At 45.9% G+C, this 70,712-nt stretch overlaps 2 protein-coding genes, 1 long non-coding RNA gene and 1 pseudogene across 5 annotated transcripts; 2 read left to right on the top strand and 2 right to left on the bottom strand.

The window, feature by feature from the left end:
• Positions 1 to 7,185: 7,185 nt before the first annotated feature.
• Positions 7,186 to 18,231, bottom strand: Kcne3 (potassium voltage-gated channel subfamily E regulatory subunit 3). Its single transcript, XM_045145863.1, has 2 exons — positions 18,126 to 18,231; positions 7,186 to 8,622 (listed from the first exon to the last, which is right to left on the bottom strand). Exon 2 carries the CDS (start codon positions 8,580 to 8,582, stop codon positions 8,259 to 8,261), a length of 324 nt encoding a protein of 107 aa, XP_045001798.1. The 5' UTR covers positions 8,583 to 8,622; positions 18,126 to 18,231; the 3' UTR covers positions 7,186 to 8,258.
• A 14,437-nt stretch (positions 18,232 to 32,668) lies between these two features.
• LOC101615724 lies at positions 32,669 to 34,272 on the top strand (annotated as a pseudogene).
• A 6,410-nt stretch (positions 34,273 to 40,682) lies between these two features.
• On the bottom strand, positions 40,683 to 42,439 carry Lipt2 (lipoyl(octanoyl) transferase 2). 2 transcript variants are annotated; one of them, XM_012948288.2, is made up of 2 exons: positions 41,971 to 42,439; positions 40,683 to 41,060 (listed from the first exon to the last, which is right to left on the bottom strand). In XM_012948288.2, exons 1-2 carry the CDS (start codon positions 42,437 to 42,439, stop codon positions 40,831 to 40,833), a joined length of 699 nt encoding a protein of 232 aa, XP_012803742.2. In that variant the 3' UTR covers positions 40,683 to 40,830. The 2 variants fall into 2 exon arrangements, with proteins under 2 accessions (XP_012803742.2, XP_045000791.1); XM_045144856.1 differs by having other exon boundaries at positions 40,887 to 41,092; positions 41,965 to 42,439.
• Positions 42,440 to 42,541: 102 nt separating this feature from the next.
• LOC123459227 lies at positions 42,542 to 67,080 on the top strand. Of its 2 annotated transcripts, none has more exons than XR_006636114.1 (4): positions 42,542 to 42,677; positions 49,282 to 49,536; positions 49,997 to 50,088; positions 66,959 to 67,080. It is a non-coding gene; the product is annotated as an uncharacterized LOC123459227 (long non-coding RNA). The 2 variants fall into 2 exon arrangements; XR_006636113.1 differs by lacking the exon at positions 66,959 to 67,080 and adding an exon at positions 56,506 to 56,929.
• Positions 67,081 to 70,712: the final 3,632 nt, after the last annotated feature.

Raw genomic sequence — 70,712 nt, 5'->3', positions numbered from 1 at the left:
TTGTTCTGCCATTTACTAACCATGTCAACTAGGTCAGCCCAACTTTAAAAAAAAATTATTTATTTATGTGTTTGAGAGCAACAGACAGAGAGAGAAAGAGGCTGACAGAAAGAGAGAATGGGCATGCCAGAGTCTCTAGCTCCTGAGAACAAACTCCAGGTGAATATGCCCCCTTGTGCATCTGGTTTATATGGGTCCTGGGGAAATCTAGCCTTGAACCGGGATCCTTAGGCTTCACCAGCAAGTGCTTAACCACCAAGCCATCTTTCCAGCCTCCTAGCCCATTTTTTTAAAAATTGCTACTATGGTCTTAGAATTTCAAAGACTGCAACATACTTGATTTGTTGAGTAACAAGCATCAGAATATTACATTCCTCTACTTAAAAAAAAAAAAAAGCCAAGGGGCCGGACGTGGTGGGCTGGAAAGTGGCTTAATAGTTAAGGCACTTGCCTACAAAACCTAAGGACTCAGGTTCAGTTCTCCAGATCCCATGTAAGCCAGATGCACATGATGGCACATGCATCTGGAGTTTGTTTGCCCTGGGGCACGTATTCTCTCTCTCACTTTCTCTGTCTGATAAATAAAAGTTATGTGTGTGTGTGTGTGTGTGTGTGTGTGTGTGTGTGTGTGTGTTTTAAATCAAGGAGCCAGTTATGGTGGCACATGCCTTTAGTCTCAGGACTCAGAGTTAGGGGAGGATTGCCTGAGTTCAAGGCCACCCTGAGACTCCATAGTGAATTCCAGGTCAGCCTGGGCTAGAGTGAGACCCTACCTCAAAAAACCAAACCAAACCAAAACAAAACAAACAAAAAAATATGTATGTATGTACACGTAGCGGCATGGAGGGCTTGGTGCTAGGGTGTTAGAACAGTCTAGGACACTGGCCTCCCTAGAATGTGTAAGAGAGAAGGAAATAATTATCAAACATTTTCCCCTGTATAGACAATTATGCTGGAAGTCTGCCAGACTAAGAGCAAAATTTTAGGCGCTGAAGGCGCCGCAGAGCTGAAGTGTTGTAGAGCTGCGCCCTCCAGTGGCTAGTTCTTTCTATTCAGTAATATGACATTGCTTTTTCTTCTTCAGTTTCGTTTCTTTTCTTTCCTCTTTTAGGTGGAAACCAATTTTGTTGTGGTTGTTTTGCTTCAAGGTAAGGTCTCGCTCCAGTACGCTGACCTGGAATTCACTATGTAGCCTCAGGGTGGCCTCGAACTCATGGCGATCCTTCCACCTCTGCCTCTCCTGTGCTGAGATTAAAGGCGTGCACCACCAGGCCAGGAGGAAAATCAGTTTTGAAACGGACTCAATGTTAAGGCACAGGGCTTGAGAACTGAGTCCTTTGGAAACTGAGATGGAGAGAGCTGTACATGCGCAGTTTCCCCAGGAATGCTCTAAGGGAGGGAAGAAGCAGGAGTGAGCACAGGAAGAGCTAGCTCATAATATGGCCACGCCCAAAGCTCAGCTTGATCCCTGGGAGCCCTAAGACTGAGTTGTCCCCTTCACGTTGCCCCACACTGACGTGACCGGATCAGAACTTCACAACCCTGCATTAGGTCATCATTGGTTGTGAGAACGCAGAGGGGGTGTAACCTTCGTGAGGCTTAAGTCACTATGCAGTGAGGGGCTCTGTGGTTCAAATACTCGTTTTCTTCCCTTTTTCTTTCCTGTTCACTCATTCCTGACTCCCTTACCCCCAGAAGCTCTCTCTGTCTCTGTCACGGGTTAACCATCGTCACAGATGGGGTCTCTGATTTCATTCAGGCAGATAGTATTCCTCGGTCTTGGTGGCACTTGAAAGAAGATTCTTTTTTCCTACACAAGCTTGGCTCTGAAAGCCTTTCTTTGTCTATTTTGTCTACGCTACAACTGATATGTTAATATTACCATTCCAGTGAGAGGAGAGACCAGACTCAGTGGTGCCAGGGGAAGAAAAAAAAAAAAAAAGGAGAAAAAGTCATATTCATGAGACAGGCTCAGTTATGTATCCTCCTGGGGCTTCTGGTCTCCCCCTCTGAGCGCATCATCCAGAGCAGCCCACAGCCTCCTTTCGGGCAGGGCGGAGATGTTTGGATCTTGCCCAGTCGCAGGGAGAGTAGACTGGGCTGAAGACCACTAGCTGTCCACCAAGCTGCCTTCTCTCTTTCTTCAGTATTAATCACTGGGTTGGGGCATAACTAGTCAGATAAGAACCCTGTGTGCCAACTTCCCTGCAGCTGCTTGTGGCCTAAGCCTTCATCCATGGTCTGAAGAGGAAAAGGTAGACAGAGTGCTTGCTATACTTGCTTAAGAGTAAAATCTCTGGGGCTGGAGGGATGGCTTAGCGGTTAAGGCATTTGCCTGCAAAGCCAAAGGACCCAGGTTCGATTCCCCAGAACCCATGTTAGCCAGATGCACAAGGGGGCACATACATCTGGAGTTGGTTTGCAGTGGCTTGAGGCCCTGGTGTGCCCATTCTCTCTCTCCCCCTCTCCCTGTGTCAAATAAATAAATAAAATATTTTTTAAAAGAGAGGAAATCTCTGGCCCTGGACTTTTATTTCTCTTGACTAAGCAGAAATACTTCCATCAGAGTGACCTGCCACTACATACATACTACATACATGTGGTCTAGGTCCCTGAATAACTGAGTGGAGTCTGCTTTGAACACCAGCCTTGGGACCATACTTTATTATTGGACTGCCTAATCAAATCTTACCAATGCTTCAAATTCTTCTTTACCTTTCAGTTAGTATCTTTCCCTAAGGATGCTTTCTAGGACTTAGCTATATTGTTTCCTGCCTATTTCTGTTTGGTGGTATTATGTTTTTGTTCTTCATGTTCAGTTCTCTCACCCCCCCCCAATCTCTCTCTCTCTCTCTCTTTCTCTCTCTGTGTGTGTGTGTGTTTTGAGACAGGGGCGCATGAAACCTAGGCTACCTTCAAGCACACTATGAAGCTAAGGATGACCTTGAACTCCTGATCTACCTCTATCTCCTCCCACGTGCTGGGATTATAGACATGTACCACCCTAGCCAATTTCCTTCTCTCTCTCTCTCTCTCTCTCTCTCTCTTTTTGGTTTTTCGAGGTAGGGTCTCACTCTAGCCCAGGCTGACCTGGAATTCACTATATAGCCTCAGGGTGGCCTCAAACTCACGGCAATCCTCCTACCTCTGCCTCCCGAGTGCTGGGATTAAAGGTGTACGCCACCACGCCTGGCTCCTTCTTGTCTCTTAAACTAGAAGGAACTTTCAAGATGGAACGCTCTGCTTTGGTTCCTGTTTTCCCACTAGCACAGCTCTGGCAGGCTAATGAGATGCCACCCAGAGCCCTTCGCCAGGCCACACGCAGCGAATGTTAGCTGCCATCAGCTCAGGGCTGTGCCCTTCCCCAGAGCCTTGGTCTCAAGCAAATGTGAACGCCCACGGCAGGTTAAGTTCCCCTTTGGCAGCCCTGACAGGGGTAGAGAAGGACAGCCAGCCACAAGAGGTAGACCTAATTCTGCGGTGAGCTCTAGAACCTTCCCCGGGAAACACCTGTTGCTCATCTATCACGAGCACTTCTTGCTGAGCTTGCTTTCGCTGTAGTGTCCTGCGGTAGCTCAGTGCCGTCAGCCTTCCCCACAGAATCATCCTCAGCCTGTGGAAACGTCCTGGGAGTCCTCCTCTAGTCTCCCCATCTCATCAGGGTGGCAGCCAGCATGACATCACTGATTTGGGGCTGCAAAATGTTCCCTTACCTCAAAATAATATACGTCCTTCCATGTGGTTTATGTCCTGGCCACATATGACAGTTCCCTGTGGATCAGAGCGGGGCTAGGCATCATGGCCGGAGACCCACTTTGCTTGGCTAATTCCGGTTCCCTGTGTGCTTTTGCTCTCTCCCCTCTAGGTCTTTCCTACAATGCACTCCCCCATTAGTTAGTAGTTCTGTCTCTAAAGAATTCAAAATCAGGGGCGTGGTGGTGTAAGCCTTTAATCCCAGCATTCGGGAGGTAAGAGGATCGCCATGAATTCGAGGCTACCCTAAGACTACGTAGTGAATTTCAGGTCAGCCTGGGCTAGAGTGAGACCCTACCCTGAAAAACAAAACAAAACAAAACAACAAAAAAAATCCAAAATCAAACTACTAGGGTCAATCCTTTGGCCTCATTTTCCCAAATCACTTTCTCATTCACTTTTGCGTTTTTATTTTTCTTTTAAAAATATTGTATTTATTTATTTGGGAGAGACAGAAAGACAGAGAGAATGGGTGCGCCAGGGCTTCCAACCACTGCAAACGAACTCCAGATGCATCCACCACCTTGTGCATCTGGCTTACGTGGGTCCTGAGGAATCGAACCAAGGTTCCTTTGGTTTTGCAGGCAAGCGCCTTAACCGCTAAGCCACCTCTCCAGCCCCCACTTCTGGGGGTTTTCAGATCCACACCCTGGGCTGTGAATGACATAAGACCTAATTGGGTCAAGCGTGTGTAATGAAGGTATAAGATCAAAAGTAAGTGAGCTCTTTTGAAGTAATTATTTGCGTTAAATGCCTGGGATTTAGTAAATGCTCATAAGTATTGTTTTATTTACTTATTCTTTCAAATGTGTCTAGGTGAGTGTGGATGTCAAACTAATTCGTAACAGGGTAATGTTTGCACAAGCTAAGCCTGAGCACATGGAAGGCTGCGCACCTTAGGGGGAGTATCTTGAGCGCAGGAGTTCACAGCTTCTCCAAATATTTCCTAATATCCGGGCGTGGTGGTGCACACCTTTAATCCCAGCACTTTGGAGGCAGAGGTAGGAGGACTGCGGTGAGTTTGAGGCTACCCTGAGACTACATGGTGATTTTTCAGGTCAGCCTGAGCTACAGTGAGACCTTACCTCAAAAAAACCACCAAGAAGGTTTCCTGACAAACAACTCGTGGTCTGATGTGATGTAAACCCGTGACCTGTCTTATGCTCAGACTCCCCATAGGGTTGACTGCGTGAAACTGAATAAAAGTTGCGAGTTCAGTCAATTCGTAAAAGGCTAGAGTGCATCCCCTGACCCTCCATTCAATCTTATTTTGCATGTTATGTTTTCATTTCATGTTCATCCACACACGGTGGGACTGCTGTGTGCAGGTAAGTAAGTATTCAGCATATAGTATGTACCCAATAAATAGGTGTTGAATGGTGATTGAAGTTTGGCATTGTGAGATTTGGCCAGCAGAGGGCAGAATGGGCGTAGGTAAAGATCTCACGGACTGAAGCAGATGGGGGAGCTCCCTCCCTGCCACACAATTAGGCTGGGACAGATCTGAGGGAGGGCTGACAATACCCTTGTCAAAGCATATGATAATATTTAAATGTTCTCCTTAAAATCTTAGAATTAGCTGGGTGTGCGCACGCCTTTAATCCCAGCACTGGGGGGGGGGGGAGAGCGGAGGTAGGAGGATTGTGGTGAGTTCGAGGCCAGCCTGAGACTACATAGTGAATTTTAGGTCAGCCTGATCTACAGGGAGATCCTACCGCGTAAAAAACAAAAAACTTATAATTTATTTAGTCCAACCCTCCTAAATAAAATACATTGAACTTCTCTTTTGTGAATTCAGAGTACTTCCAGATCCTGCGATCCATAAAGTTGCCTACTATCTACAGCCCTCTTGAGCTTCTGCCATCCATAAATCCCTGTCTGTGATTATGCTAATAATATGCTTTAGATTTCTCTAACTTGAAAGCAAATAATTTGAATCATTTTACTCTTAAGCACTATGAGTATGGTTGTGTGTAGAGCCTCCCCCACAGATGGGTCACTGAGGTTATAAAGCAGCCTCCCAAAAAAAGAGTGCTTCCAGGACTGGAGAGATGGCTTAGTGGTTAAGCGCTTGTCTGTGAAGCCTAAGGATCCCAGTTCGAGGCTCAGTTCCCCAGGACTCACGTAAGCCAGATGCACAAGGGGGTGCATGAGTCTGGAGTTCGTTTGCAGTGGCTGGAGTCCCTGGTGCACCCATTCTCTCTCTCTCTCTCTCCCTCTTTCTCTGTCTGTGGCTCTCAAGTTAAAAAAAAAAAAAGTGTTTCCAAACTTTCTTTTTCTTATTTCCTCCATTAAATTCTGTAGATCTGTTCTGTTTTTCACAGGTCAGCTCAGTTCCTGTTTTTTGGAGTTCTCTAGTCTCATTTCTCAAAACCTTAAAGCAACCACCACCTGACCATCCATCCTTTCTTATACTTTGCTGCAGTCCGTATCTTATTTGGGACTTTGGGTTAGGCAGTCTCCAAAGACCTACCAACTGTAGACTTTAGAATCTATTACCAGCCATGGCATGGTGGCGCACGCCTTTAATCCCAGCACTGGGGGGCGGTGGGGAGCAGAGGTAGGAAGATCGTGGTGAGTTTGAGGCCAGCCTGAGACTACATAGTGAATTCCAGGTCAGTCTGGGCTACAGCGAGACCCTACCTTGAAAAACAAAAAACAACACAAAAAAAGAAATCCCTCAATTTGAAATCAAACAGAATAGTGGGTACTTCCAGTCTGGGAAGTAGGGCTGGTGGCTTGTGAAGAATTCATTCTTCCATTTTCCATTTTACAAATTAGATCGAACATGTGAAACTACTAATATTCAGCTATTTTGACCTACTGGCAGTAATTTTACATGCTTCAACCTAATGTATGGGAAGCTCAAGACTGATAGGCAGGTTTCAAGTGTAACCATTTTATCGTGTTAAAAAGAAAAGAGAGGAAAACATCCTGCCCAAGGTCATATACCATATGAGTGGCAGGACTGGGCTGTTTTGTCTGTCTATTGAACCATGAATCTGTCTTGCAAGCTCTGTATCTTAATTTTTTTCTTTTTAAAGAGGGAGAAGGAGAGAGAATGGGCATGCCAGGGCCTCCAGCCACTGCAAATGAACTCCAGATGCAGCGCCCCCTTGTGCATTTGGCTAATGTGGGTCCTGGGGAATCAAACCTGGGTCCTTTGGCTTTGCAGGCAAATGCCTTAACAGCTAAGCCATCCCTCCAGCCCTCTATATCTTTTTTTTTGGTTTTTTGAGGTAGGGTCTCACTCTGGTCCAGGCTAACCTGGAATTAACTCTGTAGTCTCAGGGTGGCCTTGAACTCACAGCGATCCTCCTACCTCTGCCTCCCGAGTGCTGGGATTAAAGGCGTGCGCCACCACGCCCGGCTTCTCTATATCTTTTAATTATGATGATCTTGTAGGTGTAATAAGAATCTTCTAGACACAGGTTTCAAGACACAGGTTTCAACTTGCTATTAGGAAATTTCTCACAGAATTCAATCAAAGCAGAAGCAGCAACATCACAGGTAACGGCGTCCCCATGACTGCAGATTGGGACGGGTGCTGTGACAGGGTTCAAAAGGCACGTGGACATGGAACTGATGATGTGTGACATTTAAGGTCCTGCACTTGCTCAGGCTCCTTCTTAGAGGCTCCAGCCACATATCAACACACCGATACATGTTTTGGTAACAATGACAAAAGTAAGATGTTTTTGAGTAATTATGTTTCCTCCTTTTCTCCAAAATGTGGTTGCTGTGTAGTCCAGGCTGATTTTGAGCTGTTGTATCCAAGCGACCCTCCCCTTTCAGCATCGCACACATGCACCATCGTACCCAGCCTCAGGTTCTTTTAGGCCCAAAAAGTCTGAGGCAGAGTTCTAGGTTCCAATCACGACGCTTGCTCTGCCTTCTTTACAGGGAAGGCAAAAGTCCCAGGCGTTAAGTGTGTTGAAAAATAGCATGTGAGTTTATACAAATATGTAACATCACTCAGATTGCATCACTGTTTTTCATGGTTCATGAAGGTCAGGCATTTAAAAACTACAGATGTGTCTCCAAAAGACCCTCCTTCTGCTGCCACTACTTGCTAGGGGTCAGTATCCTGTCATGTTTCTGTATGTTTGTTTGTGGGCTCCCACCGTTTCTGATGTCTGTCTTTGCCTGGAAGAAGTTTTGTCCAGCCTCTCCTCTCCTGCCCCAGTGATGACCTCCATTAGCAGTTTCTTGTTGATCTTTTTGTTCATTTGTTTTGTTTTTGTTTTTCAAGGTAGGGTCTCACTCTAGCCCAGGCTGACTTGGAATTCACTCTGCAGTCTCAGGCTGCCTTGAATTTAAAGCGATCCTCCTACCTCTGCCTCCCCAGTGCTGGGATTAAAGGCGTGCACCATCACACCCGGCTTTGTTGATTTTGTTGATCTTACAGATAGAGACCCTGCGGGCTGAAGTGGTTCACAGTTGAGTTCTGAAGGCCCAACAAGACAATACTCGGGTTCTCTTCCACCACCCTTGGGCTCCCAACGTCAGATCATAGACACACGGTTCTTGATGTACACGTGGTAGGGGTCACTACGCTTGTCCACTTTGCGGGACCGAGTGTATCCCAGGATAAGGCTGCCCACGGTGACCGCAAACAGGACCATGACGAAGAGAATATACATGTACGAGTTATCATTACGTCCAGGGAGGCTAGCCCGCAGCTCCCCATTGTGGTTGTCTGGCCCCGGTCCTGAACCTGGTTCTGGTCCCGGCTGGCAGAGCACGTGGGTGTGAAGAGTGGTGTTCAGAACCTTCAGCACGGAGTACAGGCTTTCATACCAGGTCTCGGTACCATTAGTAGTCTCCATAGCAACAGAAACTGCCGCAGAGGAAGAACTGGGGGAGGTTCTGATGGTGAAAGAGAGAAGGGATGGCTTTTGTTAGCTGCAGTTTGAATGACCTCCCCCTTTTCAGACCCCAGCTAGAACCCCAACATCACATTATATTCTCACTACTAGTTTCCTTATCTGTCTTCTTCACTAAATTCCAAACTCAATGGGCAGGCACTTAAATCACTTTTTACTCATTGCAATATATAAGTACTTATTACAGCACTCCATAAACGCCCAATAAAAAATTGTAGAATAAAGTCTTCCCTGACCACTGAAAGCCACATTAACCTCCCCTTTCTTTGGATTGTATAAATTCACTGAACTTTATTTATTTGGTTTTTTTATTTTTATTTATTTATTTTTTTTGGTTTTTCGAGGTAGGGTCTCACTCTAGCCCAGGCTGACCTGGAATTCACTATGGAGTCTCAGGGTGGCCTCGAACTCACAGCGATCCTCCTACCTCTGCCTCCCGAGTGCCGGGATTAAAAAGGTATGCGCCATCACCCCCAGCTTAGTTCACTGAACTTTAGGCTAAAAGGGCCTTACAGATATTTGCTCTAACTTCTTTTATTTCATGCACAGGGAAACTGAGGCCCCAAACAAATAAGTAATGTGTTCATTATCAGAGAACACTGAAGATGGGACCAAGATATCTACTCTTAGGAATTCTCTATAAGCCAGATGTCCACACTCCACTGCTCCCAGAGCCCTCTTTTGTCTAGGCCGAGGAACAAAGCCACGATCAACAATGCAAGGTTAACAAACATGGTGTCAGGCCAGGGCAGAGGGATGCCATGAAGCTATCTCCCTCAGAAAAGATAGTTCTGACCATGGTAAACCACCGGCCCAGAACTAGCCCACATTTCATACAAAGCAAAAACAAAAAACAAAAAAAAACAAGGTTATCATCCCTCATCCCTGTCCTGCTGTGAGTGTATACTTTCATTACACTGAAGAGATTATTTGGGGGCTGGAGAGATGGCTTAGAGGTTAAGGCACTCGTCTGCAAAGCCAAAGGAACCAGGTTTGATTCCCCAGGACCCATGTAAGCCAGATGCACAAGGTGACACATGCATCTGGAGTTTGTTTGTCATGGCAGGTAACCTTGGTAAACCCATTCTCTCTCTCTCTAATAAATAAAATATAAAATATTTTAAAAAGAGATTATTTTTCACTTTTGAGAAGCAAACACACCTATGTTTTTATTTTGTTTTTCGAGGTAGGGTCTCACTCTAGCTCAGGCTGACCTGGAATTCACTCTGTAGTCTCAAAGTGGCCTTGAACTCATGGTGATCCTCCTACCTCTGCCTCCTGAATGCTAGGATTAAAGACGTGAACCACCACGCCTGGCTCACAGCTACAGTTGGTTTTTGTTTGTTTTTTTAAAGGTTCATTTAGGGAGGATTGGGTGCACCAGGGCCTCTAGCCACTGCAAAAGAACTCCAGATACGTGCATTACTTTGTGCATCTGGCTTTATGCGGGAATTGAATCTGGGTCTTTAGGCTTTGCAGGCAAGTGCCAGATGCATGTGCCGCCTTGTGCATCTCACTTACATGGCTCCTGGAGGATCAAACATAGGTCCTTTGGCTTTGCAGGCAAGTGTCTTAACTACTAAGACCGTCTTCTTCTTTTTTTTTAATAGAAGCACTACACAAAAAAGATGAAATCTCCCGGTTCCTGGTCATCCAGAGCAGTCCCCATGGTGAGGTTTTCTGGTGTCCTAGGAAAGGGGTTTTAACTAGCAGGTAGTGAGAGAACAGCATCTGAAAAACTCACCAAACAGGGCCAGGGAGATGGCTTAAGATTAAGGTGCTTGCCTGTGAAGCCGAAGGATCCAGGTTCAATTCCCCAGGACCCATGTAAGCCAGATGCACAAGGTGGTGCTTGCGTCTAGAGTTCATTTACAGTAGCTGCAGGCCCTGGCTAGAGGCCCTGGCACGCCCATTCTCTCTATATATCTGCCTGTCTCTCTCTGTCAAATAAATAAATTAAAAAAAAAAAAAAACTCACCAAATAGCAGGCAAACTCAGCTAACTCAACCGTCTTGAGAAATCCGCCTGATTTCCTGAGTCTTTCAGGCTGCCTCTGGGAGTCTTTGTATTGACTGAATGAAGGTGCTGGAAAAGCCAAGAGCTAGAAAACAGGGAGGAGGCTGGAGAGGAGGAAGAGAAAGGTTCCAGGCACAGACCTCAGAACCAGGGTGGGATTGTCCAGTTCCTAAGGGTTGTGCAACAGTCTTTCTGTGGCTTCTGAGCCCTTCCCAATTCATCCCTCCTCCTTCCTGCACCAGCTGGGTCTGGCCAGTTTAGGATTAGACTTAGAGGAAGCAGGCAGTGGCCAAAAGACAGCTGACTGCTGTCTCCTGACTCCAAGCTCACAATGTCTCAACTGGCTGACTCCATTTGACATAAGGACTCCTCCACGGAGGGCCAGCCGGTCACTGACACCTCAACAGGAAGGATGCCAGTGGTAGAATGGCAGTTTGTAGTCACACAGAAACACATGATGTATTACTCATAAAACCCTCTTGGACAGACAGGATAGAAAAGCGCTCCAGACTTAACACTCTCTGTAGCGTGGCTTTGTTGTGCAAATTCGAGAACATTGTGCAATGCTTAGTGCTAGACGCCATGGGCGGCAGTGGTGGTTTGGTTGTAGCTCAGGGGCTGGAAAGTACAAGTGCCCTCCTTTTACAAGAAGGAAACCCAGGCAGATGTCTTGGTCCAGCTGTGTGTGACTTTGGGCATGTGACTTCCCTTTTCTGGGCTTGACCTCTATCTGTATTTGTAAAATGAAGAGGTCATGGTCAGCTTTAATATCCTGTGACAGTATGAATCACAAAACCATGTGGTGAGATCTTGAGAGATTGAATGGGTGTTTGGAAGGGGCATTTTCGGAGCTTTCTTGACCCCTTTAAAAAAATTTTTTTGTTGTTGTTTTTTTTGAGGCAGGGTCTCACTCTAGCCCAGGCTGACCTGGAATTCACTATGGAATCTCAGGGTGGCCTCGAACTCATGGCAATCTTCCTACCTCTGCCTCCCTAGTGCTGGGATTAAAAGGCGTGTGCCACCACGCCCAGCTAAAATTAGTTAATTATTTTTTACATTTTTTTGTTTATTTTTATTTATTTGAGAGTGACAGACAGAGAGAGAATGGGCGCACCAGGGCCTCCAGCCACTGCAAATGAACTCCAGACGCATGTGCCCCTTTATGCATCTGACTAACATGGGTTCTGGGGAATCGAGCCCCAAACCAGGCTCCTTAGGCTTCACAGGCAAGTGCTTAACTGCTAAACCATCTCTCCAGCCCTATTTTATTTTTTAAATATATTTAATTTACTTATTTACTTGAGAGTGAGAAAGAAAGAGAGGCAGAGAGAGAGAGAGAAAGAGAATGGGCACGCCAGGGCCTCCAGCCACTGCAAACAAACTCCAGACGCATGCGCCACCTTGTGCATCTGGCTTATGTGGGTCCTGGAGAATCAAGCCTGAATCCTTTGGCTTTGCAGGCAAACTCCTTAACCGCTAAGCCATCCCTCCAGCCCTAGAATTATTTTTATATTTAATTTTTTAATATTTTTTTAGCAGAGAATGGGTGGGCCAGGGCCTTCAGCCTGTTGTGAACAAACTCCAGACATGTGCGCTCATTTGTGGTACATGTGCGACATTGCTTGCTTGTTTGCATCACTGTGTCTGGCTACATGGGACCTGGAGATTTCAACATTAGTTCTTAGGGTTGGCAGGTAAGCACCTTAACCACTAAGCCATCTCTCTTGTCATAGACTCCCTTTAAAATATTGTATTTATTTATCTGTGTGACAGAGAGAAAGAGAGGGAGAATGGGTGCACCAGGACCTCTAGCTACTGCAAAGCAATTCTAAACACAGGTGCCACCTTATGCCTCTGGCTTACATGGATACTGGGGAATTAAACCTGAGTCCTTAGGCTTCGCAGGCAACCATCTTAACTGCTAAGCCATCTCTCCAGCCCTCTAGACCCCTTTAAATCCCAAGATATGGAAGGCTACAGAGATTTCCTCACAGGTTAAGATATCCCTGAACCTTGGATCTGGCTTATACTTGATATTCCAGCCTAGATAAATTTAAGGCCAAACTTTTCCCCTTAGCAGCTCACTTGGCAGTGTCATCTGTCCTGGGGGGGGGGGGGGACACAAACTGTGTGGAAAGAAGAGGTAGGAAGTTATGTGAAGGGCAGGGTGGGCTCTGGGTGGGGTTCACTAAGGATACTAAAGAATCACAAGACTTTTCTTCAGTCAGTCCTTCCTGCCAGGGCCTCTCATGATGTTCACAGATCTGATTGGAGGAGCGAAGAAGCCATAATCACATATCCTTAGGTTCTGGGCTTGAGTGGGAACGAGGCACTGGAGCCCGGTACAAGATACCCTGTTTGTATGAGGAGAGTCAGAGAGCCAGTGAAGGGACAGATTTGATCTACAGACCTGCCTCTGGATACCAAGTGGAAATCGACAGTCAGCAACATTGGGCCTTTAACAAAATATTATCTTATTCTTTCATTTATTTGAGAGAAAGGGGCAGATAGAGAAAGAATGGGTGCACCAGGGCCTTCAGCCACTGCAAACAAATTCCGGACACATGTGCCACCTTGTGCATCTGGCTTATGTGGGTCCTGGGGAATTGAACCTGGGTCCTTTGGCTTCTCAGGCAAGTGCCTTCACCGCTAAGCCATCTCTCAGGCCCCAGCTTTGGACCTTTTGCTCCTCTTTCTTGAGTCCCTTACCTTCCCCTTCAAGAGAGACCCTGGTTACACGCCCCCTAGAGGAAGGGCGCAGAGTTCCTGGCATAGAGAGGCCTTCACTTGAAATAGGAGCTGGACCAGTTAGAAAGAAGCTGGACAGTTACTGCGCAAGCAGGAAGACAGAGGCCAGCTGCAGCCTGGATTCTACTCCTTCTCCTCCATCCATAGTCTGGAAATGATGCCCCAAGAAGGAAAGTAATTAAAATGACACAACCAGTAAGTGGCAGAGCCCAGGGAGAACCCGGTCTTTGCGGTATGACCGGATTGTTCTTTCCATCATAGGTAGTAGGGCTCTCACCCATCTGAGTTACACATCACACCAAACACAGCCACCTCACATCCTGGGGCACCTTCTCCTCTCGATCCGTCATGCACTGAAGACCCTCACCAGCCTTAGTCAAGAATCCAGTCAAGGGAAAGTTGCTAAGTTCTGGAAGCGTAAGCCTTCCGCTCTCGTCCTGTTTCCGTGGCCCCGTCTGCTCCCGGTCTATGTGGGACCCCTGGGACTCCCTCCCTCCCTCCGTTCCTGCTATTTCCCTCCTAGTAACGACTTCTCACTAAATACCCTGGACTCAAACTTGTCCCGCCGCTAATTTGGGAGCTGGAGCATCAAGCTGTGATCTTGTGATGGTAAGATTTTCCTTCTGGTTTATCTGGGGAAACGATGAAACATCGCCATGGATTCTCTCAGTCCTTCATTGCTGTGTTCTCACAGCCTGGTGGAGGTAGATATGGAATCAGAAACCAGGTACCTCGACTTTCCTTCCACACATCATTCCACTGTAAGTTCTCTGCTGCTTGCAAAGCAAAAACATCTATACTGTTCTGGGCTGGAGGGATGGCTTAGCTGTGAAGGGGTTTGCCTGCAAAGCCAAAGGACCCAGGTTCGATTTCCCAGGACCCACGTTAGCCAGATGCATAAGGGGGGGGACATGCGTCTGGAGTTCTTTTGCCATGGCTGGAGGCCCTGGCACATCCATTCTCTCTCTCTCTCTTCCTACTTCTCTGTCAAATAAATAAATAAATACAATTTTTAAAAAAGTACTTTAAAAAATCTATACTGAGCCGGGCACTCGGGAGGCAGAGGTAAGAGGATCGCCGTGAATTCGAGGCCACCCTGAGACTACATAGTGAATTCCAGGCCAGCCTGGGCCAGAGTGAGACCCTACCTTGAAAAACCAAAAAAAAAAAAAAAAAAAAAAAAAAAAAGCCCTACTAGGACAGTGTAATGTGCTGAAACTGTGCATGGGCATGAATGTGAGCACGGGTGTGTGTGCATGTGTGCATTGGGAGGTATGAGGGTAGTGACTGCGGCCTTGCACATTTCTTTACTGACCAAGCCTGTGTATATAGCAGGCCCTAAAGAGTAAATGAGGGCTGGAGAGATGGCTTAGTGGTTAAAGCGCTTGCCTGCAAAATCTAAGGACCATGTTCGACTCTCCAGGTTCCAGGTAAGCCAGATGCACAAAGGTGAGGCAAGCACAAGGTCACACATGCCCACTAGGTGGTGTAAGCATCTGATGTTCAATTTCAGTGATTGAGGCCCTGGCAAGCCAATTCTCTCTCTCTCTCTCTCTCCATACACACACACACACACACACACACACACACACACACATATATACACACACACATATATACACATATATATATACATATATATATATACATATATACATATAATAAAATAATAATAATAATACAATTGAAATAAAGCTGGGCATGGTGGTGCATGCCTTTAATCCCAACACTTGGGAAGCAGAGGTAGGAAGATCACCATGAGTTTAAGGCCACACTGAGAATACATAGTGAATTCCAGGTCAGCCTGGGCCAGAGTGAGATCCTACTTCGAAAAACAAGCAAACAAACAAATAAATAAAAATAAAAAGAGTAAATGAATCAATACCTCTTCTATAAGAGCACCCTGCTCCCCAACATTTTCATGAAAACTTAAAGCAAAAGCAAAGCAACTTCCAGGCAAGCCCTGGATTGGGAAAGGAGAGACTCAAAGACAAGAAGTGACATGGCTTAGGGGAAGAGAAATTCTGCACCTCATTTAGAAGCCCAGACACTCCCTGCATCCAATCTCCATTTAATCTGAAGGGCAAACATTCTTGGCTCCCAAAACACCACAGTGGCCTTGCAACCCTCTTCCCTGTGTACCTACTTAGGGTGTGGCCATCCACACCTATAAGTTGCCCACACAGTTCAAGGCCCAGTCTTGGCCTGTGATGCCTTTCCCAAGGCCAATTTTGGCTGTACATTTGCCTGTGTGACCTTGACACTGCATTTATTTCCTCTGCACCATGTCCATAAGATAGAGGAAATTATCCCTGCCCTGCTTACCTTGCCAGAGGAGACAACAGAGGCAACGTGTTTTAGAAACGGCAAACATAGGGAAAAAAAAGAAAAAAGAAAAGAGAAGAAAAGAAATGGCAAACATATCTGAGCGTGGTAGTGCACGCCTTCAATCCCAGCACTTGGGAGGCAGAGGTAGAAGTACCATCGATGTGAGTTCAAGACCACTCTAAGACTACATAGTGAATGAATCCCAGGTCAACCTGGGTTAGAGTAAGACCCTACCTTGAAACCACCCCCTACCCAGCAAAAAATAAAAAATAAAAAGAAGAAGAAAGAAAGAAAGAGAGAAAGAAAGAGAGAAAGAAAGAAAAGAAAGAGAGAAAGGGCAAACATAAAATTACTGGGCAGCCTTGCCACATTGTTTCTCTTGTCTTCCTTTCTCATGTCGCCTTGTAGAATCATCCCTGGGTGCACACTCCAGGCCTGGGATCTCCTACCCTCCAGAGAATCTAGTTGGTTCTTACTACTCTTATTTTTAATATTTTATTTATTTATTTGCGCGCGCGCGAGAGAGAATGGGTGCACCAGGGCCTCTAGCCAGTGCAAATGAACTCCAGAAGCACGCACCACCATGTGCATCTGGCTTATGTGGGTTCTAGAGAGTACAACCTGGGTTCTCAGGCTTCGCAGGCAAGCGCCTTAACCGCTCAGCCATCTCTCCAGCCCTTAAGACACCTTTAGCTCCTTCAGAAGCCTTCCGCGTTTCCCACCACCTTGACGGTCCTCCTCTCACTACCATTTGGAGGCATCATGCAGTAGACCCGGGACTCGGGAGACCTTGGTTTCCGACCCTGTTTGGCCAGAGTGTGACTTGGTTCAGTCCCTTCTCCACGCTGGCCTCGTTCTCCCCATCAGTAAGGTGGAGGTACTTGTCTTGCCTCCCTCTTAGAAGTTTCATAAAACACCCACACATGTGGATAGAGGTGAAACGAAGACCGTTGTTGGTTTTTATGTTAAGGAGTTAAAAGACTCTGAAAACAGTTTGCCCACCGCAAGGGCGGATCCTCCCCTGTTTGAAACGGACAATACTGCTGGTACCAGCAGAGAGTGGGAATTATATTTACAGGATTTGTAAGGAAAGTAGATCGAATCCTGGGCTACAGTGAGGAAACATGGATTCTAATTCAGTTTGTCATCCTAGTGAAGTCATCTCCAAGGCCTCAGTTTCCACATACAAATGAAGGGGAAGTAAGGCTGGAGAGATGGCTTAGCAGTCAAGGTGCTTGCCTGAGAAGCCTAAGGACCTAGGTTCGATTCCCCAATACCCGTGTAAGCACAAAGTGGCACATGCATCTGGAGTTTGTTTGCAGTGGCTAGAGGCCCTGGTGCCCATTATCTCTGTTGATCTCTCAAATAAAATTAAATTTAAAATTTTTAAAGAATTGACACAAATTGAGCCAGTCGTGAGCACTGAGGAGGCAGAGGTAGGAGGATCGCTGTGAGTTCTAGGCCACCTTGACTACATAGTGAATTCTAGGTCAGCCTGGACTAGAGTGTGACCCTACCTTGGAAAACATAAAACAAAAACAAAACAAAACAAAAAAAATTGGCACAAATTACTGAGAAGTAGACATACTCTCCCTGGGGGCTGTCGCATAAGGGCTGAGCGCATCCCTTTTCTCTGTAAGCGATGTCCAGGGCCAGTCTCTCCTGTGTCCTCGCATCCCACTGGGTATGTGGGGCAACTGGAGCAAGTGACCTATTTTACAGGTGGCAAGCTTGGAAAAAAAAAAAAGAGTCCAAAGCACAGAGCCAGGGATGACTGGCCCAGGTTCGCACTGCCTGAAAAGTAGAACCCAAGTCCCTGGCCTCCTAGCCTAGACCCATGTTACTAGCAGCAGGAGACACTTTTGGGAGTCCCCAGGCTGTCCTTGGAAGTGAGAGAGTGTGAATCTCACAGGGCAGACAGAATGGACAGGAGAACTCCGCAGGGCCAGCGCTGACCGAGCCAGCGGACTGACCGCACGCACGGGGTCCTGGAATGCGGGTGCTCTTGCGCGGGCCAGCAGGCGCTTGCTTGCCTATCTGTAGGCGTAGGGGAGGGTTTTTTTTGTTCGTTCGTTTGGTTGGTTGGTTTGGTTTGGTTTGGTTCTGCTGCCTTGCAGGAGGCTTGAGCGGCTGTGCAAACCTCCAAGGGTTTCCAAGCGCAACAACGTGCAAGCAGCCCAGCTCCCCGCTTCCCACGTGCTGCCGTGGGGTGGGTGGTGAAGGACCCCCTCTCTTCTTCCTGGGGAGGATCGGCTCTGTGTCTCAGTTTCACGTCGGGTACCCGCCCTCCCACCCTTGCATGCCCTGGCCCTAGGAAAGGAAACGACAGGACCCCACATTTTTTTTTAGCCCCGACCGCAGCGCAACTTTTCCAACTTTGGGTGCGCGCCTTACCTGCCTCTCGGTAAGGCTCGGAGGGCCCCCGGGGGCTCTTTGGAGTGTCCCGGCCTCTGCACTCCGAAGGGGACAAGCAGTACCGACCCGTGCCGGAGCCGCTCTGCGTTCCCTCCGGCCCTCCTCCGCGCGGTCCCTTCCCCAGGGCGTCCCCCGTCCCGGCCCCGCCCTGCCCCAGCACACCCACTTCTCCCCTCCGCCCAGATCCTTGGCCTCACCCCAGGCTGTGAGCTCCGATCTTACCGCCCCCTGCTTCCTGGACCTGAGACCCAATTCTCCTTCTTGCCAGCCTTTGTCCACGCGCTGGCAGAGGCCGGCGTAGCATCTGTGCGGCTGTGTGGTGGTGGGAAAGTTGTCTGCTCCTCACTGGGCCTTGGTTTCCCTGCCGTACGGTCCCCACAGGCATTCTGATTATGGTAGGCTCCAGATAAGTTCTCAGAATGCTAATGCTGGGGCTGGTGAGATGGCTTAGCGGTTAAGGCCCTTGCCTGCAAAGCCAAAGGACCTAGGTTCGATTCCCCAGGACCCACGTAAGCCACATGTAGAAGGTGGCGCATGCATCTGGAGTTCATTTGCAGCCTCCAGGTGCACCCATTCCCTCTCTCTCTCTCTGCTTCTCTCTCTCTCAAATAAATACGTAAGAAAACAAACAAACAAACAAAAAAAAACGGAGTGTCACCAAGAAAACACCCAATTCTAACGCTATATTCCAGACAGGATGCCAACGTCCAAATGAGTGTGGTGCCTTGCCCACTCACCAAGCAAGTCAGTAAGTCAGTGGTGGGGTTCAAAATTAGAACCCACAACACCCTAGGTACCTTATCCCATAGCAGCCCTCACTTACCTAACCACCAACTTCTTAAGTGATCTCTTTTCCAGCCACCAGGCCCTCACTCCGATCATTACTGGTGACACTGTAGCTTCCAGAGAAGAGATACATCCAAGGATGCTGAGTACAGGAAGCCAGTCATAAGGAAATGACAGGTGTAGGGAGAACTCTCGGGAAGTCTGTGGGAGCGTCCTTATCAGTCTGGGGCCACAAAATAATCAATAAACTCCAGCAAGCTCTCTCACACCCTTGCAAACAAAATCTGCCCCAGTACCTCTGAGGCAAACATCTGCCATCACAGAGTCACAGGATATCTAAGAAATGTTATTAAAGAAAGAAGGGCTGAGTTTGGTGGCCCACGCCTTTAATCCCAGTACTCAGGACATAAGAGGTAGGAGGATCACTGTGAGTTCAAGGCCACCCTGAGAGTCCATAGTGAATTCCAGGTCAGCTTGAGATAGAGTGAAACCTTACCTCGAAAAACCAAAAAAAGAAAAAAAAAAAAGAAAGGAAAAAGAGAGAAAGAAAAGGAACTACCAGCCCCATAGTGGGCATTGTGTGCAAAATTGATAATTTCCTTCAAAACACGATTCCTTTGTTGTTTTGGTTGTCATACATTTTGACCCAGCCGTTCTGCCTTCATTTTGTTTGTTTGTTTGTTGTGTGGGGCTGCAGATGGCACAGTATGCATGTAGTGGTCAGAGGACAGCTTCAAAGGGTCTGTGCTCCACCTTCTTTGAGACAGGGTCTCTTGTTGCTGCAAAGGAACTGCCAGACTGCAAACAAGTCACACTAGGCCCTACCTCAGGAAAAAAAAAAAAAAAAAAAAAATCACACTAGGGCAGGAGAGATGGCTTAGCGGTTAAGGTGTTTGCCTGCAAAGCCAAAGGACCCAGGTTCGATTCCCTAGGACCCACATAAGCCAGATGCACAAGGTGGCGCATGTGTATGAAATTCGTTTGCGGTAGCTGAAGGCCCTGGCATGCCTATTCTCTATCTATCTATCTGTCTATCTGTCTCATTCTCTCTCCCTCTACCTGAAATAAAAATAAAATTTTAAAAATATTATTTAAGCCGGGTATGGTGGCACATGCCTTTAATCCCAGCACTTGGGAAGCAGAGGTAGGAGGATCGCCATGAGTTTCGAGGAGAGGACTACATAGTGAATTCCAGGTCAGGCTGGGCTAGAATGAGACCCTACCTCAAAAAACAAAAAACAAAAAAACAAAAAAAAAAAAAAGAAGAAGAAGAAGAAGAATCCCCAAACACTGGTACATATGGTGCTTGAGACTAGCCTTGAGGAAACAGTCCTGGCTCCATCAGGTTTCCCTCCCAGATCCTGTGAACCTTGCATTCGCTCCATAGGACTCCTTATCTCAGCTATTGAGAGCAACTGTCTGCCCACCTGGGCTACTAGATGGTTAGCTCTCTGAAAGCAGAGGTCAGCCCCTGTTCTAACGACATTATAGAGTCATAGATTCAGATTCATACCAACTCAGAGATCTAGAGTCATTTAACAATAGAACTTAATTTGGAATGAGTCATGGTTTTCTAGTCAAATCCCTTACCTAATGAATTCTCTGTATTTCATACTTGATATGAAGCCACCCAGCTTCACTAGTGACAAGAAGCTCCTTGCCTCCAAGGCATCCAGGTAGCTCAGATTGTTAAATTATTCTAACATCTTGTTTTTTTTTTCTTTCAAGGTAGGGTTTCAGTGTAGCTCAGGCTGACCTGGAATTCACCATGTAGTCTCAGGGTGGCCTTGAACTCACAATGATCCTCCTACCTCTATGTCCTGAGTGCTGAGATTAAAGGCAGGTGCCACCATTTCTGGCCTGGCTTCTAACATCTTTTTTTTTGTGGAGTGGGGGGGGGGTTCCCTGAAGTAGGGTTTCACTCTAGCTCAGGCTGACCTGGAATTCACTATGTAGTCTCAGGGTGGCCTCGAACTCACAGCGATCCTCCTACGTCTGCTTCCCGTGTGCTGGGACTAAAGGCGTGCACCACCACGTCCAGCCTGGAACTTACTTCATTCCTTGGGCTCTGTCAGGAGTAGTCGGCATGGTTGGCTGCAGTCTCTGACAAAGACCACAGCTCCACCCTGGCTGCCTCCCCACCACGGCCCCCACTGTTCATCTCTCCAGGTTCTCAGACCACCTCTTCCCCATAGCTTTTCAGCCTGGCTTCCCTCCCACCACCTTTAGCCATGTGGACTGCACTGTCTTTTGCTGGTTTCCTAGTCATATTCCCTTTAAATCGCCCAGTGTCAGGGTTTCACCTGTTTCCTAGGGAGATCCTGTCTGACACATGGGCCTAACCCACAGTCAGAGAATGCGCAGAACCCTGCGGGAAAATGTGAAGAGTTGCTGGTATTCAAATCGTTTCAATTGTACCATCTGGACTGGTGAGCGATGGGTATCTCTGATGACTAAATCTCCTCTGACTAGTGCTTTGCTTCTCCTGGTGAGCCAGGCTTCTAGACTCTTGACCTGTACCATCTAGCCTTACCCTACCTCCCAAGCCTTCTTCCTCCCCAGTTACTAGCCAAACAGTGACTTCCATTCCAGGAGTACTATGTTGAAAATACCATCAGGTCTCTGTTTGTTTGTTTTTTTTTGAGATTATAATCATGTAATAGAAAGTGTTTTTTTTCCTCAATTTTTATTAACATTTTCCATGATTATAAAAAATATCTCATGGTAATACCCTCCCTCCCCCACTTTCCCCTTTGAAATTTCATTCTCCATCATATCCCCTCCCCATCTCAATCAGTCTCTCATTCATATATATATATATATATTTGGTTTTTTGAAGTAGGATCTCAATTCTGGACCAGGCTGACCTGGAATTCACCATGGAGTCTCAGGGTGGCCTTGAACTCACAGCAATCCCAGCAATCCACCTACCTCTGCCTCCTGAGTGCTGGGATTAAAGGCGCGCACCACCACACCCAGCCTCTCTTTTATTTTGATGTCATGATCTTTTCCTCCTCTTATGATGGTCTTGTGTAGGTAGTGTCAGGCACTATGAGGTCATGGATATCCAGGCCATTTTATGTCTGGAGGGAGAATGTTGTAAGGAGCCCTACCTTTCCTTTGGCTCTTATACTCTTTCCGCCACCTCTTCCGCATTAGACCCTGAGCCTTGGAAGGTGTGATCAAGATGTTAGTCAGTACTCCAGTCACTTCTTTCCAGCACTGTGATACCTTCTGAGTCATCCCAAGGTCACTGTCATCTGAAAAGAGAAGATTCTCTACCCAAAGTGAGAGTAGCATTATACAAGGGTATAAATATTAAGAGAAGTGCTTACTGGGCAGTTTGATAAGCATAGTATATGCATTTATCCAGACATCACAGATGTTACACCCCTAGGGCTCATGACTACCCATTTTAAGTTTTCAGTATCAGGGATGTATTCCCTTCCATGGAGCGGGCCTCCAGTCCAATTGGAGGGCAGTTGGTTTCCAATATGACAGACATGCCACTATTGCACCCATTGGCTCATTTGGCCTGGCTAACCAATTATAAGGCTTGCAGTGTCCACTGTTGAGTATCTTCACTGGTGGTATCTCTTTCTCCCATTGAACTACATGTAGAATGGCTTCTTCCAGCTTTCTGTCAGCTGGTCTCTGTTCTTAATAGAGCTTACAGTCTGAGGGGACAGGCACAGATCAGGGAATACAAATAGAAGACTGAATTGAATTCTAGGAAGAAAACAAATAAATGGATGGATAATGATGTCTTCTCCTGAAACCAAAGATTGTGGAGCTCCAGGAAAAGGAACGAATTCTAAGCTCAACATTACCTTTAGAGAGGCCAACTAGGTTGTTAGATATGGGAGTCTGGTGCTCAGTGGAGAGACTCTTTGGCCCAAAGGTTGGAAAAGAACAATGTTGTCCTTCCAGGCTTCCTGAGGTTCTAGCTTTTCTTGGAATCTTTCCCTGAGAATAGAATTCCTAGTGATTTTTTTTTCCGTTCTTTAACCACCATTCATTCATGTCCCTTTTATAATCATCATTTATTCATGTGCTCGATAAATTCAGACTATGGTCTCCTCTGTGCTGGGTGGGTGGGAATTGCTTGGTAACCTCAAGGAGTTTATATTCCGGGCAGAGAGTCAACAAGTAAAGCAGACAGTTTTGACCTAGAATGGTAAAGACTGTATTAAAGAGAAGAGCAAGGGAAGGGCTGGGGAAGCCCAAGGAGTAATTTCAGAGGTGGGCAGAGGAGTAGGGAACCAAAGGGGGCCTTGGAACATTTGGGCATCATTGCCACCCTTAGGCAATGAGAGAAAGGGGTGGTTACAGGAATGAAGAATTAGAGAGAGATCTGAGGAGGTTGGTGGGCAGATGGCAGCCTCAGCCAAGGACGTAGCAAGGACACCTAGGGATTAAAGAAATAAATGTACTCGAAATACATCGGAACCATCTGGTTAGGTGCTATTGCAACACGAGGCAGGGAAGAGGGTTAGGAGAGAAGGGAGGGCTTGAGTTTGGAAATAGAACGGTTAAGGAAAACCTTGCCAAGAAGGTGGCCTTTAAGGGGAGAGTGCAAAAGGGTATATTTCTAGGTAAGTCTTCCCCACCCCATCCTGCAGCCGGCGCGTCCTGGCCTGTCTCTAACTCTCCCCTCCCAAGGTCAGGGCTCTCTCTTTGGTGTAAAGAGATTCTCTCCTGGGCTCCTGGGGGATTGAAACTGTTTTCTTCCTCCTGTTCTCATCCAGAAACCACAGAAATTGCCATGTGCTATATATACATACGTCATACCAGGGCTCAGCTCTGGGCATGTGATGCACGTCATTTCACCTAGCCTCATAGCAAGCCTGCAAAGCACAGCAGGGGAAACTGAGGCAGCCCTATCTGTGTTACCACAGCCCCTTATCCAGCTGCCTTCTCTAACAGGGTTCCTGCCTGTCCTTACCCTCCACAAGAGACGGTGGAGGACAGACCTTAAATCTTGAAGGACTAAGAAAGGAAATGAAGGTTAGGCACGTACTTCATGTCTCCAATGGGTTCAAGGACCAAAGGGTCAAAGTCATAAGAGGAAGTTTTTGTTAAGATGCCAGAAGCAAGACCCTACACTCCTCCCTACCCTTGCTCCTCCTCCTCTTCTTCTTCTTCTCCTTCTTCTTCTGTTTTTGTTTTTGTTTTCCAGGGTAGGGTCTCACTCTAGCTCAGGCTGACCTGGAATTCACTATGGAGCCTCAGGGTGGCCTCGAACTCGCAGCGATCCTCCTACCTCTGCCTCCCGAGTGCTGGGATTAAAGGCGTCGCCACCACACCTGGCTTACCCTTGCTCTTCTACCACTGCCTCCTATTGGCTCAACGCAGATGCAAGCTTCAGATCAAGGGGGCAAAGAGCTCCTAGAAGGAGTGGGGGTCACACCTCAGAGGTCTTAGGTATTTGTAAACCCGCATGAGTCCAAAGGATAATGTGTTGTACGAGCAGCAGTCAGTTAGTTTTCGGGGAGGGAATACCTCTGGATGTGATGTCTCAACCTGTGGCTCTTACAATCCTTCTGCCCCCTCTTCTCCAAAATTCCCTGAACTGTGATGGGTGAGTTTTAAGTCTACTTCAGTGATGGGCTCTTAGGAGCCTACAACCCCATGGGGAGGGTCCCCAGCAGAATGGGGGCCGGAACAAGGGAAAAGAGGGTTCCAACACATGATGTATCCATAAAAATATGTTGTTAATAATAACAATAAAGTATTTACAGAGGAAAAAAATAAAAATAAATTTAAAAAAGGGTAATGTAGTAACAAAACAAACACACTGCTGCTGACTTGGGTTTTCCTTTGAGATGAATGTGTTTTAAGCAAATGTGGGTCCTCGGAAGCAGGTGCTGATACAAGGATCTGACTGTAAGTGGTTTGTGTGTGAGATGATCCAGAAACAAAACGAAACAAAACAAGAGAGCCAGGGGTGGTGGCGCACACCTTTAATCCCAGCACTGGGGAGGCAGAGGTAGGAGGATCCCTGTGAGTTTGAGGCTACCCTGAGACTACATAGTGGATTCCAGGTCAGCCTGAGCTAGACCAAGACCCTACCTCGAAAAACAAAACAAAACAAAACAAAAACAAACAAAAAAAAAGAGGACTGGAGAGATAATTTAGTGGTTAAGGCACTTGCCTGCAAAGCCAAAGGATCCAGGTTTGATTCCCCAGGATCCATGTAAACCAGATACATAAGGTGGTTCATGCATCTGGAGTTTGTCTGCAGAGGCTGGAGGCCCTAGTACATCCATTCATTCTCTCTCTCTCTCTCTCTCAAATAAGTAAATAAAAATAAAATACTTTTTTTAAATTAAAAAAAGAAAAAACACCGCCATTTTGAAAGTGGGGAAGTGTGCCTTTAACAAGCTTGGCCCCTGCAGGGACCCTCTAGAATCTTTTGTAGACCGCCACACCCACAGTGAGCCCCCACTAGAGGAAAGGGTCATTGGTTGAGGGTTGTTCCTGAGGGACATTCATTCATTTTCTAGCACATCCACCCTGGGTCCATAGACTCTGCCTCTCCAGAAATTGACAAACAGTGCAGATGTTGGTGGTTGGCCCTGTGGCATGCCAGATCTGGTTCTGTTTTCCTGGCAGCATCACCAAAGGAGCAAGATGTTGGAACAGTGCCCTGGGCAACCTGTGTGTGTACTAGGAATGGCCTCTGAACAAATAAGAGGCTTTCCCCAGGGGGTGGGGCAAGCCAGGATGCAAAATACCCTCCTTCCTAAACTGGGCTTCCTCCCAAGGAGGTGGTGGGATCTGTCCAGGCAGGAAGGACAGTCGGGAATCTGCAACAGGGCCCTGACACAATTCTACAAGCTCAGCCTCTGCCAACTCCTGGCTGAAGGACTCAGGAACCAGAGGAATGCCATGACAGGCTTCGGAGTCACCAGTAGGCCTAAGTTTCTGTCTCCTAGCAAGGTTTAAATAAGAATTTAACAGTTACTGAAAAAAGATCACAAATTGCTTATGCCATACATTTCTATAATCATAAGACAAGTTGCTTAAGTTCCTCAAACACACACAGCCAATCACAATGAAGGTTACCTAATCTGCTTAAAATTCCCCTAGGCCCCTGCCCACCAGCTCTGCCCCCCAGCATCCTAAGCCTATCAGAAAAATACAAGTGCAGTTACTACTTAAAGCTACCAATCATGGAACCATTCCCCTACTTCTTTGTTCAAATCCCTATAAAAAAAAAACCTGCCCCCCTGCTGCTCAGGGCTCTTGTACGGATCCACTGCTCTGGTAAAGTCAAGAGTCCAAGCTTAAGCCCGAAATAAAGCTCCTTGCCTTTGCATACGTGTTTGGTTCTCCTTGGTAGTCACTGGGGGCACCGAGAACTGGGCATAACACTGGCCTTCTGGTCTGTATCCTCCCTGCTTCTGCCCACCTGTGGTTGGAGGCTCCTGCCCTCCAGGATGCCAGCTTCATGCCCTTCCGAGCCCAGTCTGAGAACCTACAACTGATTTCGACCCTTATCAACGGTATGACCTCATTCAACTAAGTCTCCTAGCCTCTCTAGCTTTCTTTTTTTTTTTTTTTTTTAATTTTTATTTTTATTTGAGAGCGACAGACACAGAGAGAAGGACAGATAGAGGGAGAGAGAGAGAGTGGGCGCGCCAGGGCTTCCAGCCTCTGCAAACGAACTCCAGACGCGTGCGCCCCCTTGTGCATCTGGCTAACGTGGGACCTGGGGAACCGAGCCTCGAACCGGGGTCCTTAGGCTTCACAGGCAAGCGCTTAACCGCTTAGCCATCTCTCCAGCCCTCTAGCTTTCTTTTGATTTGTTTTCACCCAGAAAATAGTCCTCTCTTGCCAGGCTGCCAGAAAAATAAAGAAGACATTATTTTTCTTTTTTGGGGGGGGGAGGGGTTCGATGTAGGCTCTCACTCTAGCTCAGGCTGACCTGGAATTCACCATGTAATATGAGCGTGGCCTCGAACTCATGACGATCCTCCTACCTCTGCCACCCGAGTGCTGGGATTTAAGGTGTGCGCCATCACGCCTGGCTGACATATTATCTCTTTCTGTTCCCTGTACCTCTTTTGTGCCACCTGATTGTCAGTCTCGTTAGCCTGCTCCTCCTCCTCCTCCTCAGTGTTCTGCCCTCCCCTCCTTCCTGGGGCTTGAAGAATTGTCAAACCCATGCTCCACATTCACACATTCAGCTGTCTGCTTGCTTCCTCCACTCTCATCTCTCTTCAGTGTCTAACTTGACTTGTCAGAAACAGAACTAGGGGCTGGAGAGATGGCTTAGCGGTTAAGGAGTTTGCCTGGGTTCAATTCCCCAGAACCCACAGAAGCCAGATGCACAGGTGGCGCATGCGTCTGGAGTTTGTTTACAGTGGCTGAAGGCCCTGGCATGCCCAATCTCTGTCTGCCTATTCTCTCTCTCTTCCTCTCTCTGTCTTTCTCTGTGTCAAACAAATAAAATAAAGAGGGGACTGGGGAGATGACTCAGTGGTTAAAGACGCTTGCTTGCAAAGCGTGCTGCTCCAGGTTCAATTTCCAAGCTGTCCACATAAACTGGTCGCATGAAAGCAACAGAACAGCAAGGTTGATTCTCCCAGGAGACAAACCCTTGGCAGGTCTGTGAGAGAGTTCTTAGGTTAGGTTCACTGAGGTGAAAGACCCACTCTAAATGCAGGAGGGACATTCCATGGCTGGAGTCCTGGACTTAGCACAAAAGACCAGGTGAGGGCTGGAGAGGTGGCTTAGCAGTTCAGGAGCCTGCCTGCAAAGCCTGAGGACCAAGGTTAGATTCCCCAGTATCTGTGTAAGCCAGATGCACAAGGTGGCACATGTGTCTGGAGGTCATTTGTGGTGGCTGGAGGGCCTAACACACGCATTCTCTCTGTCTCTCTATCTGCCTCTCTCCCTCTCTCTCTCTCAAATAAATAAAATATTTGAAAAAGGGATGGGGCTGGAGAAATGGTGCAGCAGTTAAGGGCACCAGGTTCGATTCCCCAGTACCCATGTAAAGACAGATACACAAAGAGGCCTGTGCACATGGAGTTCATTTGCAGTGGCAGGAGGCCGTGGCATGCCAATTCCCTTTCTCTGCCATTGCAAATAAATAAATAAAGGATCCAGTGGACTGAGCTCCTGTATTCATCCTTCTCCGTGCTTCCTTGCTGCTCCATGCTCCTGCCCAGATGGACTGTCACCTCAACTTGTCAGCCAAAGTAAGCCCTTTTTCAGCTGCTTCTAAGAGTCAAGCATTTGACCACAGCAAAAGAGATGTAACAGGCTAGAGAGATGGCTTAGCAGTTAAGGCACTTGCCTGCGAAGCCTAAGAACCCATGTTCGACTCTTCAGGTCCCACATAAGCCAGACACATATGGTGATGCACAAGGTGGCACATGCGTGCAAGGTGGCGCGCACATCTGGAGTTCAGTTGCACTGGCTGGAGGTCCTAGTGCGCTAATTCTCTCTTTCATTAAAAAGAAAAAGAGGGCTGGAGAGATGGCTTAGCGGTTAAGCGCTTGCCTGTGAAGCCTAAGGACCCCGGTTCGAGGCTCGGTTCCCCAGGTCCCACGTTAGCCAGATGCACAAGGGGGCGCTCGCGTCTGGAGTTCGTTTGCAGTGGCTGGAAGCAAGCCCTGGCTCGCCCATTCTCTCTCTCTCCCTCTATCTGTCTTTCTCTCTGTCTGTCACTCTCAAATAAATAAATAAATAATGAACAAAAAATATTTTTAATAAAAAAATAAAATAAAATAAAAATAAATGAATAAAAATAAATAAATAAAAAGAAAAAGATGCCGGGCATGGTGGCCACGCCTTTAATCCCAGCACTCAGGAGGCAGAGGTAGGAGGATCGCTGTGAGTTCGAGGCCACCCTGAGACTACATAGTGAATTCCAAGTCATCCTGGGCTAGAGTGAGACCCTACCTCTAAAAAAAAAACCAAAACAAAAAATCCCCCAAAAAACAAAGAAAGATGTTGCTGGGCATGGTGAGACTACATAGTGAATTCCAGGTCAGCCTGAGCTAGAATGAGACCTTACTTTGAAAAAAAAAAAAAAATCAAACAAAAACAAAAAGGAAGAAAGGAAAAGAAAAGAGAAGAAAAGAAAGATGTAACTAATACACCCATATGCACTGGTGGCAGGAGAGCCAGTTCTCACTGTGCTCCTGGGAAATACAAGCTGAACCGAACCTGGTGAAAGGAACGAAGCACATACCATGGAGCCCGGCAAACAGTGGGAGAGAGAAGATGACCCCACCTGGGTTCCCTCAGTGGCTCCATGCTCTCATCCTGTTCCTCTTTCTTTTTTTTAAATTTTGTTTATTTTTATTTATTTATTTGAGAGCGACAGGCAGAGGGAGAGATAGAATGGGTGCGCCAGGGCCTCCAGCCGCTGCAAAAAATCTCCAGACGCGTGCGCCCCCTTGTGCATCTGGCTAACATGGGTCCTGGGGAATCGAGCCTCAAACCAGGATCCTTAGGCTTCACAGGCAAGTGCTTAACCACTAAGCCATCTCTCCAGCCCTCATGTTCCTTTTTGTTTGTTTGTTGAGGTAAGGTCTCACTCTAACACAGGCTGACCTGGAATTTACTCTGTAGTCTCAGGGGGTCTTGAACTCACGGCGATCCTCCTACCTCTGCCTCCCAAGTGCTGGGCTTAAAGGCATGTGCTACCATGTTGGGCCTTTGTCCTATCCTTGAATTAACCTATTTTCCTACCATTGAATTCTGTGAAACCCCAGAACATTTTCCATTTGACGCTCCCCCTTCTTTGCTTATGTTAGCATGGGTTTCTACCCTGATTAATATAAACATGCTATAGTAGTCAGGATAGACAAGTTTGTGCTGTGAGAATTGACAACCTCCCACACTGAAGTGAGTAATTTTTAAAAATATTTTCTTTTTTTAATAATTTATTTTTATTTATTTATTTATTTGAAGAGAAAGAAGGAGAGAGAGAGAATGTGCATGCCAGAGCCTATAGCCACTGCAAACAAACTCCAGATGCGTGTGTCCCCTTATGCATCTGGATCCTGGGGAATAAAACCTGGGTTCTTTGGCTTTGCAGGCAAATGTCTTAACCATTAAGCCATCCCTCCAGCCCCCTAATATTTTCTTTTTAAACTGGACGTGGTGGTGCACGCCTTTAATCCCAGCACTCAGGAGGCAGAGGTAGGAGAATTGCCATGAATTATCATTTAAAAAAGAAGAAAAAGCCAGGCGTGAGTTCAAGGCCACTCTGAGACTACATAGTGAATTCCAGGTCAGCCTGAGCTACAGTTACCATGACCTGCCCTCCCCTCCACACCCCGCAAATAAGTCAATGAAATGAAAATAGCCGGGCATGGTGGCACACGCCTTCAATCCCAGCACTTGGGAGGCAGAGGTAGGAGGATCGCTGTGAGTTCGAGGCCACCCTGAGACTACATAGTGAATTCCAGGTCAGCCTAGACTAGAGTGAGACCCTATCTTGAAAAAATATATTTATTTATTTGACAGAGACAGCAGAAGAGAGAGTGAGAGGGAGAGAGTGAGCCTCCAGCCCACTGCAAATATGCAAACACATGTGTCCCCTTGTGCATCTGGCTAACGTGGGTCCTGGGGAATCGAACCTGGGTCCTTTGGCTTTACAGGCAAACACCTTAACCGCTGAGCCATCCCTCCAGCCCTGAAGTGAGCAAATTTGTAGGAGTATGCAGCAGCAGCAGGAGGCTCAGCTTGTTGCAGTCCCTCAGGAAGCAGCTGCCACCCTTAACAATGGTGCTTGTTCCAGAACTCTGAAAGGTCTGTGGCACAGTTATCCAGCGCTCCAGCTCACAAGTGACGTGCCACCTCCACAGCTCATTAACCAGAACACATTACTGGCTCTCCCCAAGTACTAGGGGGCCATGAAATACCCTGACCAGTATCCAGAAGGCAGCAAGCCAAAACTATGTGGTGCCCATTAATAATGATCATGCACTTCCTCCTATCTGTTCTGTTCCAGACCCTGAGCTGGGTATGACTAAGTCATGGTCTCCTTCTTTGTTTATTTTTAATTAAACTTTATTTTATTTTTGATTCAAAACAACGATATAGCTTTGTGGGGGTACAGTGTAATTTGATCAGTGCACAAAATCATGGTAATAAATATTAATGGCCTGAAACATTCATCATTTATTTGTGCTGAGAACAATCAAAGTCCTCTCTTCTAGCTGTTTTGAAATGTCAAACTGCAGTAACAGAGCACCAGAACTTTCTTCTAACTGTAACATTGTGGACTACCTCACCCGTCCCCTCTGCTGTCCTCCCCAACCTCTGGTGACCATTCCTTTTGTCTAAACTTCCGTGGGAGCAACATTTTTAGATTCTCTGTGGAAGTGAGGTCGTGCATATTTGTCTTTCCATATCTGACTTGTTTCACTTAAAATAATGTCCTTTAGGAACTGGGAAGGTGGGTCAGTGGGTAAAATGTTTCCCACACACGCATGAGGACCTGTGATTGGATCTCGACCACCCACATAAATGCAGGGTTGGCATGGCAGCCCCTCTGCAATCCTAGTGCTCAGGAGGGGGGGTCAGGGGATCCCTGGGGCAAACTGGCTGGGAAGACTGGCCGAGCTAATGAGCTCTGGGTTCAAGTGTCTCAATAAATAAGGTGGAGAATGATTGCAGGAGACATCTGACATCTGGTACATGTACACACGTGCAAGAATGTGCCCCCACACATATGACCAGGCATATACACACATACCATGCATTAAAAAAAAAAAAGTCAGGGCTGGAGAGATGGCTTAGTGGTTAAGACACTTGCCTGGGAAGCATAAAGACCCAGGTTTGATTCTCCAGGTCCCACGTAAGCCAGATGCACATAGTGGCGCATGCGTCTGGAGTTCGTTTGCAGTGGCTAGAGGCCCTGGTGCACCCGTTCTCTCTCTCTGTCTCTAATAAATAAATAAATAAAAATAACTTAAAAAAAAAAAGGCTGGGCATGGTGGCGCACGCCTTTAATCCCAGCACTCAGGAAGCAGAGGTAGGAGGATCGCCGTGAGTTCAAGGCTACCTTGAGACTCCATAGTGAATTCCAGGTCAGTCTGGGCCAGAGTGAGACCCTACCTCGAAAAACAAAACAAAACAAAATAATGTCCTCCGGGTGCATCATTCATATTGTTGCAACTGATAGGATTTCTTCTGTTTATAAAGCTGAATAATATTCCAAAATGTGTGCATCACACGTCATCCACTCAGCAGTTGATGGACACAGGCTGTTTCCATTTCTGTTTCATGGCTCTTGTGAAGACTGCTCAATGAATGTGGGAGTATACATGTCTCATTGACATACTAAGTTCATTTCTTTTGGACATATGCCCGGTAGTGGGGTTGTTGGATCATATGGCAGTTCTGTTTTGAATTTGAAGAAATTTTAAATTATTTATTAGAGAGAGAGAAAGAGAATATGGGTGTGCCAGGGCCTCTAGCCCTGTAAACAAATCCCAGATGCATGTGCCACCATCTGCATCCGGCTTACATGGGTTCTTGGGAATCGAACCTGGGTCCTTAGGCTTCACAGATAAGTGCCTTAACCACTAAGCCATCTCTGCAGCCCTCGCTGTCGTTTCGACTTGTGTTTCTCTGATGATTAGTAATGTTAAACACTTTCTCACTGGAAGTCATGACCCCATCTTTAAATATACCCTTCATGCTACAGTAGAGAATTGGTGCTCTGATAGCGGGGTTCCTATTCTACTGCATCTCAGATCAAGGGGATGTCTAAACCAGAGCTCACTCAAAGGTTTCTGGGCGTCAAGAAGCCAATATCATCAAGTGAGCTGATGGAGAGACGAGGGGTCGTTGCTCCTACAGCACAGGGCGGATCCTGTAGCCGAGCCGCCCCGCCCCCGTCCCCCACCTACCGGAGTCTGGGCTCAGGAGCCGCAACGTCTCAGGCTGTGCAGACAAATGGAACTCAACCGTTGAGCAAAACATGGAGCTCGGTTTGTGTGAATTACAACGAACACCACAGGAGGCAATAACAGATGGCTTGGACATTGTGGTTTCACCTAGAAGTCTACCCAGTGAATTAGTGGGTCCAATTTGTTTGGATATGGTGAAGAACACCATGACTACAAAAGAGTGTTTGCATCGTTTTTTTTGTGCAGATTGCATTATCACAGCCCTTAGACGCGGCAACAAAGAGTGCCCTAACTGTCGAAAAGAACTAGTCTCCAAAAGATCGCTTAGGTCAGCCAGGGGTGGTGGCACACACCTTTAATCCCAGCACTAGGGAGGCAGAGGTAGGAGGATCACTGTGAGTTCGAGACCACCCTGAGACTATGTAGTGAATTTCAGGTCAGCCTGGGCTAGAGTGAGACCCTACCTCGAAAAACAAAGAAACAAGAAAAAGATCACTTAGGCAAGACCCAAAGTTGATGCTCTCATCAGCAACATTTACCCAAGTCGTGATGAGTACAAAGCCCATCGGCCCATCAGGTGGAAGCATTAGCCACGATCAGCAAGCAGAACATCCAGCAAGCCCTCAGCCACAGCATGGAGAAGGACTGAAGGCCATGAGCACATTACAGCGAGGCTAGAAGCAACGGATTGAAAATGGCAGTGGTTAAGCACTTGCCTGTGAAGCCTAAGGACCCTGGTTTGAGGCTCGATTCCCCAGGACCCATGTTAGCCAGGTGCACAAGGGGGCGCACGCGTCAAGTTTGTTTGCAGTGGCTGGAGGCCCTGGTGCGCCCGTTTTCTCTCTGTCTACCTCTTTCTCTCTTTGTCTGTTGCTCTCAAATAAATAAATAAATAAATAACTTTTAAAAATCCCTCTTAGAAAATGGCAGTGGAGCAGACAATGGTGACAGCTCACACTGTCGCAATGCATCTACACACAGCAATCAGGAAGCAGGCCCCAGTAACAAATGGACCAAGACCTCTGGTGATTATGAGCTTGAACTTGACAATAGTAATGCCACAGTGGCAACTGGTCCAGTCATGGATGGTGCTAGTGAAATTGAGTTAGGATTCAAGCCCCCCACACACACTTAGGGGAAAAAGATGACAGTGTAAGACAAGGCACATGAAGACTTCAGGCGATGCCACTGTTGCCCACTTAGCCAAGTATCTGGCTGTGAGGTTAGCTTTAGAAGAATTTTGAAGCGAAGGAGAATCAAACCGGATGACCCTTGATACAGCCAGTGAGAAGCAGTATGCCATTTATACAGCAAGAGCCAGCGGTCAGTCCACTGTACTAAATGGCTCTTTCTCTCTGGGGTTGGTCAGTGAGAAATACTGGAGAGTGAACAAACCCATGGCACTTTATTTACACCCACCAAGAAGCCCAAATAAGAATTTTAAAATTCTGAGATGAAAGTCGGTCATGGTGCCGTGCCTTTAATCCCAGTACTCGGGAGGCAGAGGTAGGAGGATCGCGGAGAGTTCGAGGCCACCCTGAGACTCCATAGTGAATTCCAGGTCAGCCTGGACCACAATGAGCCCCTACCTTGAAAAAAAAAAAAAAAAAAAACTAAAGAAAATTCTGAGATGAATGTTTTATAGTCTATATCTTTAATATTAAAGATGTACCATCATGGGCTGGAGAGATGGCTTAGCAGTTAAGCACTTGCCTGTGAAGCCTAAGGACCCCGGTTTGAGGCTCGATTCCCCAGAACCCACGTTAGCCAGAAGCGCAAGGGGGCGCACGCATCTGGAGTTCGTTTGTAGTGGCTGGAAACCCTGGCGTGCCCATTCTCTCTCTCTCTGCCTCTCTCTCTCTCTCTCTCTCTCTCTCTCTCTGTCACTTTCAAATAAATAAATTTTTAAAAAAGGAAATAAAGTTAAAAAAAGATGTACCATCATTACTTTTATGGGCAGATCTTGGATATGTTCAGTTTTCTTTCTGAGTCAGATTTGTTTATGCAATTAGAATCATTTCCCCTTAATTTAAGATTTTACATTTTGGAAGGGATCATAGTAATTCAGTACTTTTTCTTTCCTGTTATTAATATAACTAAGTTATGTTATTATACACAATATGGTTCCTTTTGGAGTACTCTGACTCTGGACTTTTGCATAGCTCTGTGTCTTTTTGTGTTTGTTTGGATTTTGGTCTTTTGAGACAAGGTCTCAATATTTAGCCCTGGCTGGATTGAAACTTGCTAGGTAGACCAGGCTGATCTTAAACTTGCAGTGATCCTCCTGCCTCTGCCTCCCAATACTGGGAATATAGGCATGCACTACTATCCCTGGCTTTAGTTATATATTAAGACTCAGTTGACCTTAATCCTCTCTCAAAAGTTTCTTAGAGCCGGGTGTAGTGGCGCATGCCTTTAATCCCAGCACTCAGGAGGCAGAGGTAGGAGGATTGCCATGAGTTCAAGGCCACCCTGAGATGACAGAGTTAATTCCAGGTCAGCCTGGAGCAGAGTGAGACCCTACCTCGAAAAAACAAAAAAAAAAAAAAAAAGTTTCTTAGGCCTACAGAATATTAGATAGTGTGCATTCTGACTTTCCCCTTGGAGTCTTTTGTATATTTATAGTTTGTATATAAACTGCAGTATCTTCATGAAGATCAAGCTCAAATTTACTGTGCTGAAAAACAGTTCTCAAAGGATTATTCTTTTCATGGTATTTTCTTATATAATATATCATTAAAAAAAAACAGGTTCTTGGGCTGGAGAGATGGCTTAGCTGTTAAGGCATTTGCCTGAAAAACCAAAGGGTCCCAATTTGACTCTCCAGGACCCATGTAAGCCAGATGCACAAGGGAGCACCCATGTCTGGAGTTCATTTGCAGTGGCTGGATGCCCTGGCATTCCCATTCTCTCTCAAATAAAAAATATATATATACTTAAAAGAAAACAGGTTCTTTCTGAACTTGGTATTCACTGTCTTATAATGTTACGCTTTTCCTTTTGTTTTTGTAAGTTTAGAATTTCTGACCATGTGGAAGAGAATCAAACAAAACCTTCAGTCGCATGAAAGCATGGTTCATTAGGAGACTTCACTGAGGAAAGAAGTTAAATTGGCAATAATACACATTCCTCAGTTCTGTATTTGCTTTTTTCCTTTGTATTTTACTAGCACTTCAGCTCCTTTTTTATGTGTTTGATGTTTTTGCCTATTAAAATGCCTGAGAGGTGGAGATATTTTGCACTTTAGTCTTGATAAAACATACAAGTGTGGGCTGGAGAGATGGCTTAGCAGTTAGGCGCTTTTCTGTGAAGCCTAAGGACCCCGGTTCGAGGCTCGATTCCCCAGGACCCACGTTAGCCAGATGCACAAGGGGGCACACGCGTCTGGAGTTCGTTTGCAGTGGCTGGAGGCCCTGGCGCGCCCATTCTCTCTCTTCTCTCCCTATCTGCCTCTTTCTCTCTCTGTCACTATCAAATAAATAAATAAAAATAAACAAAAAAATTTTTTTTAAAAAGCACAAGTGTGTTCAAAGCTTCCCCTTTTCTTCTTGTAGCCACTTCAGAATCGAGAACCACGTGGCACCTGGAACTAAAGATGGAAAAGTTTGCTGGCTGAATATCGTGATTAGCAGCTTGAGTTGCCGTGCCCGTGGGTAAGTTTGGTGCTCCGCTCATCATGCCCTGTAGCAGTGGGGTAATGGAGCTTGAGCCCTGTTTTGATGTGTACTGAGAGGTAATTCTATAAAAGAATGTCAGCCAATAGGGTAGTCATCCTGCTGTCCTTAGTTTTATATTGAGACCGGAACCACTGACAGGTCAGAAATAATAATAACTTATGTCTTATTTTCCATTCCTGTCCCAAATCCAAGTAAGTCTCCACGTTTGTATTATCACAGTATTTGCAAAGATGTGTTTGCAACATTGAGAAGTTTAGCCCCAAAAGGTTATAATAGGAGGAAGTAGACCTCCAGTACCATTGTAACTGCCTGTCTAGTCATTGTAAATATATGTGTCTGTCAGTTATGTTTTGTTGTTGTTGTTGTTGTTGTTTTGGTTTTGGTTTTTTGAGGTAGGGTCTCACTTTGGTCCAGGCTGACCTGGAATTCACTATGTAATCTCAGGGTGGCCTTGAGCTCACAGCGATCCTCCTACCTCTGCCTCCCAAGTGCTGGGATTAAAAGTGTGTGCCACCACGGCCGGCGTGTGTCAGTTTTGACAGATTGGGCCAGCTTGATGTTTAAAATCTTAAGCCAAGTATGAAAATTTAAAGGCTTAATCAATTTTTTTTACCATTTTATTGAAAATATTTGAAATCTGTTTTTACAGTTTTCTTTGGTAATTTGTGCCATGAAAATTGAAACCCACCAGAAATTGTAAGAATTTTTATATTCAGTTCCTTTTCTGGGATGTTAAGTTGTACAGATTATTAATGCATGTGTGCTGAATATAACCTTTGTTTTGTGATGAAACTGCTTAGCTTTTATTGGGGATATATTAGATTAGTGATTGTATTAAATAATTAAATTTCCCCCAAAATTTATTTATTTATTTGAGAGAATGAAAGAGGGAAAGAGGCAGACAGAGAAAGAGAGAGAGTGTGCGTGCGCCAGGGCCTCCAGCCACTGCAAATGAACTCCAGACGCACGCACCACCTTGTGCATCTGGCTTACATGGGTCCTGAGGAATCAAGCCGAGTTCCTTTGAGTTTGCAGGCAAACACTTTAACCACTAAGCCATTTCTCCAGCCCCAAAAGCCCATTTTTAAATGTTGACAATTAATATGGATAAATGCACACACACAAACCCTGTAAGCCAAAGGGAACACACCTCCAGAACAGCAGTAGTCCATGAGTGCCAATTCATGCCCTTAAGTACAGCACAGGGAGTGACCCTTGGCCACACTCTATGCAGGTCTCCATACAGGCATCCAGCAAACCTGCTTCACACTACCCATGGCTGTTTCCAAAACACAAAACTGTGTTGCGAACTCAATGACCCTCTGTTTCCTGCATTTCTTATAATCCACGATATCAAGTAGGGTTCCAGGACATGGGTATAACAGCAAGCTTCTCATACAAATTGCTAGCCCAGTCCAAGCAAAGCTCTTTCTCACTCTCTTAAGCCAAACTTCACAGTCCATAGTTCTTACTCTATTCACGTATCTCAGCTTTGACCAGAATAGTCCATGAAGCTGTACTTACAGCACTGCAAGACATCTCTTAGGTCAAGGTTTCAAATCCTTCTAACATTCCTCTTGAAAATCATCTCCAAAAGGCCAAAGCCACAGTCAGGAGTCTAGCAGCAACCCCACTCCTGGTATCACTTTACTGCTTCAGTTAGGTTCACATTGCTGGTAGAAATCACCCAACCGAGAGCAGCTTATGGGAAAAAGAGGTTTATTTTGGCTTACAGGCTTAAGGGGAAGCTCCACAATGGCAGGGAAAATGATGACATGAGCACAGGGCAGACATCACCACCTGGCCAACATAAGGTGGACCATAGCAACAGAAGAATGTGCCCAACACTGGCATGCTGAAACTGGCTTTATCACCCATAAACCTACCACCACCAACACACTGCCTTCAGGAGGTGTTAACTTCTGATTGCCATCAGCTGGGAAAACAAGTGTCCAGGACATCTAAGTTTATGGGGGGCACCTGAAACCCCCATGGGAGGGGGGAAGACTTCCAGAGTCAAGACTAGAGCCAGGGTCCCCTGACTTCTCAGTGAAGACTCTTTCCATTTTTCACAGGTTATGGCAGCCAGTCTCCAAGATGGCTCCGAAAGGTCTTTACCTCTTATAGCTCCTGTGATGCCCTTCCACACTAAATAAGTCCCTTTTGTGAATAGATTTCAGAAATAATTGTGTGACTTCAAGGCTGGGTCATAAAAGACTTGGTAGCTCCTAACTTGCCCCTCTCTAACAGCACTTGCTCAGAAACCTGGTGCCCTGTCATGAGAACCAACCAGACAACTAAGTGAAACATTCTTGAAGGTGTCTTCCTGTCCCAGTCAAGTCTTCCAATGAGAGCTGACACCTTTAATGCAAGTTCATGTAAGACTATAACTTGGATAAGTTTCTCCCAGATTAAAAAAAAAATTTTTTTTTATTGATTTGAGAGCGACAGAGAAAGAGGCAGATAGATAGAGAATGGACGTGCCAGGGCCTCCAGCCGCTGCAAACAAACTCCAGACGCATGTGACCCCTTGTGCATCTGGCTTATGTGGGACCTGGGGAATCGAGCCTTGAACTGGGGTCTTTAGACTTCATAGACAAGCACTTAACCGCAAAGCCATGTCACCAGCCCAATTTTTTTATTTTTTTCAAGGTAGCGTTTCACTCTAGCTCAGGCTGACCTGGAATTCACTATATAGTCTCAGGGTGGTCTCGAACTCATAGTGATCCTCCTACCTCTGCCTCCTGAATACTGGGATTAAAGGTGTGCCCTACCACACCCAGCTTTCCCAGATTCTTGACCCACAAAAAACAGAGGGAATAAGTATTTATTGTTGTTTTGAATCACAGAGCTAAAAGACATTCCTACAAACTTAAGGATTTTATGTACAAACCTTGTCTGTGTAGCAAGTGTGTGGAAGGACGTATTCTTAGACCTTAGACTACACTAAGCAAAAATAGGAGTGGTAGGACTGCAGAGATGGTTTAGCAGTAGGGGCGCTTGCCTACAAAGTCAAAGCACCCAGGTTAAATTCCCCAGGACTCATGTAAGCCAGATGCACAAGATGGCACCTGCATCTGGAGTTTGCAGTGGCTGGTGGCGCTGGTGTGCCCATTCTATCTGATCTGTCTCTCAAATTAATAAAAAGTTTTTTTTTTTTTTTGAAGTAGGTATATTGGTTTGAATATGAAATGTCCCTCAAATCCTCGGGCTTGTGATTAAGCCTCACGCTCAATCCCGAGCCTGGTGGAACCTATGGGAGGCCAAATCTGGCTGGAAGAGCCACACTGCTGAGAGTGAACCTTGAGGTTTGTGTGTCCAGCCCACTGTGTGTCCAGAGCTATCTCACCCTTGCTGCTCCTTCCCAAGTGATGTGATTCCCCAGCCGCAGCTTTGCTATGCCATGATGAAACTTCCCCTGGAGCCAAATAAAAAATAAACCAAAATAAACCCTTTCCTTCCTTTGGGTGTTTTGTCCCAGCAATAAGATAAATTTAACAATGGGTAATCATCAAATTTGGGGGATTCAATCCAAGAAGACAGGATCTCATTTTATTCTTTCTTTGAATATCTTTTCCCTTTATTGCAGAAAGCACCCTAGAGATCTTTTAAGAAACAACTTATCACATCACTTTCACTGGAGCCATTCAGACATTTGATTCTTAAAAAAAAAACAAAAAAAAACTCAAAAGACCTAAAGACCAAAATGGCTCAACTAGAAACAGTATCAAGAAAGTAACAAGTGGTCTGGCTCAACTAGAAACAGTATCAAGAAAGTAACAACTGGGCTGGAGAGATGGCGTAGCGGTTCAGCGCTTGCCTGTGAAGCCTAAGGACCCCGGTTCGAGGCTCGGTTCCCCAGGTCCCACGTTAGCCAGATGCACAAGAGGGTGCACGCGTCTGGAGTTCGTTTGCAGAGGCTGGAAGCCCTGGCGCGCCCATTCTCTCTCTCTCCCTCTACCTGTCTTTCTCTCTGTGTCTGTCGCTCTCAAATAAAAAAAAAAAAAAAAAAAAGAAAGTAACAAGTGGTCGAGAAATGACAGCTGATGACATTGGAGTTTCTCTAAGTTGAGAAACTGGTATCAACAGTCTTGCTTACGTTTTATGTAGCGTGTTGCTTTTCATACTGTCTTTATATCTAGTATTTGTGAGGTAGATGGGGATGATAAATAATCCAGGAGACATAAGGAAACAGTAGCTCAGAACTCATGATAAGCATGCTCTTGGTCTCATGGGTCAGTGAACAACAGGCCAGTTCTAGAATCAAGTTTTAGTGACTCATGTCTGACTTGGTGCTTTCTTAAGACTGGGCCATCCTGGCTGGGCTAAGGTGAATGTTCAGTTGGAGCTGTCCTCTGAGACCAATGAGCACTTGAAGGTCTCCTTGAAGGCCTGAAGAAAAGGCGGCATGGCTTCATCCACAGTGACAAGCCTCTGTAGCTCCTCACTAAGGGAAGTGACTCCTGTCCCAACCAGTCCACAGGGCACAATGTGCTCAAACCACGTGAGGTCCGTGGAGCAGTTCAGAGCCAGGCCATGGGATGTGATGTTCCTTCCACAGCGGACACCTGCAAGGCAAGCAAAGCGAATCGTTCCCTCCCTTCGGGTCTCAGGATCCCTCTAGTGCAGTAAGCAAACCAGATCAATGGTTTTCAAAAGTTACGTTTGGAGGCTGGAGAGATGGCGGTTAAGATATTTGCCTGAGAGACTAAAGACACAGGTTCGACTCTCAGAACCCACGTAAGCCAGATGCACAAGGTAGCACATGTGTCTGGAGCTCATTTGCAGTGGCTGGGGGCTCTGGTGTGCCCCTTCTATCTGCCTCCCTCTCTCTCCCATCGATAAATAAATGAAAAAAATATGAAAAAAAAAAGGTTGTTGGAGCTGGGTGTGGTGGTGCACGTCTTTAATCCCAGCACTTGGGAGGCAGAGACCTGTAGGAGACTGGACGAGAGTGAAATCCTACCTCGAAGAAAAAAAAAAAAAAAAAAAGCTTGTCTTTGGGGCATGGATGCTATACAGACGGATTGGGGCTGTGTGGTTACACATCAATAACTGACTTCATTGTAGTGGCTCCTGTCACTTTATCTACTGGAGAGACAGGGAGAGAGACAGCGCCAGGACCTGCAGCAACTGCAAACTCCAGACACACGCACCACCTTGTGCATCTGGCTTTAGGTGGGTCCTGGGGGAATCGAACCAGGGTCCTTTTGGCTTTGCAGGCGAGCGCCTTCACAAGGCTAAGCCATCTCTCCAAGCCCACTGCTGGCGTCCTGTGTGTGGTCCCACTGGCATTCTCAGGATCGCAACCTGGCAACTCCCTTGCGCTGCTCCATCCACGAGCAGATTAACCAGAGGCCTTCTGAGGACGCCTCTGCCTCGGAATATAAATGATCTACTTAGCGGGTGTTAAGTGCAGCCGCGGCTCTCCCCTCCATCCTCAGGACACTCGGCCCCCCCCGGGGCCCGGACGCTCACCGATGGCGCAGATCTTGCGCTCGCCGAGCCAGACGCCGGTGTAGGGCGGGGGCCGCGCGCACGCGCCGCGCAGGCCCTGGAGCTCGCACAGGCGCACTGCGCACGCCTCCAGCGCCGCCACGTGAGTGCGCAGGCGCAGGCCGAGGCGCCGCAGGTCGAGCACCGGGTGACAGAGCAGCTGCCCGGGCCCGTGGAAGGTGGCCAGGCCGCCGCGGCCCGTGCGGAGCACGTCGGCGCCCAGGGCCCGCAGCCGCGCCGTCTCCTCGGGAGTCAGGCCGCCGCGCAGCCCCGCCGTGAACACGGGCCCCGCCGGCTCGCAGAGCAGGAGCGCGCCCGCCTCGGTGGCCGGCGACGAGGCCTCGGGGGCCGGGCCGGCCCGGAGTCGCCGCAGCCAGGCCTCCTGCAGCGCCAGCAGCTCGGGGTAGCGCGCGCGGCCCAGCCACACCAGGCGGACCGAGGGAGGCGGCATCGCGCTCGCTCGCCGGCCGCGGGACCCGCGCTCCGGGCCTGGCGGGGGGTTGGGGGGGTTGGGGGGGCGGGGACTCGGGGCCACGCCCCGGCCGGTCTGGCCTGTGGGACCCGCCGCACCCGCCCGGGCTCTGCGGTCCTTAGCTCGTTTCAACAGTTCAGCACGGCCTCGTTCTGGCTCAGCACAGCCATGCACGGAGGTGGCAAACGCCTTTAATCCCAGCACTAGGGAGGCAGAGGTAGGAGGATCATTTGTGAGTTCGAAGTCACCCTGAGACGATGTAGGGAGTTCTAGCTCGGCCTGAACTAGAGCGAGACTATATCTTGAAAATAAAGGCAACAATCCGCCGGAGCGTGGCGGTGCACACCTGTTAATCCCAGCACTAAAGGAGGCAGAGGTTAAGAGTATCACCCGAGAGTTCGAGGCCACCCTGAGACTACATAGTGAATTCCGGGTCAGCCTGGGTTAGAGCAAAACGCTACCTCGAAAAACCAAAAATAAATAAAAATCAATAATCCCTTGTAAACTTAATGTGCTTACAGCAGACAAAGATGATAATTAAATTAATTACAGTTATATAATGTTAAGTGCTAAGTAAAGAAAATTATATGTATTATATGTCTGATGGAGTCCATTAGGAACTAAAAGTGGTATGAGGTTTATTATGGGTCAGGTGGGGATGGAGACAGGCAGTACCTGAGACCAAGACATGTAAGAGCAATGGAAGCAGCGTTAGGCACAAGGGACACGTTGACCAGGGAAGGAGTTCCGTTAGAAGGCTTAGCCTTGCCGGGCGTGGTGGCGCATGCCTTCAATCCCAGCACTCGGGAGGCAGAGGTAGGAGGATCGCCGTGAGTTCAAGGCCACCCTGAGACTCCATAGTAAATTCCAGGTCAGTCTGGGCCAGAGTGAGACCCTACCTCGAAAAACCAAAAAAAAAAAAAAAATAATAATAATAAAGAAAGAAAGAAAGAAAGAAGGCTTAGCCAGTCCCAAGGAATGCTTTCCGCTTGGCAAGGAGCCATCAGGGATCCCAGATTAGAGCTAATAGGCAAAAAATATCCTGACCAATATTGATCAGTTGACCAATCAACAGGCTCCCCTGAGGAAGCACGGTGACCTTCGGTGAATTTGAGTCTTCAGTGGAGGGCAGATCCTTGAGAAGGCTCGGTTGTAAATCAACAACCCACTCCCAGAAGCTAGAGAATTGACGACCTACGTAGGCATGACCACACCTGAACCTGCAGTGTCATTTAAACAAAACATTGTGTGTGTGTGTGTGTGTGTTTTCTAGGGATCCAGGTTCGATTCTCCAGATCCCACATAAGCTAGATGCACATGATGGCACATGCATCTGGAGTTCATTGGCAGCATCTAGAGGCTGGTGTGACCATTCTCATATAAAAATGAAATACTTTTTAATAGCTGGGCACTTTAAAAAATATCTTATTTTTTATGTTTTTATTAGAGACCCAGAGAGAGAATGGGCATGGCAGGGCCTGTAGCAGCTGCCAATGAACTCCAGATGCATGGACCATCATGGGCATCTAGCTTACATGGGATCTGGAGAATCGAACCTGGAGCCTTAGTCTTCACAGGGAAGTGCCTTTACCACTAAGCCATCCCTCCAGCCTAAATTAAAAAAAAAAAATCTATATATTTTAAAAAGGGCTGGAGGGATGGCTTAGCAGTTAAGAAATTTGTCTGCAAAGCCAAAGGACCTAGGTTCGAGTCCCCAGGACCCACGTAAGCCAGATGCACAAGGGGGCACACACATCTGGAGTTTGTTTGAGGTGGCTGGAGCCCTGGCATGTCCATTCTCTCTCTGTCTCCCTCCCTTCCTCCCTCCTCCTCTCTGTCAAATAAATAAGTAAAAATAAAATGTTTTAAAAAAATTAAAAATAGAACTGGACAGGGGTTGTTCTTAAACATTTTCCTCCTGCCTTTGAAACTTGTCAACTTCAGGTGTCCTGCCTAGTGCCTGCAAGCTCTGTGTGGGTGTTGAGGCCAGTACCAGAGTGAATGTAATCTCCCACTCCCTGAACCCCTTCTAGATAGAGAGGCCATCCCTGTGCAGGGTGTGTGGCTAGATTCAGTATGCAATATGTGGAGTTAAGAGAGTGTTCATTCAAGCATAAATATTAACTAATCTTGTAGATGAGGGATAGTCCTGGAAATGGGTGAGGCAGGAAGTGGGGAGAGAGGGAATGGAGTAACAATGAAACTCAGAGCCAAGAAGTTGGGAATGGAGGCAAACTGGCATGGGCAAACATACAATAGTAGGTTTCAGAGCTGATCACAAAAGTCATTGTGAGTCATTAATGACCAGACCTTGGTTTAAAAAAAATAAACATAATATTTAGATAGCCTCAGGGGCCTAAAGGAAAAAGACAGGTTGGATTACGTAAAGTCCTGTTCCAGAGCACTTAGCTTATAAATAAATATGTGTAGGGTGGGGTAAGTAACTCAAGTGATTTGCTTCCTGTAGGTGAACTCAGTTCCCCTGGCTGAGACATGGCCTCATGTGAATTAGGAGTCCTAAGCAAGGAGGCTGGGGGTCTGGCTTCTGTGTGTGTGTGTGTTATTTTATTTTTTCCAGGGCAGGATCTTGTAGCCCAGGCTGACCTGCAATTCACTGTGTAATCTCAGGTTGGCTTTGAACTCTTGATGATCCTCCTACTTTTGCTTCCCCGAGTGCTGGAATTAAAGGCATGTGCCACCATGCCCGGCGGGTCTGGCTTCTTGTTTCTGTCTCAAACTATTTATATGAGCTCCTTTATGGTAGGTAAAACATAGTTTATTCCTAAGTATCCATCTAATCTAAAGTCTTGCATCCAGGAGATTCTTAGTAAATATTTGCAGAATGGATGAACAATCTGCCAAACAAAAATCCTTGCTGGATACCCATGAACTGGGATCTTTTACCAGGGGTCTCAACTGAAAAAAGAAACATGCAATCAAAACGGCCTCCACAGGCTGGAGAGATGGTTCAGTGGTTAAGGTGCTTGCCTGTGAAGCCTAAGGACTCACGTTCAACTCTCCAGATCCCATGTAAGGCAGATGCACAAGATGACACAAGCGTGCAAAGTTGCACGTGTACACAGGATGGTGCACACGTTTGGAGTTCCATTGCAGTGACTAGAGGCCCTGGCGCACCCATTCTCACTCTCTCTCTCCTTCTCTGTGTCTGTAATAAATTAATAAAATAAATCCTTTAAAAAATAGCAGCTTTCTCAGGCTGGGGAAATGGCCAAGCAGTTAAGTCATTTGCTTGCGAAGCCTAAAGACCCCAGTTGGATTCCCTAGGGCCCACATAAAGCAGATGCACAAGGGGGCGCTGCGTCTGGAGTTCGTTTGCAGTGGCTAGAGGCCCTGGCACGCCCATTCACTCTTTCTGTCTGCCTCTTCCTCTCTCTCTCTCTCTCTCTCTCTCTCTCTCTCTCTCTCAAATAAATAAATAAAATATTAAAATAAAAAGTAGCCAGGCATGGTGGCACACACCTTTAATCCTAGCACTCGGAGGCAGAGGTAGGGGGATCGCTGTGAGTTCAAGTCCACCCTAAGGCTACATAGTGAATTCCAGGTCAACCTGAGCTAGAGTGAGACCCTACCTCGGGGGCGGGGGGGGGGGACGACTCACACTCCATCTAAACCCAAGAGGCTCAGCTCGGAGTCTGTCGTCTTCTTACCACCCTTACCCCTTAACACTAACTGAACCTCTAATTTGCCTCAGTTATTCTGAGTTTCAGTTCTCACCTGCACCTTCTCTAGTCTGGTGGCCCTAGAACAGAGTAATAGCTGTCACATGGATGTGTGGGACACTCTTAAAGGATTTCAAATCATCAATGCAATTAATATGTTTTGTTGTATGTGCGTGCATAACGTGGTGGGGTTTTGATGTGGTGTGTTTGTGTGGTATAGTGCGTGTGCCCTTCTGGTGCCCCATGTGCTTGTCTGTGGCTAAAGTTGCCTTTCTGTCATGGTTGGAGGCAAACTTTGCTGGGCATAGCGGCACATACCTATAATCCCAGCAATTGGGAGGTGGAGACAGGATCAGGGGTTCAGAGTCATCCTCAGCTACATAGCTAGTTTGAGCTACATGTCTCGAAAAAAATAAAAATCTGATTTTATTCTTGTCTCAGAGAAACTGCCCATCTTGAGCACAGTTAGACATGTCCAAGACAATGGTCACTCTGTATGCAGAAAAGGACCACATAAGCCCTGTCCAGAAGGGCCAGGAAACATGTCCTAAATTAGTAGGAAAAATTCATCTGGAGGTGCTAGATTTCCCACTGAGCCAGAGACAGAACAGCCTGCTCTTCCAGTTGCTGGCTACAATCCTGCCCTGGGCCCCAGAGCTCTGTCTGTGGTTTGAATCCTGGTATTCACCCACCCCATGGATTTTGATCTGGATCTTTCACAACTGCCTGAGGCATGCAGTAAGACACAGACAGTCCTAGGACTTGGCTCCCTGATTTCCAGGGTAGGTAGCCCTATCCTCAGATCACACCAAGCAAGGACTTGGTCTGCAGCAACTGGAGGCTTTTTGTTTTGTTTTGTTTTTCGAGGTAGGGTCTCCCTCTAGCCCAGGCTAACCTGGAATTCACTATGTAGTCTCAGGGTGGCTTCAAACTCACCGCGATCATTCCCACCTCTGCCTCCCGAGTGCTGGGATTAAAGGCGTGCACCACCACACCCGGCCAACTGGAAATTTTTTAGCACTGGTCTAGCCTTAGAAATTAGCCTGTTCCTTCCCTTCTCCAAGATCCTGGACAGGCAAGAGACTTCTCCAAGGGTTAAAAAGACAGGGTAGAAATTCATGGCTCCTGACTTCTAGTCTGATGTTCTTTTCTTACAGAAGGTTTGAAATCAGTTTGTAGTTATAGACGATTTCTTTACAAAAGTGCCCATCATACACAGCAGGGGCTCTCCAGGAATGGCATAGAAATTCTTTGGAAAGATCACTCCAATGCCAGTATGAGTGAAAGTAGAGTTTATTATCTGGGAGCCAAAAAGCTTTGGCCCCGAGTTGAGATTTTATTTCCATTTTACAGCTTTCATAGCCAGAGGGAGGGGGAAGCGAACAAACAAGACGTGGCAGTTTGCCTATCAGTCATTTCTGTAGTCAGGCCGCCCTAACAATGAACTCCATTTTACTTTGTTTTAGCCTAAACTGTCTTTCCTTCTTATCCCTTTGGGCCCTTTCTGGACAGTTCCTTCTTTGGGATTTTTCCATTGCTGACAAGGATAAGTTTTAGCTCCTCAGCAATTAACTTTTACAGTGAGTCAGGTCAACTTTTAGCTTATTTTCTACCACAGCAAGGGAAGAGCATCAAATGATCACTTTCTTGGCCTCTTTTGCTGTCTCAGCCTTTTGAGTCAATTCTATTTAATTTGTCTGTATTTTTCTTTTTCTTTTTCTTTTTTTTTTTGAATGGGGCTTCGAGGTAGGGTCTCAGTCTAACCCAGGCTGACCTGGAACTCACTCTGTAGTCCTAGGCTAACCTCAAACTTCCAGTGATCCTCTACCTCCCTCCCAAGTGCTGGAATTAAAGGCGCGTGCCAATGCAGCCGACTGACTTTTCTTTTTTTATTATAAGCACTAGCTTTTACCAATGAATGTTGGTCCACTGAGATCTTAAGCCCAGCATGCCTCCCTCAAGCTTGTTCCCACCTACTTTCTTCACTGTCCAAACTGAAGCTGGAGGTAGTTCAGAACCCCATGTTAAGCCCAGCGTGGTGGCCCATGCCTTCAATCCCAGCACTTGTGAGGCAGAGGTAGGAGGATCACCATGAGTTAGAGGCCGCCCTGAGACTCCATAGTGAATACCAGGTCAGCCTGGACTAGAGCAAGACTCTACCTTGTAAAACAAAACAAAAATAAATAAATATCCATGTCGTCTGTGCCAGATGCACAGTGACGCAAGTGCGCAAGGCTGAGCATGCACACAAGGGGGCACACAAATCTGGACCTCGATTATGGTGGCTGGAGTCTCTGGCGCTCCCATTCTCTTCCATAGGAAAAGGACCAGGCCTGAAGAGATGGATTAGTGGTTAAGGCACTTGCCGGTGATGCCTAAACACCCAGGTTCGATTCCCCAGTACCCACATAAGCCAGATGCATAAGGTGGTGCATGTGTCTAGAGTTCATTGCAGTGGCTGGAGGCCCTGGTGCACCCATTCTCTCTCTCTCTCTAAAAAAAGAAAGAAGACAGACAGAAAGAAAGAAAAAAGAGAGAAAGAAAAGGTCAGTCTGTTGGTGGGCTTGCCTTAAAAAAAAAAAAAGAGGGCTGGAGAGATGGCTTAGCAGTTAAGCGCTTGCCTGTGAAGCCTAAGGACCCCGGTTCGAGGCTCGGTTCCCCAGGTCCCACGTTAGCCAGATGCACAAGGGGGCACACGCGTCTGGAGTTCTTTTGCAGAGGCTGGAAGCCCTGGTGCGCCCATTCTCTCTCTCTCCCTCTATCTGTCTTTCTCTCTGTGCCTGTCGCTCTCAAATAAATAAATAAATAATTTAAAAAAAATAAAAATAAAAATAAAATTAAAAAGTTACTTAAAAAAAAGAAATGATGAGAATCACAATATAAGTGGTAATGATTTAATTGATGAAATGAGAAATATAATCTAGGGCTGGGGATAAAGCTCAGTGGCTGAGGTTTTGCTTAATATATGTATTTGTTCAATTTTGAGTACCAAGTTATAAATGTCATTTATCTATCTGCTTTTATATTTTATAAAAATTCTGATAATGCATAAATATAGTCATTATGTATTCTACAGTTTTTTCTGTGCTTCCATAATAATATTTAACCATGGATCTGCATGTCCTTTTTACTGTCTTCTAGATCTCGCTCTGCCCGGGATCCGGAGCCATGCCCAAGAAGCAGGATGAGGGAGAGCTGGCAGGGTGTCCTGAGCGGAAGTGACTAAGTGCTGAACAAGGGTCCGGAGGTTGTGAGGTCAACGCCAGGACAGCCCACCGAGAAGACCAGGCATAAGGCTGCCTCCCTGCCTGGAAGGAAGAAGGATGTCCGGGGTCCAGGGATGACACTGCCTTGGACCGAGGGAGAGAAGTGAGATATCTAAATTAAGGAGGAAAGGTGGGTAGGAATTGCAGGATGTCCATGTTGGGTTGTGTTGCCAAAATTAATGTGTCTGGAAATAAATATGTACATAAATTTAAAAAGTACAGATTTTTATTTTTATTTATTTATTTGAGAGAGAGAGAAAGAGGCAGAGAGAGGGAGCGAATGGGTGCACCAGGGCCTCCAGCTACTGCAAATGAACTCCAGATGTATGCGCTCCCTTGTGCATGGCTTAGGTGGGTCCTGGGGAATCAAACCAGGGTCCTTTAGCTTTGCAGGCAAATGCCTTAACCACTAAGCCATTTCTCAAGCCAAAATACAGATTTTTTTTAATCCCCCAACTCCACCTTGCTTCTCTTTACCAAGGATGTGGGCAGCATTATGAGCTGAGAAGGGAAACAAAGAGATTTTAGATTTCCAGCTGCTCTGGGGAAATTACAAATGAGGTCTGACGGTATCTTTGTTTCTTTTCCAGTATAAAAAAATACCTTGCCTGACATGGGCACCCTGCCACCATTTGGAGAACCGTGAGAATCCAGCTTGTTCCCAAAACACTGCCACAAGGAGGTGAGGTCACTGGGAACAGTGCTTTTCCCCATCCCCATGGCAGCCCGGACCAAAGCTAATATAAATGAATAAGTGATAGACAATGTCCCTAAAGAGACACTGAAGTGGGTACCAGGGCACATGGCTTCTGGGGTGCCACGTTTATGTTTGACCTGGATGCCCTGGAGCAAGCAAACTGCCCTTCACACTTGAGCGCTTGCCTTTTCTTCTTTCTTTCTTTCTTTCTTTTTTTTTTTTAAATCTTTCTTTTTTATTTGTAAGGAGAGACAGAGAGGGAAAGAGAGAAAGAATAGGCACACCAGGGCACTAGGGAATCAAACCTGGGTCATTCAACTCTGTAAGCAAGTGCCTTAACTACTGAGCCATCTCTCCAGCCCCTTTTTCTTTTTTCTTTTTAAAAAGCATTTTATTTTTATTTATTTATTGAGAGAGAGAGAGAATGGACACACCAGAGCCTCCAGCCACTGCAAACAAACTCCAGATGCGTGTGCCACCATGTGCATCTGGCTTTATGTGGGTACTGGGGAATTGAACCCAGGTCTTAAGGCTTTGAAGGCAAGTGCCTTAACCACTGAACAATCTCTCCTCTTTTCTTGTGTGTGTGTGCATCATGGAGCAACTAACTTTCCCTTCATGCACTTGATTTTGTGTGTGCATGTGTGTCTGTGCACATATATATGTGTGCATGTGCACATGTTATGCGTATGGAGGCCAGAGGTTGACATTGAGTGTGTCCCTCAATTGCTCTCTGCCTTATTTATTTTTTATTTTTATTTATTTGAGAGCAACAGACAGAGAAAGAGGCAGAGAGAGAGAAAGAATGGGTGCACCAGGGCCTCCAGCCACTGAAAATGAACTCCAGATGTGTGTGCCCCCTTGTGCATCTGGCTCACGTGGGTCCTGGGGAATCGAACCTTGAACTGGGGTCCTTAGGCTTCACAGGCAAACGCTTAACCACTAAGCTATCTCTCCAGCCCTATTTTTAATTTTGATTTTAATTTCAATTTTTGTTTTTTCTAGGTAGAATCTCACTCTACCTCAGGCTGACCTAGACTTTACTGTGTAGTCTCAGGGTAGCCTCAAATCAGCACACCCCACTTATGATAGCTTTTACATGGTTCCTAGGAATCTAAACTCAGATCCTCATGCTGGTACAGCAAGCACTTGGCCAACTGAGCCATCTACCCAGCCCTTCCCTTGAACTCTTTCAAGAGCAAAGTGGGGCTGGAGAGATGGTTCAGTGGTTAAGGCACTTGCCTGCCAAGCCTGATGACCTGAGTTCAATTCCCCAGTGCCTACGTAAGCCAGATGCACAGAGCAGCACATGTATCTGGAGTTCATTTGCAGTGGCTGGAGGCCCTGGTGTTTCCATTCTCTCTGTCTCTGTCTCTCTGCTTGCCAAGTAAAGAAAAAATATATATTTTTTTAAAAAGCAAAGTGAAGTGAAGGGAGGTACCAGGCGACCTTGGAGGGTGACTTTAGCTCCATGTTGTATAAGGCTAGGACATGTTCTTTTCAAGCCCTTGCAGAGGCAAAAATGGGCGGTGGAGAGAAGAAAGGAAATGTAAAGTTGGATAATGGGACCAAATATTCCTCAGCTGAAAGAGAATCTGAAATGCCATGTCGATCATCCACTCATTAGTAAGTTAATTCAGTGTTCCTACCTAAGGTAGAGAAGTGGGAAGGGACTTTGGAAATTATCAAACTCAGTCCCTACATTCACGAAGCTTATAATTTAGGAGACAGTGGCGCGCCTTGGGGCCAGGCAGGAAGTGGGCTGAATGAATATGCATCTGAGGACTGTGAACTGAACACTGAGTATCCAGGAGTGTAGAGCAGGAGACCTGCTCAGCCTATGGAGGGCGGAAAAGGTTTTTCAAAGCAAGAATCGACTCAAAGCGTAAGTAGATGTTCCCTAGCAGATAGGAAAAAGAACAAGCGGCAGGACAGCGTGTGTAGGGATGACGTCAGGTCTCTCCAATCCCAGAGCCTCAGTGTCCTGTTTTACAGGGGAAGACAGCCCAGAATTTTGAGAGTGATTAGATCACTTTCTCATACCCTAGCCTTGGGGTTAATAGATGTATTTTTTTTTTTAAGAGAGAGTGAGCAAGAGAGAATTGGTGCACCAGGACCTCAGCTACTGAAATCCAACTCCAGACAATTGCGCCACCTAGTGGGCATGTACGACCTTGCGCTTGCCTCACTTGGTGCATCTGGCTTAGGCCGGATCTTTAGAGTCGAACATGGGTCTTTAGGCTTCCCAGGCAAGCAACTTAACCGCTAAGCCGTCTCTCCAGTCCCATAGATGTATTTTTAGAAGCCTGGAATTTGTCTATGAGATTTTAAGTGTTTTATCTTGTTCCGGTGACAATACAAATGAAAGTCATCATGTTCCAGGTTGTCTGGGAGATGCTCACCTGCCCTGACGCTTGGCTGCTGACTTTGCCTGCAATGATTTTGGTGCCAGGTAGTGCCACATTTCTTGTAAAGGCAAATTAGGAGGTGGAGGGATATACATGATGCTTGTTTGCCAAGGGAAAGTGAAAACCGGCGTTGTTGGTGTGTGGTTAAAGATTTGACCAGAGGGGTTGGAGAGATGGCTTAGCAGTTAAGGCATTTGCCTGCAAAGCCAAATGACCCAGGTTCAATTCCCCAAGACCCACATTAGCCAGACACACAATGGGGCACACACGTCTGGTGTTCATTTGTGTCTTTTGTGGTGGCTGGAGGCCCTGGCACGCCAATTCTCTCTTTCTCCACCTCTTTCTCTGACAAATAAATAAATTAAAATTAATTAATTAATTTTAAAAAAAGAAGATTTGACCAGAACAGCATGGGGGAGCTGCCTACAGTACACAGCCATGGATGTGTAACACTCAGAAAACTTGTACAAGAATAGTCTGTCACAATCTCAACAAATTTACTTTCAGCACAAGGATGGCTTCTGGCATGTTACATGGAAATGCTTATGGGGTTAGTAGTTTTATTTGACTTATCTTGCTTTAGAACAGCTGTAAACACAAAGAATTTATTCTGAGTTGTGTGCTTATAAATATGTAATGATATTAAAATAAAAATAGTGGGAGGACTCAGAAGGCGTCATGGTTCTAGAAAGAAGTGACAGGAGTGCTCAGCACTGCAATATCTCTATCACACCTTCCAAGGCTCAGGGTCTAATGCGGAAGAGGTGGCGGAAAGAATGTAAGAGCCAAAGGAAGGGTAGGACTGCTTACTACATGCTCCCCCCAGACACAAAATGGCCTGGATATCCATGACCTTACAGTGCCTGACACTACCTACACAAGACCATCATAAGAGGAGGAAAAGATCAGGACATCAAAGTAAGAGAGACTGATTGAGATGGGGAGGGGATATGATGGAGAATGGAATTTCAAAGGGGAAAATGAGGGGAGGGATTACCATGGGATATTTTTATAATTATGGAAGTTGTTAATAAAAATCTGAAAAAAAATAATAAAAATAAAAATAGGGCTGAGGCAACGGCTCAGTGGATAAAACACTTGCCATGCAACTCTGAGTGCCTGTGTTCAGATCCCCAGACCCCATGTGAAAGCTGGAAGCTGTGGCAGACTTCCATAATCCCAGGGTGCTTGTGGTGAGAAGAGAGGTTGAGATAGGAGAATTTCCTGGAAGCTCTAGAACAGTGTGGTAAACAACTAGAGACCCTGCCTCAGAGAAGGTGTGTGGTGGTATGAGTATGGCATGTCCCCCATATGTCTGTAATTAAGCCTCATACTTAATCCCCAGGGGGTGGAGGCTTTGGGAGGTGAAGCCTTGCTGAAGAAGATGTGTTGCTGCCTTTCATGATTTTGTCCTTGAAAGGTTCAATGGGAACCTTTCTGGCTGCCATGTGTGGTGATTTGAATGTGAATGTATGTCCTCCATAGCCTCAGGTATTTTTAAGGTTTCACTTCCTACTTAAGTCTACAGCAGCCTGCTGAAGGGGGCATGTCACTGGGGGCAGATCTGATTCTAGCCCAGAGATGTGGAAAGAAGGGTTTGTGCTCTGATTTCCTGTTTTCTTTCTTTCTTTCTTTCTTTCTTTCTTTCTTTCTTTCTTTCTTTCTTTCTCTCTCTCTCTCTCTCTCTCTCTCTCTCTTTCTTTCTTTCTTTCTTTGTTTTTAACTTTTTTAAAAGACAGATTGCCCTACATTTCTTAAAGTATTTTATTATTTATTTATTTATTTGACAGAGAATGAAGAAGAGAGAGAGAGAATGGTTGTGCCAGGGCCTCCAGCCACTACAAACAAACTCCAGATGCGTGAGCCCCCTTGTGCATCTGGCTAACATGGGTCCTGGGGAATAGAACCTGGGTCCTTTGGCTTTGCAGGCAACGCCTTAACTGCTAAGCCATCCCTCCAGCCCTGCTTGCTTGCTTTGTGTTTGCTGGTGGGTTGGTGGTTTCTCTCTGTCTGGATCTGTGAAACGGAGCCAGCTTCTTCTGTCATTGATGGAACGTCCCCTGCATCTGTAAGCTTGAAATAAATCCCTTCCTCTCATAAACTGTGTCTGGTCAGATAATCATACTAACAATGTTGAGCTGACTACAACACACTTAAAATGAACCCCAGGGCTGGAGAGATGTCAGAGTGGTTAAGTTGCTTGCCTGTGAAGGCTTAGGACCCATGTTCAACTCTCCAGATCCCATGTAAGCCAGATGCACAAAGGTGAGGCAAGTGCAAGTTTGCACATGCCCACTAGGCGGCACAAGCATCTGGAGTTCGATTTCAGTGGCTGAGGTCCAGGTGCACTAATTCTCTCTCTCTAAATTAAAAGAAAAACAAATGAACCCCAAAGAGATGAACCAAATCTATTATCATATAGCTTCCCCCAAAAAGTGCACAGGAAATGTACTTGGATCATTTTCTTTCTTTCTTTCTTTCTTTTTTTTTTTTGTTACTTTATTTATTTGAGAGTGACAGACAGAGAGAGAAAGAGAGAGAATGGGTGCAGCAGGGCCTCCAGCCACTGCAAAGGAGCTCCAGACAAATGCACCCCCTTGTGCATCTGGCTAACGTGGGTCCTGGGGAATCGTGCCTTGAACCGGGGTCCTTAGGCTTCATAGGCAAACACTTAACTGGTAAGCCATCTCTCCAGCCTTTACTTGGATCATTTTCCACTGCCTCCCAATACATACCCTCTGCCGCAGCCATGTGATCAGTGTCTTAGCAATATTTACTGAGCAGCTTGGGTAAAGGCTTTCACTCCTCCAGGCCCCAGTTTGCAAAGCTGTGAGACAGGTATACCAAATAATAATTCATCTCTTAGCATTGTGAGGGTCAGTTAAGTGCTGGGAAGACAATACTAATAGCTCTAATAGCCAGCATGAATATTAAATGCATTCCAGCTGGGCGTGGTGGCATGCGCCTTTAAGCCCAACACTCTGGAGACAGAGGTAGGAGGATTGCCATGAGTTCAAGGCCACCCTGAGATTCCATAGTGAATTCCAGGTCTGCCTGGGCTAGAGTGAGGCCCTATCTTTAAAAAAAAAAAAAAAGTGCATTCCCCAATATATCTCCTTTAATCCTCCCGACAAATCTACATATAGATGGATTGTCTTCATTTTATAGCTCAGGCTCAGACAGGTGAAAAGAATTTGCGCACATGGTTGAGCTGGGATTCACACCTAATCCTCTTAAGTGTAAGCCGTCTTTGCTGTGACCATTGTACAGACGTTCCTCACTTTGTGCAAGCTCACCTGTGGAACTCTGACCCGCCCTTTAAATCCTTACCACAATTAAGCTGTCCTCTTGTTCATTCATACCGTTCGCTTGCTCTCCTGGACTATAGAAATTAACATAGTTTTGCATTATTGGTGTTATTTTACCCAGGACACACCCCATTGGGGGTGGACATGGGGCAGATTATCAGCTAAGAACAATCAAATGTCCCCTGGCTGCCAGCCTCAACCCTGTGAGGTCACCCACATTAAGAGCCCTCTTCCCAGCAAATCCCCACCACTTCTTTTCCTTGGCTGAATCCCCAGAGGCTCTTTAGTGTTTGCTACAGTGAATGGAATTGTGCAGGGCTGGGAGACAAGGGCTGTGCCTTCTGCCCTGTGACTGCATTGATTGCACAAGTCATTTCAGCTGTCTGGGCCTCAGACTGTGTGAAACAGGGCCCAGACATGTTGTAAAAGGATGCCTGGAAAAGTCCTACAAACCTTTACTATTCTATGCTTTTAAGGCTGTGACCACAATGACATCATGAGACTGTGGCCAGATTGTGTTTCTTGTAGCAGAATACTTCCTGGAATTACATTTGTTGTAGTATACATTCATGAGTTATAATAAGAAGGGGTAAGTGAATATTGAAAGCAAAATTTATCATACTCCTAATTAGACTTCTGGAGAATGCCGTGTTCACTAAGAGAGGCATGCTGTGCTTGGGCCGCAGGTCACTGAAAAAAAGAATAAGCTGGAGCTGAACGGGAAACCTCCCTGTTGACTAGCTGTCAGAATGCTAGAAGAGGCTATGCAGCCCGCAGCCTTTTGGGAGAGAGAAGTCACCAATGGTGTTAACCAGCAGTGGACCCTGCAAGCCTTTCGGCTGCCCAGCCAGGCCAAATGTGCCAAATGGTGCAATAGTGGCACGTCTGTTATGGGGGAAACCAGCTGCTCTCCATGGGAGGGAATACATGCCTGGTACTGAAAACCTAGTCAAAAGCCTGTGGCTGGGGAGGACATGAGCTCTAGGGGACTGCTGCCTGCTGTGTCTGGCTAAATGCATATATTATGCTAACCAAACTGCCCTCTAAGCATTTTTCTTAATATTCATACCCAATACTTGTTGTTGTTTGTTTGTTTTCAAGGCAGGATCTGTAGGAAAAAACCCCCACAGGGGGTCCCCACGCTCTGCCCGGATAAGGCGACACCCCAAATCACTCACTCACGAGAAGCGGTCTTGATGCAAACTGCAAGAGGATTTTATTCCAAGCGCGCTGGGGCCCACAGTCGTACACCGCACAGGGGTAGAGGACTGCAGAGCCCTGAATGTAGGAACAGGACAGTTTTTATAGGGTTTCTAACAAAGCCTGTGCCTTAGACCAATCATTTTCTAATATTAGGAGCCCCGCAGGGTGTTAGCCAGTCAGTTGGTGCCACCCCATAGTTTCTAAGCCAATTAGTTTATGACCTTGGTGGTCAGCGTTTGCGCAGGTCCTTGGGTGGGAGTAGCAGAGTGTGGTATCAGTCTCCTGTGACCTTGGAGGTCAGCACTTGTGCAATTCCTTAGGTGGGGGTAACAGAGTATGGTATCAGCCTCCTATGACCTTGGTGGTCTGAGGCAGGCTGCTACAGCCTATGGTGCGAGTTACTAAGGCTTACAGTGTAGGCTACTAAGGCTTACAGTGTGGGCTATTAAGGCTTATGGTGCAGGCTATTTACAGAAACCAAATAAGTGGTTCACTTCATTACTCATTTCCCATCCTTGAGGGCTATCTCATGCCCTTTTACCTAGTTTTATATTAGGAGTGGGCTCTGATACAATGAGAAGAGGGATTCTTTACTTGCTTCTGACAGAGAGTAAAACCTGGAGTTTGAGGTATGCAGGTGGCCCGCTTAAGCTCCCTTTGGAGCGTGATAGTATTTCTGAGCTTCTGAATTCTTGGGCCTTTCAGATCTCACTCTAGTTCAGGCTGGCCTGGAATTCACTATGTAGTCTCAGGGTGGCCTCAAACTCACGGCGATCCTCCTACCTCTGTCTCCCGAGTGTTGGGACTAAAGTGCGCCACCATGCCTGGCTTCCCAGTGCGACTCTTACTTTTGGCTAGAAAAGCTTCTCTTTTCATGGTAGTGGCCACTGGGGTGACTCAAAAGTCACCATAGTGCTAAGAAGAAGTGACAGAGGAGTGTTGAGCACTGAGACATCTCTATCACACCTTCCAAGGCTCAGGGTCCATTGTGGAAGAGGGGGCGGAAAGAATGTAAGAGCCAAAGGAAGGGCAGGTCTCCTTACAATGTGCTCTTCCAGACACAAAATGGCCTGGATATCCATGACCTCACAGTGCCTTGCACTACCTACACAAGACCATCATGATAGGAGGAAAAGATCATGACATCAAAACAAAAGAGAGACTAACTAGAAAGAAGAGGGACTCAATGGAGGACAGATTTGGGGAGGAGGAAATGGTGATCATGGGAGGGAATTATCACAGTTTCTTGTCTATACTTATGAAAATTGTCAATAAAAAGTGTTTTTTTTTTCTTTTCTTTTCTTTTCTTTTTTTTAAGAGAGATACCCTGAGACTACATAGTGAGTTCCAGGTTAGTCCCTTAGAGACTTCTGGGTAGTATGATGGCATACTAGCCACACCAAAGCAGCCTAGGGAGAGAAATAAACAGAAACATAGCAATATACACTCCTCTACTGATAAATGAAGGTGTATAAGTTATTATCAACTATAGCAGAGAAGAGGAGAGACCAAGATCTTCCAGAAAGGAGGAAACTGGCAAGAATCCCATGGAGGCACCAGCAGCCTGGGTCACCCGTAGGCAGCAGGAGCAGAAACCAGGAGGTTTTCCACTCCCATCAGCCTCCTCGAAAAGACAAGAAACCTGGAAGGGGAGACACCATGGACCAGCTGAGCAGCTGCAGAAGGAGATACAAACGGGGCCCTCTGAGCAGCTCTGGTTTGATTCTGGAACCCACAAAGTCTCCCGTCCCCAACCATCAGGGCGGCGAATGTCCAGAGAACTCATTCAGCCCCGGCCGCCCAGCACCCAGAGGGACCGAGGTGGGCGCTCAGCATGGGTGAGATTGGAAGCCATCCAAAAGGTAACAGGGCCTGCTTACACAAAGCCAGGTACATAGGCCTGCACTGGAAGTGCTAATCTCTCTTTCCATGTCAGGAAAGGTTATGTATTACATTTGACTGATACATCCTTGGTTGGCTTTGCCCTTCTCAAATAAGCTATATTTTGGTGTTGACGATTGTTTGATGTTTCCTGATTTTTAGGGCCTTAGTCTTTTTCTTAAGTCACCATTGCTGTAAAGGACTGACTGACTGGCCCCAGGCTGACTAGAAATTGCAACCTCTGAGTTGACAGGATTAAGGGTGTGGGGCAACATACCCCCTTAGGGATTTTGGCTTTACTAGATCATCTGTTTAGTTTAATTCCCACACTTGTATAAATGCTCTGTGCTGGTTTTTATTGAATGTCTACATTGGTCAGTTGAATTTTAAAGTTTGCCAGTTATTTGCTTCACTTGGTCTACTACAACACCTGACTAACAGGCAAACGCAATACCTAGGGTCACTTCTGCTGTTTCTCTTGGAGTATAAAAGCTACACCTGACACCTTAAACTCCTACACTGAAGATATGTAAAGTTGAATTTATATGGCTAAGAACACTGCAGATAATTAGAAAACCCAAGCATCAAATTAACTCAAGATACAAAAGTCTCTACAAAATAATACAAGAAACACAAAAAATCAAGACAGTACAATCCCACCCAAAATTATAAATCCATCAGAAATGACCTCCAGTGAGACTGCTTTAGATTAAATGCCTGACAAAGATTGCCAAAAGAAAACAACTAAATCTATACTCATAGAAATCAAAGAAGAAGACCAACTTCTGAACAAATCCCAAGAGCACACAGGAAACCAACTTGATGGAACAAGTAGGTCAATACAAAATATGGGTAAGGAAATAGAAATAATGAAAAAATACCAATCAGAAATGCTAGAAATGAAAATCAAAGTAAGCCAAATAGAAAAATTAAAAAAAAAAATAGAAAAATAGAAAAATTCTGTAGAAGCCAGGCATGGTAGCACATGCCTTTAATTCCAGCACCTGGGAGGCAGAGGTAGGAGGATCACCATGAGTTTGAGGCCACTGTGAGACTACATAGTGAATTCCAGGTCAGCTTTGGCTAGAGTGAGACCCTACCTCAAAAAACCAAAAAAAAAAAAAAAAAAAAAAAAAAAAGAAAAAGAAAGAAAGAAAAGAAAACTGTAGAAAGACTCACCAGTAGAATGGATGAAGGAGAGGACAAAATATCTAAACTAGAAGACCAGGTGGTAGATCTAATACAGTCCAACAAAGAGAAAAACTAATAGGAAGGCATGAATGGAAATTTCAAGACATTTGGGACACTATAAAGAGCTCAAACATAAGAATTCAGGGCATAGGAGAAGAAATTGACTCCAAAGGCATAATAGGTATTTTCAACAAAATCATAGAAGAAAATTTTCCCACGTAGGGAAAGTGATGCCAATACAGATACAGGAAGCCTATAGAACAACAAACAGACAAAATCAGGAAAGAACCTCTCACTGTCATATTATTATTTAAGTACAAAACACGCAAAGAAATATATTGAAAGCAGTTAGTGAAAAAAAAAAAATCAAGTCACGTATAAAGGTAAGCCCATCAAGATAACAGCAGATTACTCAACACAAACTTTAAAAGCCAGAAGGACTTGGAGTGATATATTCCAAGTTCTGAAGGATAACAACAACTGTCAACCAAGGTTAATTTATCCTGCAAAGCTATCCATTCAAATAGATGAAGAAATAAGGACATTCCACCACAAAAGCAGGCTAAAGGAATATATGAAGACCAAATCAACTCTACAGAACATACTTGAAAGGATCCTCCATGCTGAAGAGAAAGAAAAGCACACACATAAGAAACCTGGAAAAAACAAACCATACTTAAATACTAGTTAATACAAGAGAGCAAAGGTAAAACCAGAAGAACTACAAAACAAGAAAAATGACAAAAATAAATACACATCTTTCAATAATAATGCTAAATATCATTAGCCTGAATGCCCCAACCAAAAGACACAGGTTTGCAGACTGAGTTAAAAAGCAGGATACTTCAATTTTTGCCTCCAAGAAACTCACCTTTCCACAAGGAAGTACACTATCTTAGGGTGAAAGATTGGAAAATAGTGTTTCAAGCAAATGGGCCTAGAAAACAACCAGGTGTCGCTATCCTAATATCTGACAAGGTAGACTTCAGACCAACATTAATTAAGAAAGACAAGGAAGGTCACTATATTTTGATTAAAGGAACACTCCAACAGGAGGACATTATAATCCTAAATATATATGCACCTAACATGGGGGCTCCCAACTTCATCAAACAAATGCTATTAGAACTAAGGTCACAGTTGGGTGTGGTGGCGCACACCTTTAATCCTAGCACTCGGGAGGCAGAGGCCACCCTGAGACTACATTGTGAATTTCAGATGAGTCTGGGCTAGAGTGAGACCTTACCTTGAAAAAACAAAAAACAAAACAAAACAAAACAAAACAAAAAGAACTTAAATCACAGATAACACCAAAGACAACACCCCGCTGTCATCAATTGATAGGTCATTCCAGCAAAAAATAAACAGAGAGACATCTGGATTAAATGAGGTCATAGAACAAATGGACCTAACAGATATCTACAGAACATTTCACCCAAATACTGCAGAATACACATTGTTTCCAGCAGCATATGGAACATTCTCTAAAATAGACTATGTATTAAGGCACAAGGTAATTTGTTAAAAATACAGGAAAATTGAAATAATTCCTTTAATGGGATTAAACTACAAATCAATAATAAGAAAAGCTGTAGAGCATACACAAAATCATGGAAACTAAACAATATATTACTAAATGGTGAATATATTATTAAATGATGAATAGGTCAATGATGAAATCAAGAAGGAAATAAAATAACTCATAGAATCAGCGGGGCATGCTGGCACATGCCTTTAGTCCCATCACTCGTGAGGCAGAGGTAGGAGGATTGCCATGAGTTCAAGGCTACCCTAAGAGTACATAGTGAATTCCAGGTCAGCCAAAGCAAGACACTACCTTCTATCTTGAAAAAAAAAAAAAAATAATAATGGAATCAAATGATAATGAGAACACAACATATCAAAACCTTTGGGACACAATGAAGGCAGTTCTAAGAGGGCAATTTGTAGCTTTAAGTGCCTATGTTAAGAAATTAGAAAGGTTGCAAGTAAACAACTTAATGTTTCATCTTAAAGCCTTGGAAAAGAAGAACAAGGCAAACCAAAAATCAGTAGACTGGAAGAAATAATAAAGATTAGGGCAAAAATTAATGAAATAGAAACAAAAAAAAAATCCAAAGAATCAATGAAACAAAGTGTTTGTTTTTTCCTTTTTTTTTTTTTTTTTTTTTGATGTAGGGTCTCGCTCTAGCCAGGCTGACTTGGAATTCACTATGTATTTTCAGAGGGTAGCCTTTAACTCATGGTGATCCTCCTACCTCTGCCTCCCGAGTGCTGGGATTAAAGCTGTGTGCCACCAGGCCCGGCTCAAAGAGTTGGTTCTTTGAAAGGATAAACAAAATTGATAAACCCTTAGCAAATCTAATCAAAGGAAAGAGAGAAGAGTGAATTCCAGGTAAGCTTGGGCTAGAGTGAGAGCACTCGGGAGGCAAAGGTAGGAGGATTGCCATGAGTTCGAGGCCATCCTGAGACTACACAGTGAATTCCAGGTCAGCCTGGGCTAGAGTGAGACCCTACCTCAAAAAAAAAAAAAAAAAAAAAAAAAGAGAGAGTGAGTGAGAGACAGACAGACATGATGTTGTTTGCCTAGAAAAATAATATAAACATCTTTTTTTTGGATATGTGAGGTGAGTCTCCTTTACCCTTTCTGCATAATTAAATTTCTTATGATTTAATTTTATTGCCTTTGTTAGCTTATATATGGTTTCTTGTTTCAGTCTTTTTTTAATCTATTTTTTAAACTTTCTTATTTATTGATTTGAGAGAGAGAGAGAGAGAGAAAAAAAAAAAAAGAGGTAGAGAGAGAATGGGTGCACCAGATCCCCCAGCCACTGAAAACAAACTCCACACACATGTGCCACCTTGTGCATCTGGCTTACATGTGTCCTGGGGAATTGAAATGGGGTCCTTTGGCTTTGCAGGCAAGTGCCTTAACTGCTAAGCCATCTCTCCAGCCCCTTGTTTCAGCCTTTTATTAATTAATTAAGAGTGAAAGAAAGAGGGAGAGAGAGAAAAAGTGGGTTGCCAGGGCCTCCAGCCACTACAAAGGAAGTCCAGATGCATGTGTCACCTTGTGCATCTCCTTAAGTGGGTACTAGAGAATCCCACCTGGGTCCTTAGGCTTTTTAGATAAGCAATTTAACTGCTAAGCCATCTGTGCGGCCCTGTTTTAGACTTTTTTTTTGAAGCAAGCCCAACAGACTGCCCCCCCTTTTTTTATGAGAGACAGAAGAGGACATATGTTTAACCCCAGCACTCGGGAAGCAGAGGTAGGAGGATCACCGTGAGTTCGAGGCCACCCTGAGTGTACATAGTGAATTCTAGGTCAGCCTGGACTAGAGTGAGACTCTACCTTGAAAAACAAAAAAACAAAAACAACAACAAAAAGGCCAGCTCAGTCTGTATATGTAATCACCCAGTTCAAATCTAGTCCTATGTGATTATTAATCCAAGTTCATGAAAGTTGACTTGTCCTTTACCATACTCAAACCAATTCTTTCTTTTTTATTAGCTATGTGCAGAGTGTGTATACAGCCATGCTGATACCATCATTAGCCTCCTCCCTGTCATTCCCCCCCTTGCAGGGACCCTCCTTGTTGGGGAACGTGGGTCGTGCATTGTGGGATTAGCTATCAGTTATGGGGAAGAGGCAATGTCTCTGTGCATAATGTCCCAACAGTGGCTCTAACAATCTTTCTGCCCTCTCTTCTGCAAATTTCCCCGAGCCATGATGGGTTCATTTTAGGTCTGCTTCAGTGATGAGGTCTCGGGAGCCTCCGTGTCTCTGGATCTCTGGTTTGGTAGGAGTTGAGTGTTCTCTGTATCTATCTCTTTCACTCTTGTGCTGGTACCAGGCTCACCAAAAAAGCAGCACTCTTGCTCATTTCCCCAATTACTCTTGGTTTCAGCTGGGACCCTGTTGAGGTGCGATGGGCTGATTCTCTCCTCAGGTTCTGCGTCCATCTGAAAAAGAGCATCAAATTCTCCAACAAAGAGTGAAGTCAGCATCCTGGACTCTAATCTGAGTTCTGATACTAATTCACTGTGTGTCCTTGAGAAACTCTCTGAGCATTCTAAGCCTAGCTCCCCTGGATAGGGTCACTGATTTGTTCATTGTATGTTTATTGAGCTTCTGTTATGTGCCAGGAACTATTGTAGACACTGGGACTCATCAGGGGATAAATTAGTACTCTGTGGTCTTTCTCCCTCATCCAGTTCCTACTCTTCCCTCAACAGTGGGTAACCAGTTCTTTCCTCTAATGTGAGGCAGGGGTGCTTAGCCTCCTCTTGTGTGGCCCTTTGATGGCACTGGGAGCATATTTCTTCTGACGGCTGTATTACTGTTTGTTGCTGTCCATCACCCTGGTCTGTCTGACCTGGAAGCATGGCCTGGCCAACGATAATAGAAAGGTTATTTGTAGAGGTCAGGAAGTCCCCATGACCCCTCTCCATCCACCTCTGGGACAGGAAGCCCCAGGAGGAAAAAACAAAAGATGAAACACTGGCTGATTTCCCAGCTTCCAAGGGTTCAACCGTTCTCTGGTCTGGAGACTCCCTTCTGCCCATGGACAGAGCCCTTCTCTGCACCTCCTTCCTTGCCAGTGGACCCCAGGCCCTCAGTTCCTTTCCTAGGGATCCAGAAGGACTTAGGTGACGCAAAAGAAGTGAGTGAAAAGAAGACTTGAATCTCTGGGAAAGGATGTGTGATTTCCTTACTCCCAACTAAGCCTCCACATCTGGAAGGGGAAGAAAGAGGATAAATTAACAGTGGGAAAAAAATTCTTGTTAGGGGTTAAGGAAGCGAGTGACTCGAGTGCTCTGACCTTTAACTATCCACTCCCCTGGCTGGGGATGGTACAGATTTCCAAGCCTCGTTATTTATTTATTTATTTGCAAGGAGAGAGAGAGAGAGAGAGAGAGAGAGGGAGAGAGAGAGAGAGAGAATAAGAAAGTACCAGGGCTTCTAGCCACTACAGACGAAATCCAGATGCATGTGCCACTTTGTGTACCTGGCTTTACTGAGTACTGGGGAATTGATCCCCATTGTTAGGCATTTCAAGTAAGTACTTTAACCACTGAGCAATCTCTCCAGCTCCTAAGCCTCAAAAGTTTTAAAAGATTTATTTATTTTTATTTGTTTGAGTGAGAGAGGAGTGAGAGAAACAGAGAAAGAGAGAGAGTGAGAGAGAGAGAGAAAGAATGGGCATATCAGGGCCTCCAGCTGCTGCAAATGAACTCCAGATGCATGTGCCACCTTGTGCATCTGGCTTACGTGAGTCCTAGGGAATCAAACCTAGGTCCTTTGGCTATGCAGGCAAGGACCTTAACTGCTAAGTCATCTCCCCAGCCCCTTGAAATTTTATTTATTGGGTTACTAGGAGCATGTTTACCTACGACACTTTATTCCGTTCATCACTCTTCTCCCGATGGCTTAGCTAACTTGCCTGAAAGAATCCCCACGATGTAAACAACACACTGAGTAGAAAGTGGGAAAGATAAAGAAAAAGAAAAAGCAAGAAAACACAGGCTGGGGATGAGCTCAATGCTAGAGTGCTTGCGTAGTGAACACAAGATCTTGGGTCTTAGCCCAGCATCCCCCCTACCCCCCACACACAGTGCACAAGATCCTGGGTCTTAGCCCAGCATCCCCCCTCCACCACCACCACACACAAACACAAGCAAAAAAAAGCAAGTGCTTTAACTAGTCCATCCAACTTCAGCCTTCCCACTGGACTCTGTCTGAGGATCACTTCCTCCAACCTAGAGCGGCTGGAAATCATTTTCACAATTACACTTATTTTACGTGGGGCTCTGAAGCAATCTGAGAGTCTCGTGTATGCCAGGAAAGATCCTTACCACCAAACCATACCCTCAGTTGCCACGATTACACTACTTAAGTGGGAGTCTAACATTCACCCAAAATCACCCGAATTGTCAATGCAAAGCTCAGTGAGTTTTCAGAAAGTGTGCGTCCACGCGGCTGACAGCCAGGCGGAGAAATAGAACATGACGTGTCCCCCTCAGCCATTTCATCCTGCAGAGGCGACAGCTATCCTGACTTCGAACATTATCAACCTGTGTTTGAGTTTGGTCAGGTGGAATCATGCCATCTGTTTTGTGTGAGGCTTCATTCTGTCGCGTAGCATTGATAGGATTCTCCTGCGTCCTTGCTGGTAGCATTCTCTCTGCGGTTGCAGTATTCCAGTGATTGGCTATTTCACAATGTCTTTGTCCTATCTTCTATTGATGGACACTTGGGTTATTTCCGATTTGGGGCTGTTACACATAGTATTGCTATAGATGTTTGTGTACAGGCTTTTTTTTTTTTTTTTTTTTTTTTTTGGTGAGAATAGGAAAAAAATAATTGGGTCAATGGACATTTGTGTGTTCAGTTCCCCAGTATCCGTATTAATGCAGGTGCAGAAAGTGGTACCTGCATCTGGAGTTCATTTGCAGTGTCAGGAGGTCCTAGCATGCCTATACTTACTTTCACTTTTTTTTTCCTTTTGGTTTTTCGAGGTAGGGTCTCACTCTAGCTCAGGCTGACCTGGAATTCACCATGTATTCTCAGGGTGGCCTTGAACTCATGGTAATCCTCCTATCTCTGCCTCCCGGGTGCTGGGATTAAAGGCATGCGCCACCATGCCCGGCTCACTATCACTTTTAATTCCCCTGTTCTATGTCAGGTATTTTACATACTCCTCACACTTGGGTCTCATCACTGTGCAGAGCTAGGAACCATGAACTCTCAGAGAAAATGTTGGGTTATATAAATAACTAGATGGTGGTTGCATACTTAATATAGGTCAAAGCCAGGATTCAAACTGAAGTCTAACTCCAAGATTACTGCTATTCTCTCCTTAGAGCTATTTCATCAACATGAAGTCTTTACTTCCCACCTGTGAGAGCTGTGCATGAAAAATAAGCTGAGGAGAGCTGGAGGAATGGCTTGGAGATTAAGGTGCTTGCCTGAAAAGTCAAAGGACCCAGGTTCGATTCCCCAGGATCCATGTAAACCAGATGCGCAAGGTGGTATATGCATCTGAAGTTCATCTGCAGCAGTTGGAGGCCCTCACAAGCCCATCCTCTCTATTTCTGTCTCCCTCTCTCTCTATCAAATAAATAAAATTTTAAAAATCTTTTTATAAAATGTCAGGGGCTAGAGAGATGGCTTAAGGGTTAAAGTGTTTGCCTGCAAAGCCAAAGGACCCCAGCTCAATTCCCCAGGACCCACGTAAGCCAGATATACAAGAGGGTACATGCATCTGGAGTTCATTTGTAGTGGCTGGAAGCCTTGGCAAGCGCACTCTCTCCCAAATAAATAAATAAATAAATAAATAAATAAATAAATAAATAAATAAAATCAGCTGGGGAGAGTCAGGCAGGGAGGGGCTTGATGGGCATCCACCAGAGCTAGACTCTCAACCGAGCCCTAGGATAGCTTTCTAGTGGATGATCTATACACATGCTCACACATAATCACACACACTGGCTCATACTCAAATCCTCACACCACACATTTGGACACGTTTACATGTGCACCCATCACCTGGCCCAGAGCCTGCTTTCAGAAGCAGGTCAACTGCAGGTACCCTCATAGAGCCCCAGAGTGTCGGCCACACAAGGACTCTTAGGGAAGCAGTGGATCTAAGCTTCTGAGTCCTTCATTTCATAGATTAAAAAATGAACAAACACTAAAGCTCAGAGAGGGAAGACACTCATCCGGGTCATGCACTTTTCAAGAGACAGACCTGAGTACCATGGGCCAGCCTCTGGACTCTAGATTCTCCCGACATGAGGTCAGGGTGAACTGCTAGGAGGTTGGGGCGGGGGGACTTTAGGCGTATCTGATCAGAAAGGAAGCTTGGTCCTGGGCTAACCAGGATCTCTTTATCTCCTAGCCATTCTTCTCCTGGACTCCAAGCACAATGTAGCCATTAGCATTGGAGAAATGCTTTGGTTCTGATACTGGCTGGGCACAGGACTCCCTCACCTCCACCTGAGTAGTTACTGTTGTGCTACTGATCAAGACTCAAAGTCATCTGATTTAGGGATCGAGGAGCTTGAATTAGGAAGGCTCGATTGGTCTTTCATTCATAAGCAAAACGAAAGACAAAAGGTGGCAAACATGCAAGATGAAGTGCGAGAGGCTAAAATTGTCCCATAGAAACAGGAGAGTTTCTCTGAAGTCAATAAAAAAAACACCGTGTTCTTCCAAGGACTTGCTGTGGAGGAGAGAGTGAACCCAGACAGTGTGCAGTTTTGGGCTTTCTTCTGGGCAATCTCCCAACATAGCCCCTTATGACTAAGCTGGGCTTGAGGTGGAGTCACGTGGCTGAGAGCAGAGGTTTGTTGGTTTTCCGAGGTAGGGTTTCCCTGTAGCTCAGGCTGACCAGGAATTCACTATGTAGTCTCAGGGTGGCCTCAAACTCACAGCGATCCTCCTACCTCTGCCTCCCAAATGCTGGGACTAAAGGTGTGAGCCACCACACCCGGCTTCAGATACTTTCTTGGTGTGACAAATTACCCAGGCAGAAGTAGCTTTTGGAAGGAAAGGGTGGAGGTTGGCTTACAGTTTCCAGGGGAAGTGTTGATCATGGTGGGAAAAGTATGGCAGGAGCAGACAGCTGGGCATCACATCTTCATGTCAGCAGGGAAGAAGTAGCAAGAACAGGCTGAGTGTGGCCAAGTAGCAAGAGTGAGCTGAGTGTGGCAAGCCTGCTCCAGTGACATACTTCTTCCAGTGAGGCTCTACATCCCAGAAGCTCCAACCTTCCCAAACAATGCCACCCATAGGAATGAAGTATTTAAACACACGAAGCTATGAGGGCATTTCACATTCAAACCACCACAGATGCTCTTCAGTCTTCCTTCTACATCTTTGCTCCCCACCATTTTTCCTTGATAGGTCTAGAATCAAATTTTAACTTTGTCACTTCCTAAATGTAATTTGGAGCACATTACAAAATCTCAATTAAGCCTCAGTTTTCCCATTTACAAAAGAAATATGGCCCCCAAACCTATGCCCATACCTGAGGGGATTCCCCGTATGTGAGACTTTCAGTCTGGCACTAATAGAGTCCCAGACAAATCAGGCATGTTGGTGAGAGTTGTAGTCTATTTTCTTTCCTTCTGCCTTCCTTCCTTCCTTTCTCTTATTCATTCATTCATTCATTCTTTTTTTTTTTTTTTTTTTTTTGAGGTAGGGTTTTACTCTAGCCCAGGCTGACCTGGAATTCACTGTGTAATCTCAGGCTGGCCTCAACTCACCTTGATCCTCCTACTTATGCCTCCCAAGTGCTGGGATCAAAGGTGTGCACCTCCACACCCAACCTCTTAGTCTATTTTCCATTCTCTAACAGAATGTCTGAGCCTGGATAATTTGTAAAGGAAAGAAGTTGATTTGGCTGCCCAGCTTCTGGTGAGGGCCTTATCCTAACATGGTGGAAAAGAAGAAGAGAAAGTAAGTACATGTAGAGGAGACAAGAGAAAGCCAAGGAAGCCAAACTCACTTTTTTCTTTTTTTTACTTAAAATTTTTATTTATTTATTTGAGAGAAAGAAAGAGCAGCTAGAGAGAGACAATGGGCATGCCAGTGTCTCCAGCCACTGAAAACAAACTCCAGACACACACACCACCTTGTATATCTGGCTTACATGTGAACTGGGGAATTGAACCTGGATCCTTAAGTTCCTTTTTTTTTTTTTCTTTGTGTTTCTTTATTTATTTGACAGAGAGAGTCAGCGACAATGGGGAATGGGCATATTAGGGCCTACAGCCACTGCAAACGAACTCCAGATGCATGTGCCACCTTGTGCATCTGGCTTATGTGGGGAATCGAATCTCAAACCAGGGTCCCTAGGCTTCACAGGCAAGCGCTTAACTACTAAGCCATCTCTCCAACCCTGGATCATTAAGTTTTGCAGATAGGTGCTGTAAGGTTCAGGAGTGACCAAGACCACGGAGACCACTCTGAGGCAAAGATGGAAGCTTTTATTCAGGGAAAACACAAGCTTCCAGGACTGGCTTTCAAGAGTGGAGCAGTCAACTTGGGATCTCAGATGGTGGGCTATATAGAGCTCTTCAGTTGGGGAAAGGTGAGGAAGGGGGAAGTAAAATAATAATAATAATAATAATAATAACAAGGTTTCTTTAGGGGAGATCTAAGATAGCCAGGTGTGACACCAGAACAGTAACCAGGTGTCCTGAGATAAGGGGCAGGACACTTAGACCTGGAGCATCGTTAGGCAAGGAAGGGATGATGGCTGGGTGGTTCCTTGAAGAATGTGGATGACCCGCTTCCTTATGTCTCTGTCGTCCTCCTGCTGTCCTCGGTGACAACATTTTGTCCTGACCTAACATTCCAGCCTTTTGTCAATGGTAAGAGATGAAGGTTAATTTTTTTCATGCTGACCATAAGGCCGATGAGTTCTTATGGGAGAGGCTGGATAATGCAGTCGATGGGTCTCTCTTCAGGGTGGGTGACAAGGAGGCAGTGTCGTGGCGGCTAGAGGAGGCAGGGAGGTGACAGCGACAGCACCAGGGTAGCATGATGTTGTGACTGGTCCTGAGCAAAGCGGAGACTTCTCACATACCACCTCTGTACTGAGCTGGCTTC

Source organism: Jaculus jaculus, chromosome 3, assembly GCF_020740685.1.
Source record: "Jaculus jaculus isolate mJacJac1 chromosome 3, mJacJac1.mat.Y.cur, whole genome shotgun sequence".
In the NCBI taxonomy this organism is placed as follows: Eukaryota; Metazoa; Chordata; class Mammalia; order Rodentia; family Dipodidae; genus Jaculus; species Jaculus jaculus.
The sequence above is the reverse complement of the archived record's forward strand: the minus strand, read 5'-3'. Positions and strand labels throughout refer to the sequence as shown.

Excerpts from the sequence above, each read along its gene's own strand:
- Kcne3 (XM_045145863.1), bottom strand. The coding sequence starts at position 8,582 with ATGGAGACTACTAATGGTACCGAGACCTGGTATGAAAGCCTGTACTCC.
- Lipt2 (XM_012948288.2), bottom strand. The coding sequence starts at position 42,439 with ATGCCGCCTCCCTCGGTCCGCCTGGTGTGGCTGGGCCGCGCGCGCTAC. Across the intron at positions 41,061-41,970 it reads GCGCAAGATCTGCGCCATCG|GTGTCCGCTGTGGAAGGAAC; the intron begins GTGAGCGTCCGG and ends CTTGCCTTGCAG.